The 69,239-nt window shown below is 41.7% G+C and overlaps 3 protein-coding genes across 6 annotated transcripts; 2 read left to right on the top strand and 1 right to left on the bottom strand.

Moving 5' to 3' along the window:
• Positions 1–34,427: 34,427 nt before the first annotated feature.
• MS3_00007559 (uncharacterized protein) lies at positions 34,428–57,995 on the top strand (the record flags this gene model as incomplete). 4 transcript variants are annotated; one of them, XM_012937633.2, is made up of 6 exons in its annotated part: positions 40,878–42,289; positions 42,767–43,420; positions 43,466–43,611; positions 48,388–48,539; positions 50,008–50,114; positions 53,424–53,571. In XM_012937633.2, exons 1-6 carry the CDS (start codon positions 42,081–42,083, stop codon positions 53,569–53,571), a joined length of 1,416 nt encoding a protein of 471 aa, XP_012793087.1. In that variant the 5' UTR covers positions 40,878–42,080. The 4 variants fall into 4 exon arrangements, with proteins under 4 accessions (XP_051066402.1, XP_035586191.1, XP_051066403.1 ...); XM_051215858.1 differs by lacking the exons at positions 42,767–43,420; positions 43,466–43,611 and adding an exon at positions 34,428–40,838 and having other exon boundaries at positions 40,878–42,546; positions 53,424–57,995; XM_035734397.2 differs by lacking the exons at positions 40,878–42,289; positions 42,767–43,420; positions 43,466–43,611; ... (1 more) ...; positions 50,008–50,114; positions 53,424–53,571 and adding exons at positions 34,527–34,727; positions 34,759–34,888; positions 34,922–35,122; positions 35,154–35,330; positions 37,250–37,582.
• Positions 57,996–58,309: 314 nt separating this feature from the next.
• MS3_00000427 (uncharacterized protein) lies at positions 58,310–64,101 on the top strand. The gene has a single exon (XM_051208194.1). It carries the CDS (start codon positions 62,240–62,242, stop codon positions 62,777–62,779), a length of 540 nt encoding a protein of 179 aa, XP_051066401.1. The 5' UTR covers positions 58,310–62,239; the 3' UTR covers positions 62,780–64,101.
• A 1,888-nt stretch (positions 64,102–65,989) lies between these two features.
• On the bottom strand, positions 65,990–67,990 carry B4GALT4_1 (Beta-1,4-galactosyltransferase 4; the record flags this gene model as incomplete). The annotated part of the gene is made up of 1 exon (XM_012937625.2): positions 65,990–67,990. One exon carries the CDS (start codon positions 67,988–67,990, stop codon positions 66,932–66,934), a length of 1,059 nt encoding a protein of 352 aa, XP_012793079.1. The 3' UTR covers positions 65,990–66,931.
• Positions 67,991–69,239: the final 1,249 nt, after the last annotated feature.

Below are 69,239 nucleotides of genomic sequence, written 5' to 3'. Positions count from 1 at the left end.
GCAGCAGCAGCAGCAGCAGCAGCAGCAGCAGCAGCAGCAGCAGCAGCAGCAGCAGCAGCAGCAGCAGCAGCAGCAGCAGCAGCAGCAGCAGCAGCAGCAGCAGCAGCAGCAGCAGCAGCAGCAGCAGCAGCAGCAGCAGCAGCAGCAGCAGCAGCAGCAGCAGCAGCAGCAGCAGCAGCAGCAGCAGCAGCAGCAGCAGCAGCAGCAGCAGCAGCAGCAGCAGCAGCAGCAGCAGCAGCAGCAGCAGCAGCAGCAGCAGCAGCAGCAGCAGCAGCAGCAGCAGCAGCAGCAGCAGCAGCAGCAGCAGCAGCAGCAGCAGCAGCAGCAGCAGCAGCAGCAGCAGCAGCAGCAGCAGCAGCAGCAGCAGCAGCAGCAGCAGCAGCAGCAGCAGCAGCAGCAGCAGCAGCAGCAGCAGCAGCAGCAGCAGCAGCAGCAGCAGCAGCAGCAGCAGCAGCAGCAGCAGCAGCAGCAGCAGCAGCAGCAGCAGCAGCAGCAGCAGCAGCAGCAGCAGCAGCAGCAGCAGCAGCAGCAGCAGCAGCAGCAGCAGCAGCAGCAGCAGCAGCAGCAGCAGCAGCAGCAGCAGCAGCAGCAGCAGCAGCAGCAGCAGCAGCAGCAGCAGCAGCAGCAGCAGCAGCAGCAGCAGCAGCAGCAGCAGCAGCAGCAGCAGCAGCAGCAGCAGCAGCAGCAGCAGCAGCAGCAGCAGCAGCAGCAGCAGCAGCAGCAGCAGCAGCAGCAGCAGCAGCAGCAGCAGCAGCAGCAGCAGCAGCAGCAGCAGCAGCAGCAGCAGCAGCAGCAGCAGCAGCAGCAGCAGCAGCAGCAGCAGCAGCAGCAGCAGCAGCAGCAGCAGCAGCAGCAGCAGCAGCAGCAGCAGCAGCAGCAGCAGCAGCAGCAGCAGCAGCAGCAGCAGCAGCAGCAGCAGCAGCAGCAGCAGCAGCAGCAGCAGCAGCAGCAGCAGCAGCAGCAGCAGCAGCAGCAGCAGCAGCAGCAGCAGCAGCAGCAGCAGCAGCAGCAGCAGCAGCAGCAGCAGCAGCAGCAGCAGCAGCAGCAGCAGCAGCAGCAGCAGCAGCAGCAGCAGCAGCAGCAGCAGCAGCAGCAGCAGCAGCAGCAGCAGCAGCAGCAGCAGCAGCAGCAGCAGCAGCAGCAGCAGCAGCAGCAGCAGCAGCAGCAGCAGCAGCAGCAGCAGCAGCAGCAGCAGCAGCAGCAGCAGCAGCAGCAGCAGCAGCAGCAGCAGCAGCAGCAGCAGCAGCAGCAGCAGCAGCAGCAGCAGCAGCAGCAGCAGCAGCAGCAGCAGCAGCAGCAGCAGCAGCAGCAGCAGCAGCAGCAGCAGCAGCAGCAGCAGCAGCAGCAGCAGCAGCAGCAGCAGCAGCAGCAGCAGCAGCAGCAGCAGCAGCAGCAGCAGCAGCAGCAGCAGCAGCAGCAGCAGCAGCAGCAGCAGCAGCAGCAGCAGCAGCAGCAGCAGCAGCAGCAGCAGCAGCAGCAGCAGCAGCAGCAGCAGCAGCAGCAGCAGCAGCAGCAGCAGCAGCAGCAGCAGCAGCAGCAGCAGCAGCAGCAGCAGCAGCAGCAGCAGCAGCAGCAGCAGCAGCAGCAGCAGCAGCAGCAGCAGCAGCAGCAGCAGCAGCAGCAGCAGCAGCAGCAGCAGCAGCAGCAGCAGCAGCAGCAGCAGCAGCAGCAGCAGCAGCAGCAGCAGCAGCAGCAGCAGCAGCAGCAGCAGCAGCAGCAGCAGCAGCAGCAGCAGCAGCAGCAGCAGCAGCAGCAGCAGCAGCAGCAGCAGCAGCAGCAGCAGCAGCAGCAGCAGCAGCAGCAGCAGCAGCAGCAGCAGCAGCAGCAGCAGCAGCAGCAGCAGCAGCAGCAGCAGCAGCAGCAGCAGCAGCAGCAGCAGCAGCAGCAGCAGCAGCAGCAGCAGCAGCAGCAGCAGCAGCAGCAGCAGCAGCAGCAGCAGCAGCAGCAGCAGCAGCAGCAGCAGCAGCAGCAGCAGCAGCAGCAGCAGCAGCAGCAGCAGCAGCAGCAGCAGCAGCAGCAGCAGCAGCAGCAGCAGCAGCAGCAGCAGCAGCAGCAGCAGCAGCAGCAGCAGCAGCAGCAGCAGCAGCAGCAGCAGCAGCAGCAGCAGCAGCAGCAGCAGCAGCAGCAGCAGCAGCAGCAGCAGCAGCAGCAGCAGCAGCAGCAGCAGCAGCAGCAGCAGCAGCAGCAGCAGCAGCAGCAGCAGCAGCAGCAGCAGCAGCAGCAGCAGCAGCAGCAGCAGCAGCAGCAGCAGCAGCAGCAGCAGCAGCAGCAGCAGCAGCAGCAGCAGCAGCAGCAGCAGCAGCAGCAGCAGCAGCAGCAGCAGCAGCAGCAGCAGCAGCAGCAGCAGCAGCAGCAGCAGCAGCAGCAGCAGCAGCAGCAGCAGCAGCAGCAGCAGCAGCAGCAGCAGCAGCAGCAGCAGCAGCAGCAGCAGCAGCAGCAGCAGCAGCAGCAGCAGCAGCAGCAGCAGCAGCAGCAGCAGCAGCAGCAGCAGCAGCAGCAGCAGCAGCAGCAGCAGCAGCAGCAGCAGCAGCAGCAGCAGCAGCAGCAGCAGCAGCAGCAGCAGCAGCAGCAGCAGCAGCAGCAGCAGCAGCAGCAGCAGCAGCAGCAGCAGCAGCAGCAGCAGCAGCAGCAGCAGCAGCAGCAGCAGCAGCAGCAGCAGCAGCAGCAGCAGCAGCAGCAGCAGCAGCAGCAGCAGCAGCAAGCAGCAGCAGCAGCAGCAGCAGCAGCAGCAGCAGCAGCAGCAGCAGCAGCAGCAGCAGCAGCAGCAGCAGCAGCAGCAGCAGCAGCAGCAGCAGCAGCAGCAGCAGCAGCAGCAGCAGCAGCAGCAGCAGCAGCAGCAGCAGCAGCAGCAGCAGCAGCAGCAGCAGCAGCAGCAGCAGCAGCAGCAGCAGCAGCAGCAGCAGCAGCAGCAGCAGCAGCAGCAGCAGCAGCAGCAGCAGCAGCAGCAGCAGCAGCAGCAGCAGCAGCAGCAGCAGCAGCAGCAGCAGCAGCAGCAGCAGCAGCAGCAGCAGCAGCAGCAGCAGCAGCAGCAGCAGCAGCAGCAGCAGCAGCAGCAGCAGCAGCAGCAGCAGCAGCAGCAGCAGCAGCAGCAGCAGCAGCAGCAGCAGCAGCAGCAGCAGCAGCAGCAGCAGCAGCAGCAGCAGCAGCAGCAGCAGCAGCAGCAGCAGCAGCAGCAGCAGCAGCAGCAGCAGCAGCAGCAGCAGCAGCAGCAGCAGCAGCAGCAGCAGCAGCAGCAGCAGCAGCAGCAGCAGCAGCAGCAGCAGCAGCAGCAGCAGCAGCAGCAGCAGCAGCAGCAGCAGCAGCAGCAGCAGCAGCAGCAGCAGCAGCAGCAGCAGCAGCAGCAGCAGCAGCAGCAGCAGCAGCAGCAGCAGCAGCAGCAGCAGCAGCAGCAGCAGCAGCAGCAGCAGCAGCAGCAGCAGCAGCAGCAGCAGCAGCAGCAGCAGCAGCAGCAGCAGCAGCAGCAGCAGCAGCAGCAGCAGCAGCAGCAGCAGCAGCAGCAGCAGCAGCAGCAGCAGCAGCAGCAGCAGCAGCAGCAGCAGCAGCAGCAGCAGCAGCAGCAGCAGCAGCAGCAGCAGCAGCAGCAGCAGCAGCAGCAGCAGCAGCAGCAGCAGCAGCAGCAGCAGCAGCAGCAGCAGCAGCAGCAGCAGCAGCAGCAGCAGCAGCAGCAGCAGCAGCAGCAGCAGCAGCAGCAGCAGCAGCAGCAGCAGCAGCAGCAGCAGCAGCAGCAGCAGCAGCAGCAGCAGCAGCAGCAGCAGCAGCAGCAGCAGCAGCAGCAGCAGCAGCAGCAGCAGCAGCAGCAGCAGCAGCAGCAGCAGCAGCAGCAGCAGCAGCAGCAGCAGCAGCAGCAGCAGCAGCAGCAGCAGCAGCAGCAGCAGCAGCAGCAGCAGCAGCAGCAGCAGCAGCAGCAGCAGCAGCAGCAGCAGCAGCAGCAGCAGCAGCAGCAGCAGCAGCAGCAGCAGCAGCAGCAGCAGCAGCAGCAGCAGCAGCAGCAGCAGCAGCAGCAGCAGCAGCAGCAGCAGCAGCAGCAGCAGCAGCAGCAGCAGCAGCAGCAGCAGCAGCAGCAGCAGCAGCAGCAGCAGCAGCAGCAGCAGCAGCAGCAGCAGCAGCAGCAGCAGCAGCAGCAGCAGCAGCAGCAGCAGCAGCAGCAGCAGCAGCAGCAGCAGCAGCAGCAGCAGCAGCAGCAGCAGCAGCAGCAGCAGCAGCAGCAGCAGCAGCAGCAGCAGCAGCAGCAGCAGCAGCAGCAGCAGCAGCAGCAGCAGCAGCAGCAGCAGCAGCAGCAGCAGCAGCAGCAGCAGCAGCAGCAGCAGCAGCAGCAGCAGCAGCAGCAGCAGCAGCAGCAGCAGCAGCAGCAGCAGCAGCAGCAGCAGCAGCAGCAGCAGCAGCAGCAGCAGCAGCAGCAGCAGCAGCAGCAGCAGCAGCAGCAGCAGCAGCAGCAGCAGCAGCAGCAGCAGCAGCAGCAGCAGCAGCAGCAGCAGCAGCAGCAGCAGCAGCAGCAGCAGCAGCAGCAGCAGCAGCAGCAGCAGCAGCAGCAGCAGCAGCAGCAGCAGCAGCAGCAGCAGCAGCAGCAGCAGCAGCAGCAGCAGCAGCAGCAGCAGCAGCAGCAGCAGCAGCAGCAGCAGCAGCAGCAGCAGCAGCAGCAGCAGCAGCAGCAGCAGCAGCAGCAGCAGCAGCAGCAGCAGCAGCAGCAGCAGCAGCAGCAGCAGCAGCAGCAGCAGCAGCAGCAGCAGCAGCAGCAGCAGCAGCAGCAGCAGCAGCAGCAGCAGCAGCAGCAGCAGCAGCAGCAGCAGCAGCAGCAGCAGCAGCAGCAGCAGCAGCAGCAGCAGCAGCAGCAGCAGCAGCAGCAGCAGCAGCAGCAGCAGCAGCAGCAGCAGCAGCAGCAGCAGCAGCAGCAGCAGCAGCAGCAGCAGCAGCAGCAGCAGCAGCAGCAGCAGCAGCAGCAGCAGCAGCAGCAGCAGCAGCAGCAGCAGCAGCAGCAGCAGCAGCAGCAGCAGCAGCAGCAGCAGCAGCAGCAGCAGCAGCAGCAGCAGCAGCAGCAGCAGCAGCAGCAGCAGCAGCAGCAGCAGCAGCAGCAGCAGCAGCAGCAGCAGCAGCAGCAGCAGCAGCAGCAGCAGCAGCAGCAGCAGCAGCAGCAGCAGCAGCAGCAGCAGCAGCAGCAGCAGCAGCAGCAGCAGCAGCAGCAGCAGCAGCAGCAGCAGCAGCAGCAGCAGCAGCAGCAGCAGCAGCAGCAGCAGCAGCAGCAGCAGCAGCAGCAGCAGCAGCAGCAGCAGCAGCAGCAGCAGCAGCAGCAGCAGCAGCAGCAGCAGCAGCAGCAGCAGCAGCAGCAGCAGCAGCAGCAGCAGCAGCAGCAGCAGCAGCAGCAGCAGCAGCAGCAGCAGCAGCAGCAGCAGCAGCAGCAGCAGCAGCAGCAGCAGCAGCAGCAGCAGCAGCAGCAGCAGCAGCAGCAGCAGCAGCAGCAGCAGCAGCAGCAGCAGCAGCAGCAGCAGCAGCAGCAAGCAGCAGCAGCAGCAGCAGCAGCAGCAGCAGCAGCAGCAGCAGCAGCAGCAGCAGCAGCAGCAGCAGCAGCAGCAGCAGCAGCAGCAGCAGCAGCAGCAGCAGCAGCAGCAGCAGCAGCAGCAGCAGCAGCAGCAGCAGCAGCAGCAGCAGCAGCAGCAGCAGCAGCAGCAGCAGCAGCAGCAGCAGCAGCAGCAGCAGCAGCAGCAGCAGCAGCAGCAGCAGCAGCAGCAGCAGCAGCAGCAGCAGCAGCAGCAGCAGCAGCAGCAGCAGCAGCAGCAGCAGCAGCAGCAGCAGCAGCAGCAGCAGCAGCAGCAGCAGCAGCAGCAGCAGCAGCAGCAGCAGCAGCAGCAGCAGCAGCAGCAGCAGCAGCAGCAGCAGCAGCAGCAGCAGCAGCAGCAGCAGCAGCAGCAGCAGCAGCAGCAGCAGCAGCAGCAGCAGCAGCAGCAGCAGCAGCAGCAGCAGCAGCAGCAGCAGCAGCAGCAGCAGCAGCAGCAGCAGCAGCAGCAGCAGCAGCAGCAGCAGCAGCAGCAGCAGCAGCAGCAGCAGCAGCAGCAGCAGCAGCAGCAGCAGCAGCAGCAGCAGCAGCAGCAGCAGCAGCAGCAGCAGCAGCAGCAGCAGCAGCAGCAGCAGCAGCAGCAGCAGCAGCAGCAGCAGCAGCAGCAGCAGCAGCAGCAGCAGCAGCAGCAGCAGCAGCAGCAGCAGCAGCAGCAGCAGCAGCAGCAGCAGCAGCAGCAGCAGCAGCAGCAGCAGCAGCAGCAGCAGCAGCAGCAGCAGCAGCAGCAGCAGCAGCAGCAGCAGCAGCAGCAGCAGCAGCAGCAGCAGCAGCAGCAGCAGCAGCAGCAGCAGCAGCAGCAGCAGCAGCAGCAGCAGCAGCAGCAGCAGCAGCAGCAGCAGCAGCAGCAGCAGCAGCAGCAGCAGCAGCAGCAGCAGCAGCAGCAGCAGCAGCAGCAGCAGCAGCAGCAGCAGCAGCAGCAGCAGCAGCAGCAGCAGCAGCAGCAGCAGCAGCAGCAGCAGCAGCAGCAGCAGCAGCAGCAGCAGCAGCAGCAGCAGCAGCAGCAGCAGCAGCAGCAGCAGCAGCAGCAGCAGCAGCAGCAGCAGCAGCAGCAGCAGCAGCAGCAGCAGCAGCAGCAGCAGCAGCAGCAGCAGCAGCAGCAGCAGCAGCAGCAGCAGCAGCAGCAGCAGCAGCAGCAGCAGCAGCAGCAGCAGCAGCAGCAGCAGCAGCAGCAGCAGCAGCAGCAGCAGCAGCAGCAGCAGCAGCAGCAGCAGCAGCAGCAGCAGCAGCAGCAGCAGCAGCAGCAGCAGCAGCAGCAGCAGCAGCAGCAGCAGCAGCAGCAGCAGCAGCAGCAGCAGCAGCAGCAGCAGCAGCAGCAGCAGCAGCAGCAGCAGCAGCAGCAGCAGCAGCAGCAGCAGCAGCAGCAGCAGCAGCAGCAGCAGCAGCAGCAGCAGCAGCAGCAGCAGCAGCAGCAGCAGCAGCAGCAGCAGCAGCAGCAGCAGCAGCAGCAGCAGCAGCAGCAGCAGCAGCAGCAGCAGCAGCAGCAGCAGCAGCAGCAGCAGCAGCAGCAGCAGCAGCAGCAGCAGCAGCAGCAGCAGCAGCAGCAGCAGCAGCAGCAGCAGCAGCAGCAGCAGCAGCAGCAGCAGCAGCAGCAGCAGCAGCAGCAGCAGCAGCAGCAGCAGCAGCAGCAGCAGCAGCAGCAGCAGCAGCAGCAGCAGCAGCAGCAGCAGCAGCAGCAGCAGCAGCAGCAGCAGCAGCAGCAGCAGCAGCAGCAGCAGCAGCAGCAGCAGCAGCAGCAGCAGCAGCAGCAGCAGCAGCAGCAGCAGCAGCAGCAGCAGCAGCAGCAGCAGCAGCAGCAGCAGCAGCAGCAGCAGCAGCAGCAGCAGCAGCAGCAGCAGCAGCAGCAGCAGCAGCAGCAGCAGCAGCAGCAGCAGCAGCAGCAGCAGCAGCAGCAGCAGCAGCAGCAGCAGCAGCAGCAGCAGCAGCAGCAGCAGCAGCAGCAGCAGCAGCAGCAGCAGCAGCAGCAGCAGCAGCAGCAGCAGCAGCAGCAGCAGCAGCAGCAGCAGCAGCAGCAGCAGCAGCAGCAGCAGCAGCAGCAGCAGCAGCAGCAGAGCAGCAGCAAGCAGCAGCAGCAGCAGCAGCAGCAGCAGCAGCAGCAGCAGCAGCAGCAGCAGCAGCAGCAGCAGCAGCAGCAGCAGCAGCAGCAGCAGCAGCAGCAGCAGCAGCAGCAGCAGCAGCAGCAGCAGCAGCAGCAGCAGCAGCAGCAGCAGCAGCAGCAGCAGCAGCAGCAGCAGCAGCAGCAGCAGCAGCAGCAGCAGCAGCAGCAGCAGCAGCAGCAGCAGCAGCAGCAGCAGCAGCAGCAGCAGCAGCAGCAGCAGCAGCAGCAGCAGCAGCAGCAGCAGCAGCAGCAGCAGCAGCAGCAGCAGCAGCAGCAGCAGCAGCAGCAGCAGCAGCAGCAGCAGCAGCAGCAGCAGCAGCAGCAGCAGCAGCAGCAGCAGCAGCAGCAGCAGCAGCAGCAGCAGCAGCAGCAGCAGCAGCAGCAGCAGCAGCAGCAGCAGCAGCAGCAGCAGCAGCAGCAGCAGCAGCAGCAGCAGCAGCAGCAGCAGCAGCAGCAGCAGCAGCAGCAGCAGCAGCAGCAGCAGCAGCAGCAGCAGCAGCAGCAGCAGCAGCAGCAGCAGCAGCAGCAGCAGCAGCAGCAGCAGCAGCAGCAGCAGCAGCAGCAGCAGCAGCAGCAGCAGCAGCAGCAGCAGCAGCAGCAGCAGCAGCAGCAGCAGCAGCAGCAGCAGCAGCAGCAGCAGCAGCAGCAGCAGCAGCAGCAGCAGCAGCAGCAGCAGCAGCAGCAGCAGCAGCAGCAGCAGCAGCAGCAGCAGCAGCAGCAGCAGCAGCAGCAGCAGCAGCAGCAGCAGCAGCAGCAGCAGCAGCAGCAGCAGCAGCAGCAGCAGCAGCAGCAGCAGCAGCAGCAGCAGCAGCAGCAGCAGCAGCAGCAGCAGCAGCAGCAGCAGCAGCAGCAGCAGCAGCAGCAGCAGCAGCAGCAGCAGCAGCAGCAGCAGCAGCAGCAGCAGCAGCAGCAGCAGCAGCAGCAGCAGCAGCAGCAGCAGCAGCAGCAGCAGCAGCAGCAGCAGCAGCAGCAGCAGCAGCAGCAGCAGCAGCAGCAGCAGCAGCAGCAGCAGCAGCAGCAGCAGCAGCAGCAGCAGCAGCAGCAGCAGCAGCAGCAGCAGCAGCAGCAGCAGCAGCAGCAGCAGCAGCAGCAGCAGCAGCAGCAGCAGCAGCAGCAGCAGCAGCAGCAGCAGCAGCAGCAGCAGCAGCAGCAGCAGCAGCAGCAGCAGCAGCAGCAGCAGCAGCAGCAGCAGCAGCAGCAGCAGCAGCAGCAGCAGCAGCAGCAGCAGCAGCAGCAGCAGCAGCAGCAGCAGCAGCAGCAGCAGCAGCAGCAGCAGCAGCAGCAGCAGCAGCAGCAGCAGCAGCAGCAGCAGCAGCAGCAGCAGCAGCAGCAGCAGCAGCAGCAGCAGCAGCAGCAGCAGCAGCAGCAGCAGCAGCAGCAGCAGCAGCAGCAGCAGCAGCAGCAGCAGCAGCAGCAGCAGCAGCAGCAGCAGCAGCAGCAGCAGCAGCAGCAGCAGCAGCAGCAGCAGCAGCAGCAGCAGCAGCAGCAGCAGCAGCAGCAGCAGCAGCAGCAGCAGCAGCAGCAGCAGCAGCAGCAGCAGCAGCAGCAGCAGCAGCAGCAGCAGCAGCAGCAGCAGCAGCAGCAGCAGCAGCAGCAGCAGCAGCAGCAGCAGCAGCAGCAGCAGCAGCAGCAGCAGCAGCAGCAGCAGCAGCAGCAGCAGCAGCAGCAGCAGCAGCAGCAGCAGCAGCAGCAGCAGCAGCAGCAGCAGCAGCAGCAGCAGCAGCAGCAGCAGCAGCAGCAGCAGCAGCAGCAGCAGCAGCAGCAGCAGCAGCAGCAGCAGCAGCAGCAGCAGCAGCAGCAGCAGCAGCAGCAGCAGCAGCAGCAGCAGCAGCAGCAGCAGCAGCAGCAGCAGCAGCAGCAGCAGCAGCAGCAGCAGAGCAGCAGCAGCAGCAGCAGCAGCAGCAGCAGCAGCAGCAGCAGCAGCAGCAGCAGCAGCAGCAGCAGCAGCAGCAGCAGCAGCAGCAGCAGCAGCAGCAGCAGCAGCAGCAGCAGCAGCAGCAGCAGCAGCAGCAGCAGCAGCAGCAGCAGCAGCAGCAGCAGCAGCAGCAGCAGCAGCAGCAGCAGCAGCAGCAGCAGCAGCAGCAGCAGCAGCAGCAGCAGCAGCAGCAGCAGCAGCAGCAGCAGCAGCAGCAGCAGCAGCAGCAGCAGCAGCAGCAGCAGCAGCAGCAGCAGCAGCAGCAGCAGCAGCAGCAGCAGCAGCAGCAGCAGCAGCAGCAGCAGCAGCAGCAGCAGCAGCAGCAGCAGCAGCAGCAGCAGCAGCAGCAGCAGCAGCAGCAGCAGCAGCAGCAGCAGCAGCAGCAGCAGCAGCAGCAGCAGCAGCAGCAGCAGCAGCAGCAGCAGCAGCAGCAGCAGCAGCAGCAGCAGCAGCAGCAGCAGCAGCAGCAGCAGCAGCAGCAGCAGCAGCAGCAGCAGCAGCAGCAGCAGCAGCAGCAGCAGCAGCAGCAGCAGCAGCAGCAGCAGCAGCAGCAGCAGCAGCAGCAGCAGCAGCAGCAGCAGCAGCAGCAGCAGCAGCAGCAGCAGCAGCAGCAGCAGCAGCAGCAGCAGCAGCAGCAGCAGCAGCAGCAGCAGCAGCAGCAGCAGCAGCAGCAGCAGCAGCAGCAGCAGCAGCAGCAGCAGCAGCAGCAGCAGCAGCAGCAGCAGCAGCAGCAGCAGCAGCAGCAGCAGCAGCAGCAGCAGCAGCAGCAGCAGCAGCAGCAGCAGCAGCAGCAGCAGCAGCAGCAGCAGCAGCAGCAGCAGCAGCAGCAGCAGCAGCAGCAGCAGCAGCAGCAGCAGCAGCAGCAGCAGCAGCAGCAGCAGCAGCAGCAGCAGCAGCAGCAGCAGCAGCAGCAGCAGCAGCAGCAGCAGCAGCAGCAGCAGCAGCAGCAGCAGCAGCAGCAGCAGCAGCAGCAGCAGCAGCAGCAGCAGCAGCAGCAGCAGCAGCAGCAGCAGCAGCAGCAGCAGCAGCAGCAGCAGCAGCAGCAGCAGCAGCAGCAGCAGCAGCAGCAGCAGCAGCAGCAGCAGCAGCAGCAGCAGCAGCAGCAGCAGCAGCAGCAGCAGCAGCAGCAGCAGCAGCAGCAGCAGCAGCAGCAGCAGCAGCAGCAGCAGCAGCAGCAGCAGCAGCAGCAGCAGCAGCAGCAGCAGCAGCAGCAGCAGCAGCAGCAGCAGCAGCAGCAGCAGCAGCAGCAGCAGCAGCAGCAGCAGCAGCAGCAGCAGCAGCAGCAGCAGCAGCAGCAGCAGCAGCAGCAGCAGCAGCAGCAGCAGCAGCAGCAGCAGCAGCAGCAGCAGCAGCAGCAGCAGCAGCAGCAGCAGCAGCAGCAGCAGCAGCAGCAGCAGCAGCAGCAGCAGCAGCAGCAGCAGCAGCAGCAGCAGCAGCAGCAGCAGCAGCAGCAGCAGCAGCAGCAGCAGCAGCAGCAGCAGCAGCAGCAGCAGCAGCAGCAGCAGCAGCAGCAGCAGCAGCAGCAGCAGCAGCAGCAGCAGCAGCAGCAGCAGCAGCAGCAGCAGCAGCAGCAGCAGCAGCAGCAGCAGCAGCAGCAGCAGCAGCAGCAGCAGCAGCAGCAGCAGCAGCAGCAGCAGCAGCAGCAGCAGCAGCAGCAGCAGCAGCAGCAGCAGCAGCAGCAGCAGCAGCAGCAGCAGCAGCAGCAGCAGCAGCAGCAGCAGCAGCAGCAGCAGCAGCAGCAGCAGCAGCAGCAGCAGCAGCAGCAGCAGCAGCAGCAGCAGCAGCAGCAGCAGCAGCAGCAGCAGCAGCAGCAGCAGCAGCAGCAGCAGCAGCAGCAGCAGCAGCAGCAGCAGCAGCAGCAGCAGCAGCAGCAGCAGCAGCAGCAGCAGCAGCAGCAGCAGCAGCAGCAGCAGCAGCAGCAGCAGCAGCAGCAGCAGCAGCAGCAGCAGCAGCAGCAGCAGCAGCAGCAGCAGCAGCAGCAGCAGCAGCAGCAGCAGCAGCAGCAGCAGCAGCAGCAGCAGCAGCAGCAGCAGCAGCAGCAGCAGCAGCAGCAGCAGCAGCAGCAGCAGCAGCAGCAGCAGCAGCAGCAGCAGCAGCAGCAGCAGCAGCAGCAGCAGCAGCAGCAGCAGCAGCAGCAGCAGCAGCAGCAGCAGCAGCAGCAGCAGCAGCAGCAGCAGCAGCAGCAGCAGCAGCAGCAGCAGCAGCAGCAGCAGCAGCAGCAGCAGCAGCAGCAGCAGCAGCAGCAGCAGCAGCAGCAGCAGCAGCAGCAGCAGCAGCAGCAGCAGCAGCAGCAGCAGCAGCAGCAGCAGCAGCAGCAGCAGCAGCAGCAGCAGCAGCAGCAGCAGCAGCAGCAGCAGCAGCAGCAGCAGCAGCAGCAGCAGCAGCAGCAGCAGCAGCAGCAGCAGCAGCAGCAGCAGCAGCAGCAGCAGCAGCAGCAGCAGCAGCAGCAGCAGCAGCAGCAGCAGCAGCAGCAGCAGCAGCAGCAGCAGCAGCAGCAGCAGCAGCAGCAGCAGCAGCAGCAGCAGCAGCAGCAGCAGCAGCAGCAGCAGCAGCAGCAGCAGCAGCAGCAGCAGCAGCAGCAGCAGCAGCAGCAGCAGCAGCAGCAGCAGCAGCAGCAGCAGCAGCAGCAGCAGCAGCAGCAGCAGCAGCAGCAGCAGCAGCAGCAGCAGCAGCAGCAGCAGCAGCAGCAGCAGCAGCAGCAGCAGCAGCAGCAGCAGCAGCAGCAGCAGCAGCAGCAGCAGCAGCAGCAGCAGCAGCAGCAGCAGCAGCAGCAGCAGCAGCAGCAGCAGCAGCAGCAGCAGCAGCAGCAGCAGCAGCAGCAGCAGCAGCAGCAGCAGCAGCAGCAGCAGCAGCAGCAGCAGCAGCAGCAGCAGCAGCAGCAGCAGCAGCAGCAGCAGCAGCAGCAGCAGCAGCAGCAGCAGCAGCAGCAGCAGCAGCAGCAGCAGCAGCAGCAGCAGCAGCAGCAGCAGCAGCAGCAGCAGCAGCAGCAGCAGCAGCAGCAGCAGCAGCAGCAGCAGCAGCAGCAGCAGCAGCAGCAGCAGCAGCAGCAGCAGCAGCAGCAGCAGCAGCAGCAGCAGCAGCAGCAGCAGCAGCAGCAGCAGCAGCAGCAGCAGCAGCAGCAGCAGCAGCAGCAGCAGCAGCAGCAGCAGCAGCAGCAGCAGCAGCAGCAGCAGCAGCAGCAGCAGCAGCAGCAGCAGCAGCAGCAGCAGCAGCAGCAGCAGCAGCAGCAGCAGCAGCAGCAGCAGCAGCAGCAGCAGCAGCAGCAGCAGCAGCAGCAGCAGCAGCAGCAGCAGCAGCAGCAGCAGCAGCAGCAGCAGCAGCAGCAGCAGCAGCAGCAGCAGCAGCAGCAGCAGCAGCAGCAGCAGCAGCAGCAGCAGCAGCAGCAGCAGCAGCAGCAGCAGCAGCAGCAGCAGCAGCAGCAGCAGCAGCAGCAGCAGCAGCAGCAGCAGCAGCAGCAGCAGCAGCAGCAGCAGCAGCAGCAGCAGCAGCAGCAGCAGCAGCAGCAGCAGCAGCAGCAGCAGCAGCAGCAGCAGCAGCAGCAGCAGCAGCAGCAGCAGCAGCAGCAGCAGCAGCAGCAGCAGCAGCAGCAGCAGCAGCAGCAGCAGCAGCAGCAGCAGCAGCAGCAGCAGCAGCAGCAGCAGCAGCAGCAGCAGCAGCAGCAGCAGCAGCAGCAGCAGCAGCAGCAGCAGCAGCAGCAGCAGCAGCAGCAGCAGCAGCAGCAGCAGCAGCAGCAGCAGCAGCAGCAGCAGCAGCAGCAGCAGCAGCAGCAGCAGCAGCAGCAGCAGCAGCAGCAGCAGCAGCAGCAGCAGCAGCAGCAGCAGCAGCAGCAGCAGCAGCAGCAGCAGCAGCAGCAGCAGCAGCAGCAGCAGCAGCAGCAGCAGCAGCAGCAGCAGCAGCAGCAGCAGCAGCAGCAGCAGCAGCAGCAGCAGCAGCAGCAGCAGCAGCAGCAGCAGCAGCAGCAGCAGCAGCAGCAGCAGCAGCAGCAGCAGCAGCAGCAGCAGCAGCAGCAGCAGCAGCAGCAGCAGCAGCAGCAGCAGCAGCAGCAGCAGCAGCAGCAGCAGCAGCAGCAGCAGCAGCAGCAGCAGCAGCAGCAGCAGCAGCAGCAGCAGCAGCAGCAGCAGCAGCAGCAGCAGCAGCAGCAGCAGCAGCAGCAGCAGCAGCAGCAGCAGCAGCAGCAGCAGCAGCAGCAGCAGCAGCAGCAGCAGCAGCAGCAGCAGCAGCAGCAGCAGCAGCAGCAGCAGCAGCAGCAGCAGCAGCAGCAGCAGCAGCAGCAGCAGCAGCAGCAGCAGCAGCAGCAGCAGCAGCAGCAGCAGCAGCAGCAGCAGCAGCAGCAGCAGCAGCAGCAGCAGCAGCAGCAGCAGCAGCAGCAGCAGCAGCAGCAGCAGCAGCAGCAGCAGCAGCAGCAGCAGCAGCAGCAGCAGCAGCAGCAGCAGCAGCAGCAGCAGCAGCAGCAGTAGAGTAGCAGCGAGCAGTAGCAGGTAGACTAAGCCGAACCGAAAGCCAATTAGGTTGATTTTACAATGTCACGGCTTAACGAACAGATAATAGCGATTATCTGTTGCAATTACGCTCAAATAACCGTATATTTCTAGTAGGCACCCACATTAAACATAAGGTAAGACATCATCTGTCTTAGTGAACCCCACAATCGATCCAACGATGAACTCAAACAGACCATAATGTCATCAGCTATCGTTGGAGAGGCTCGATAGATTACTGATAATTCAGGAGCACGTGTTTTGACCCAGATTATGCTGTAGCTCAGACAAGTATTTGTTTAAGTCTCAATGTATGTAAGCAAGCCACAGCAAGAAAATCTTTTATAGTTCAAGTTATGATGAAAAAGTTAAGTATACATTTCAGGAACAACTAGAGTTGTTCAATAATAAAAAGCGAAACCAGCTCGAGATAGCTTGAAATGATGTTCAAAAAGTTGTTGAAACAGTAATGATACTTACTAGTAACTTAAAACGAAAGGTTAAGAAGAACCAATGGATTTCAGCGACGCCTACTGAACTGAAAGGTGCTCAGAAACTCATCGAGTCTAGCTACAAACACGATGAAGACTGGAGGAAGCTTCAGCGTAGGCTGATAAAAATCCTACACAATGATCGTGAGCAGTGGTGGGTAGTGAAATAAGAAGAGAAGGGAAAGGCAGCAGCAATAAGTAACAGCACACAGCTGTTCAGACTTATCGAGAAAACTGGTATTAAAAATCCAGCTGTTAGTGAGACTTTCTCGGAAAAAGATAGGACCATTATTCACTCTCAATCCAGGAGATTGGACCGGTAGGAAAAACATTTTAGAAACAGTTCATCTAGCCTCCAGCCACATTTCAGTTACCCACTATCTCCAAGCAACCTGAATGACAAACTGAAGTAAGCCCTCCAACTCTTAGCGAGGTTGAATGGGTTATAGGCAATCTATAGCGAGGGAGAAACAGAATCTGATGGATTAACCCCTGAGACTTTTAGGGATGATGGTCCAGTTTCAGCAACTAAATTAACTGAGATCTTAGCTAAAATCTAGAAACCGGACGAAATCCTATCTGACTGGTCTCCATCGCTGATCATCCCAGTTTATAAGAAACGACAAAAATCCTCTTGTGACAATCACATAGGAATCAGTTTAACTAAGACGGCGTCTAAAACATTATTTTCGACAATAATTTTATACTTAATCAGAACTTGTGAAGAGCAAACCCGAGAAAACCAGGCTGGTTTCAAACCTGAACGTGGATGCATAGACTAAATATTTAATTTTCAGCAGATTTTGGAACATAGAAATACCTTTCGACGTCTGAAATTACTTGTATTCCTTGGCCTTAAGGCGGCATTCGGCTCTCTTGATAGTGGCGTTCTGTGGCAGTATCTGTCACTGAAAGGCGTAGCAAACAAGTACACTAACTTTGTAAAAGCCCTCTACTGGAATACGACCAGTCGAATCGAAGCTTATGGAAAACTGTAATCATAATTGCTTACTTCAAGTGGTATTCGTCGGGATTGTCCGCTTTCTCCATTTTTACTTAACTTTGTCATAGACGTGCTTTCATATATAACACTTTCATCGTCTGATTTTTCAGAAATTGGTTTTTCATCAGTAGATTAACTTGTTGACTTAGAATACCCAGATGATATATTTCTGTTAAGCTAAGACGCTGACAAAACGCAGTCTTCTGACCACCTTAAGCAACAATGCAAGCATGTTTGGGATGAGATTCTCTCTTCCAAATGCAAAATGCTGCTTCAAAAATGGCTTGCGTCAGCACCTTAACTAAAGATAGGGTGTGAAGTAGTTGAGCATGTCCACCACTTCACTTGTATTGGGAGTCTCATTAATCCTGATGTCCTGGTGTTTGTCGGAATCTCAGCATAGATTCAGAAGGCTCAATTGGCCTTAGAAAACACGCGTCACTCGTGGTGTAGTTGAAATATCCATCTGCCAACCGGTGGACCAGAATTGAGGATATTCGTAATTAACTAGTATTCGGTCATAGGTGCCTTCCAAGCATTTCTTGTGCCTTTTTGGACCACCGGGTAAGCTATACGTGATTTAGGAATGGTGCACTAAGTAAGGATGACAAATCTATTGACAAGTTAGTAAAAATTCATCAACTGAAGTGGTTAGGACATGTGTGACATATACCCAACCACCGCCTACCTCGATGGGCGATGTGTTCTGCCGGAGTAGGCTGGAAAAATGTTAGGGTGAAAGCACCAAGACATGACATCAGTCCATGAAGTCATTGACAGCTTGACTGAGCCGTGCTAATAGGTGTAGACTGCCTGGTTGAGGTCCTGGTGATTATCGTAACCAATGGTTAGAGACTTGCAATAAAATAGCTCAAAACCGTTTTTAACGGCACAGGTGCGTCCATTTTTGCCTTCCACCAAATCCTGATCCCTTGAATCACTCATAACCTTTCTCTGTCTTTATTTCATTAATTTATATTTTGTTGGATCGCATCTCCGATGCCTAATCTTTCCAATCACCACTCACATTGTTACTACCTCAACTACTCTAGGATTTGACCTGACAACTTGAACCAACATACGTACGTAACAGGTTCTGAGTTGTGACTAGACGACTGATTGACTGAATGAATGGTATAATTATGAACAATTTGATGCAGTCAATTCAAATCATGTTTGGCTACGAGATGTTTCCGAAAACGAACGCTCTAGTAAAGAGCTTTTAGCAGTGATTTACTTGTTTTGCAAGCCTCTCAGTATACAACTCTGAAGGAAGCTCGGTCAATAAGCTCACGATCATACCCATAACCTGTCTAATTTCTCCAGTGATCATTGTTTTCAAGCTCTAATTAAGCATCAGATGATTATAAAGACTATGTTTTAAAAAACAATATTCGGTTGAGTCTTCGGTGGGGACCACAAGAACACAGTACAAAAAATCGATATTTTATACAATATATTGGAAAGGTTACTTTTACGGAAAAATGAATATGGTATAAGTAATTTAACGCTTAATAACTTCCGACAGGAGCAGTGACCTAGTGATTAAGGCAATCGACTCTGTCATTAAGTCATAGAATCGAATAGTGCCCCCACCTACTGCAAATTGAATGTCCGTGTAGTATTGTTATCCATCACATATAGAATGCCGGTCATACCTAAGTATCTGGTAAATGAGTTGGTTAAATTGAAAGAAGTTTTAATTTCAACGTTTAATTATTAAAAAAACATAGATGTTATTTTACTGAGTTTAAAGGTTGACAATAACTGAAGCGTAGGTATGAAAATTGTGTGACAAACAAAATTTGTGGGTGGAAAGTTAAACAGAAAAATCTAGAAGGTTCCTAGATATGCTACACACAGTCCAGTTTGTAAAAATAACTACTGAAACGCACTTTTTATTAGAGTACTTAATACACTATTTTTACCTGAACAACATATCCACAAAGTCGTCGTCGAACACTGCTTGGTAAAAGTTTGCCATTCAACAAAACATATCCAGTAAGTTGTGAAGGATTTTTACGTCCAGCCAACACATCTAGGAGCCTTGATAATAGATAGAAAATTTTGACATTGAAGCAAGTTTCATGAAGCCGAATGCTGATTAAAATAGGAAGAGAAGAATCACTCCTAGTAGTGTCTAACTCAATAACTTACAAAGACCTTAACATTTAAAGTTCAGAAATCTGGGCCTTTAAACGTCTCCTTTTGTCATCAGTTAACGAATCAACCGAAAATATGTAAACCTTTGAAGCTGCTTAACTTTTCTTTGAAACTTCAAAATCCATGTGCGTTTAGTAAGGTCCTCGGTCCATTGGGTTGGAACCAATTTTCAGGTGAGTACGAAACTAATCCGTTGACAGCTACCTTAGGCTTAAGTAAGAAACCATTTCTAGTGTGGTCAGTTACGATGTAAATAAATAAAATGAGGAATAGTAGATACACACGACGAGAGGATCTTTATAAAAAATCTTGGTAAATAAAGTCAAACTCAATAACTTAATAGCTAAGGCAGATTAACAAAGAACTTTCAGGTGATGACATTTTGTAGCGTGGTTTAACACTAAATCGAATGCAACATCAATTTATTTTTTATTTATTTGAATACATAAATATTGTTACAAAGAGGCACTGAATACATATGTGCAACATAAGTCATTTGATTTGTGTGTGGGCTGTGGACCCTCCGTGTCCACCAACCCGGTTAAAGCGCCGGACATTCACTTTACGTCCTCTCAATTTTGTAAACAACACCCCCGCCACGAGAAGGCAGTGAGTAGGACTTCCTGACGGAGGCTATATACGCGTGGCCATGTGAGAGCATTTCGGGAGGGAGAGCGGCCCCTCCCCACCTTCGGCCGTACCAGGGCATTTGGGGGCAAAATCAATAGGAAAACTGAATACAAATCAACCTAACAAAGCTGAGTGAGATTTTCGTGGTCCAGCAATGTCATAAAAATTATTATATAAGTTTCTGGGCATATGTTACTGATCAAATAGCTCGGATTTCAGTTGCTGAAAACCTCACACAGATTTAGGCTAAATATATATAGTATTCCTCTAAATTTACTTATGAAAAAATACTGTTAAGTATAACCATGTTTATTTGACTGTGAATCACATGACTTTAGCCCATTACCCTAACATCAGAGTGAAATTTAGAAAAGAGCATCGATCTAGTTAGACCAAGACAATAAAATGTGAAGTATCTGACTGTCAAAGTGGGCCTTTAGAATACTACCAACAATTTACTAAGCTTTACGATAGAAATTAAAGACCACAGTCAATACGACTCAAAATATTCCCGTAGCACACCAATATTCGTGCTTATTCACGACGGAAAAAGAAGTCATTTTATTATGGATCTTTTTATTCACCTCTTTTGAATAGTTTTCCTTCATTTTATTGTAATGACTAAGATTCTCTATTTTTGCTTACCTCTATTTAATTTCTTTTCAGTTTGTTATGTATGAAGTAAATGACTTGCATCATCTGTAGGATAATAACATTAACTGTTGATAATTGGTAGTAGTAGTAGTAGTACTAGTAGTATTAGTAGGAATATTGTAAATGCGGGCTAAAAGATGAGAAACTGGTGTTCGCTTATCTGTTATACATCAGTTTAATCATTGTGGACTCAGACGACAAACACATCGCTTTTAAACCTCAACTGTACAACAAACCAATGCTTATTAAAGAGATCCTCCACTATGAAACCCTGTGGCAACCTAAAATGAGCCACTGACGTTTAAACTTGTACAGTGATTTTTTCGGTTGATGCATAATAAAGTTCATAGTTGAAACAACAAATCCAAAATATTCAACGAGTAAGTGCATCTTTAAAACCCCGTACATGTTCATGGGTTCTTAATACAGCCTATATTTATTCCAAAGTTAATGCATAACTACTTGAGAACCCAAATAAGTATATGTGACATGGTTTGAAATAGTGATTTTTCTTCTAAATATTATGAATACATATGAAATATTATAGTTGAATCCATGAGTCAATTGAAGCTAGACCACCATGGAAAACCTGGAAGCACTGGACAGACGTTTCGTCCCATTATGAAGCCCCTCAACAGTGCGCATCCACGATCCCGCCTCGCGAGATGCGAACTCTGAACCTATCGGTCCCGCGCGCGGACGCTTGACCTCTAAACCAATGAGCCGACATCCAACGGTGCTGATGTCTAGCTTCAACCAATTCATATATGAAATAAGTAAATTCACATGTGCGATATCATTAGATTTTAAAGTTTTCATGGAACTCACGTAGACTTTCCACATCCTGTCGGTCCGATTATTGCGTTCATTCCTGGTGGCATAAACCCACTAGATAGAAATTAAAAGGATGATTTTTATAAAAAGCTGGAAAGGAAAACCGAAATTTTGAACTACACCGAATTTATTTATTTGAACACATAAACATTGGTACAAGTGGGCACCAAATACATATGCGCAACACGATAACAATGAGGCCAGTAGCAGTTACCATTGATTTGTGTGAGAGCTGTGATACTGCCTGATTGCCCAAACCGAAGCAGCTGATTTCCTTGGCGAACCACACCCGGAGCCTTTGACCTGAAGGTCTAATCCACAGTGCAGTGGAGCAAAGTCAGGAGATGCAGTTTCATGGTAGCCGGTGACCAACAATAGGTTCATATGCCATTTGTTTCCTCAGGATTCTGGAGCCCATATGCACCATTGGTTTGGAATCAGGGTTTTCCAACTCTCCTAGTTGGATCCTCCATATCCATCAACCCGGTTAAAGCGCCGGACATTCGCTTTTCGTCCTCTCAAATTCGTAAACAACACCCCCACCACGAGCAGGCAGTGGCTGTATACGCGTGGCCATGTGAGAGCACTTTGAGAGGGAGAGCGGCCCCTCCGCCGTACCAGGGTATTTGGGAGTAAGGACTACATCAGTCATACATATTAATCGTAAACTACTTACTATTGTCTGTCAAATAAAAACAAGAAACACAAGAAAAATACAGAAGCTATAGTATAGTCAGGGTCAAGGATAATATTTGAGTACTATCTTCAGATTTCAGTCACCGCATTACGCAAATTTAAATGAAGAATTGACGTATACAATCCAAGCACGGCTATTTCACATCCTGACGTACCTCAACTGATTTCCGCTGCTTTGCTCAGCGTATTATAAAGTCAATAAATGAATATTTATATTAAAAAATAACCATACATACATGCAATGCGTTTGAGAATTCAGTTAGTACCTTGTAACAACCAGACCTACTGAGAGAATTTCTATCAAAGGATGGTCGAGAGCAAAGTACAGGAAGCTCAATTCTTTAATCTTTGAAAACCATCCCAAAACAATTGTCATAATTAAGCTATATGATCGTCAAATGATTCTATGATAGCATATAATCTCTAAGTTCTTCCTAAATATTAACTTTGTACAGTTGAGACTTTAAAAAGTATCTACAAAAATCGCTGATAGGAATAGTTAAAACGTAATAAGATTAAGCAAACCAGTTGTTAGTGTGACTGTGGACAAATATCCAGTTAATCGCTAATAAAGTTATTACCCGTAACTTGCTTCGTGAAAGTTCATATAAGATGTTAGGCAGAATAAGTTCCGAAGTTAACTCTGATATTGGATACCCAACCTCTTGAAAATAACAGAACTCTTACCTAAGGTCTGAAAGGACTTTTATGGAACTTGGGGAACTACATGAGAAGATCTGGGTCTTTATATTACATGATATATGATGAAACGATAGTGTTGTGGGAATGGTCTTTGTTCGGTTCGGAGACAACAAAACTGATTCGAAATTTTTAACTTGTGATTTCATATTTCCAGTGCATATATTATGAAAAATGTTTTTCTGTGTCTTCGGCATTCCATATCCAGGATGTAATAATCCATCTAAAATGCGAATGTATCCGTTAGAGCTTTCAATGCATTTGTACATTTTATATCAAGTACAATAAACCAGTTAGTTAAAATCAACATAGAGATAGGTGCAAGGGTGTTCCAGTTCGATTAGCTGAACCGCATTGCAACAAAGTAAACGGTAGGATTTATAATAGTAGTACTGATGTTAATAGAAAAGATTAAATCTTGATGAACACAGTGCTAAAAGAAGTGATAAATTAGAGTAACAAAATGCGTGGATTATTCGTGAATCCGAAGACATAGAAAACAATTAGTGAGTGCTATCAAGCCATTCCTGCAGATTACGAGTCACATCACTGCAATTGGAGAGGCAACACTGTCGAACAACCGAAGTTTGGAATATTGGACGTGGCTATTTCCAACCTGCATCTCGGCCACATCCATGTCAACGGAATTGTAAAGAAACTCTTCTTTACGCTTCAATGCAGCTCCACGAAATGTTAGTAAGGTTATTGTACTGACCCCTTCGGCTTCTCAGTGTTTAGTGACAAGGTGTTTTCGTCCGCTAAAATATTTATACGGTAAACATCAAATTTTTTGGATGAAACTAACAAGTCCTTTGCAGACTGGAGACTATCTATAGTAAATGATAGTTTCTATGTTTGTTACTCACCGCATTCGTGAATGACGTTACATTTCAGGACTGACCAATTGTCACCTGGTTGGTCACAGTTTTGCAGGTAGATATCAACAAACTCCGTTGGATGGAGACAATGTTCGTCACCAATAATTCAGTGTTTGGCTGCAATCACAAGCTGCTTCTTGCTTGGTGCGTCTATAATGACTTATTGTTTATTAGCGGGCTAAATATTACATAAGAGGTAATGAAATGGTTTATGGTCATGACTTTAGCACAAATGAAACAAAATACATTCACATAAAAGTATGTAACAAGGGAACAATAACTAAATAATGGATACAATTAGTGGCAATACATTTACAATCAATATCCTTAACCGACACCCATGTGTGTTCATGGCTAACTACCGAACACATAAATATTCCTATATTACTAGAAGCGATGGGATCTTCGAAGTAATTGCGTGGGTCTGTGAAAGACTTAAATTTCAGTAGTCCATTCTCCCCTATATCAGTGACTAAACTAGGCTTTCCGTGTACTACTACAACATTATCCGGCTTAAATGAAGTTATTTTACTATTCTTATTCATAATTACTTGTTTATGTTTATTACAGCAGACAACTTAATAGCTATGTATTTATTGAACTTAACACTAAGCAGACCCACGTCAGTCATTTTTTTTATTTCGTTGGATTCTGCCGGCTTAGTATTCCCTCCATAGATTCCTATAATGAACACGTCACTAAACTTTGGAAAAACGATCCGTCCTAAAAGAGGCCATAAGTGTTGACTAGAGCTCCTTGAAATAGGAAGTCCATCCAAAAACCTGTCTGAGCATCAGAGATGTTGATCGGATTCTGAATGATTTCCGAGATCTTGTTCCGGACTTATCGAGCAGTATTAGAGGTGCCCTGAGAACATGCACAAGTGTTCAGCCAAAGTTCATCAGCAGTCGGGTTTACTACCATATCGGATTGAAAAACAATCTGCTAAGATATGTTGAACTTCGGTTGCGTATTTGTGATTTTGATACTTAAGAATTATATGTTAATACAGATGGACTTTCTATTTCCAGGAGCTCTAGTCCGTATGGGAAGCTTCAGAGTGTATATTGTTTCTTCTATATTTAGGCCCCGTAATTCTGCAAAGAACTTTGCCGCAACCTTTGAATCTTAATTTCAAGCGTTTAGCGTTCAATAAATACATAGCTATTAAGTTGTCTGCTGTAATAAACATAAACAAGTAATTATGAATAAGAATAGTAAAATAACTTCATTTAAGCCGGATAATGTTGTAGTAGTACACGGAAAGCCTAGTTTAGTCACTGATATAGGGAGAATGGACTACTGAAATTTAAGTCTTTCACAGACCCACGCAATTACTTCGAAGATCCCATCGCTTCTAGTAATATAGGAATATTTATGTGTTCGGTAGTTAGCCATGAACACACATGGGTGTCGGTTAAGGATATTGATTGTAAATGTATTGCCACTAATTGTATCCATTATTTAGTTATTGTTCCCTTGTTACATACTTTTATGTGAATGTATTTTGTTTCATTTGTGCTAAAGTCATGACCATAAACCATTTCATTACCTCTTATGTAATATTTAGCCCGCTAATAAACAATAAGTCATTATAGACGCACCAAGCAAGAAGCAGCTTGTGATTGCAGCCAAACACTGAATTATTGGTGACGAACATTGTCTCCATCCAACGGAGTTTGTTGATATCTACCTGCAAAACTGTGACCAACCAGGTGACAATTGGTCAGTCCTGAAATGTAACGTCATTCACGAATGCGGTGAGTAACAAACATAGAAACTATCATTTACTATAGATAGTCTCCAGTCTGCAAAGGACTTGTTAGTTTCATCCAAAAAATTTGATGTTTACCGTATAAATATTTTAGCGGACGAAAACACCTTGTCACTAAACACTGAGAAGCCGAAGGGGTCAGTACAATAACCTTACTAACATTTCGTGGAGCTGCATTGAAGCGTAAAGAAGAGTTTCTTTACAATTCCGTTGACATGGATGTGGCCGAGATGCAGGTTGGAAATAGCCACGTCCAATATTCCAAACTTCGGTTGTTCGACAGTGTTTCCTCACCGATTGGCAAGTACTTTGCTTTGTAAATGTTAATTAAGTAGTTCGATACAATAAAATACGTCACCATCAACGTTGGAATCTAGGCATGTAGGTACTGCATTAGCGGCAGAATAAGTCATCTGTACGACCAAGGGAAGTTTTTTACATTTTATAGATTGGATATAGTGCTGCAGAACATATCGTCAGGTATCTCTGCTACTGTCGAAGTCTGGTGACCACGAACATCCGCGGCAATTCGATTGTGGACTATCAAGTCAACAGGTGCCTTTGTCATCTGTAGAGGAACTACAGGTTTTGTACGCTTGTTTGCAGCAGAAAGAAATAAGGGACAGATGTGTAACCAACGACATTAATTTGGTCATTTGTTGTATTACAAATGGCCATGTTGACGAGGTTAATGGATGATGATCTTAAAAACCTCAATGCGATATGTTTTGTACATCATGACACGTGAAGTTGACAGCCCTTTCACGCTACTTGGCACTTTATCACAACGAGGACTTTAGAAGTGCAGGTTTCACGGTTGCTTACGAAGTAACCTATATCCACTATTTAAACGTCAAGTGCATTAACCAATCGATTTTTGTCACCATCTGTCAACGAAAAAGACCCTGCGAAAGTGTACGATATCGCGACACAAGTTTATTTTCACGATGTGAGAGACATATTATAAAAGGGTAATCGAAGGAAAAAAAGAACACGTGTGTAGTAATTTAAAGTGATAATTATCCTTTACTGCTGTATAAGTACAATCGAGTGTTAAGGAACATAACCATAAGAGAAGCTCCAAGTAGCTAGTTGTGCCGGAGCATGTCATTCAGATATCGTTTTGACATTTTATGTTCTTTAAACTTTAGAATTCACAAGAATACTATTTTGATTCTCAATAGCCGAACAGGCGTGACGAAAAGAAGTAATCCGTGGAGTATTCATCATGTTCAACTTAGATTTCGATAAAAATTTTCTTAAACATGTGCTTACTTTTTATTTGCACGAAGAACTCTCACTAATTGTTGGGAAAGTGTGTTTAATTTTCAGTGCACTTGCAACAAAGTACACGTGCCTTGTTAATAATACATCACCTCCTTTTGTAGATCTTTCCAAATTGCAATAAGAGTTGGTAATTAGAATTATAAAACATAACGATTGATGCTCTAGCATTTGCCAACTACCCAGAATGTTGTACAATATTACGCTTTTTCTTTTCAATAAATTTCCTTAAAAACATACCATTCTTACGTGGATTGCAGTTTCCGTGTGGTGTGTTGTCGGAATAAAGGCGAACACAGATGTTTTGGGCTATGCCAAAGATGTTTTGAAAGTGGAAGCAAAATTATTGAAATTGACGTGTATATAGGCGGAAAATAAGCAATTCAGTGATCTAAATGGGAAAATCCGCATTATCTCCCCTTTACTTTCGAACCCATTTTCCCTTTTATTAGCTGTTTGAGTTGTGGATTTCTTAGCTCAACCACAAATTCTACTTAGCGCAATAATGGGAGATTGTGACTTAGAGCCCAGAGATAATTAGTTTGACAATAACGAAAGTGTCTATTCGACGTCGTTTGGATTATAATTTACTGAACTGAGTTTTTACATGAAATCAATTAGTGGGTTATCTACATACACTGTGAAAACCATTTTAAGTTTCAACAAGCAATGGATGACAGAAGCATTGTCAAAATACATTTCCCTAATAATATAAGCGTTGTAATCGCGCACACCCGCCTACCTCTTTGCATCAAGAGACCTTGAATTAAATTAAATTCCTGTAGACAAACAACCTTGAGCACTATCTGGTTCGTAGGATGTTCTTGATCAGTGAGAAACGCGTTGCATTTTAATAAAAATGCTGGCTATTACCAAAAGGCTTAAGTGAAAAAACCTCTGAAGAAATCTCCAACAATTTCAGCGAATAACTAGTAGGTAACAGTCTTTCTTCCTAGGACTCAGTATAAAGTGCAATCAATTTGAATTTCGTAAACTATGCTTCTCTAACATAGAAATCCTGGTCATTATTTTCGTTATTGATATTTCATGTCCCTCACTCGTATGGTAACGCTGTAGTAGCAGTAGCGTAAAGTGTCATATGAGCCAACATATCCTCAAATCTAAAAAATAAATAATCGTATCGTTACGACTAGATTGGAACTTAATCCAAACAACTAATAACGGTAAAATGAAGAAATATATGTCAAGTATCCCGTTTGAATATACTGCTTAGTGCACTTATACCTTCATAATTCTCTCAAAATTAAGGTCTTGTTCGATAAAAATACGTGGAACATCCTCATATATATGTCTAAATATGTAGAAACAATAAATTCATAGAAATGTACATATGAAAACTTTGTTGTTTGTTTAACAAAAGTGTTCCAGCATGCTTGTTGGCAACCATAAATAACTTGCGACATGCAAGCAAGTAGCGTTCTCTCTGCGTTTGCACTCACTATCACTGGATACCACGCTTTACCTATAAGTTGAACTGAGTAAAAGTCAGTGGGAGTTTTCGTTGACGTAGGGCAACAAAGAAACTATCACTGGTGCTTCGTTTTCACAGATCGATTTATCGTCAGAATAGAATACTGAAGATGCCACAGGTATTTGAGGTTTGACAACGCTTTGACCAGTAACACTTTCTACTATGAATCGTACCCACGAAGTGAAATCAAAAGACAGAAGGGAGGACGTTGGAAGATATATTTGACAGGCTATCAATATATTGAGGATCGACTGATCTAGACTGACTAGCGATTGCAGAGTTTGCTGAGCACGGCGTTGCCACTCGTGATCTGACGCGGATGCATGACAGAGCTCCTTCAGATAGTTGAGTCCACTAAAACTAATGTGGTCGGCATCCAATGTCGAAGGCTTACAGAGATACTTGATGTAGGGATTTGTTTACCTCTACAGCTCCTTCGTTTTGCAGTAGGTTCATTGGAACTGGCCTATTCAAGGGTTCCTTAAAGTGTTTTGCGCATTTTCGCCTCTGTCCTTAAATCTCAGTGGTTGACTTTCCTTCTTTGTCCTTGACTAATCTCTCTTGTTTACTTTACTGCCCAGCCGGTTCCTTCGTTGTGTTTTATAGCTGTTCCCTATTTCTTTATCCTGCAATTGTTTCTGCTATCGTTGCTGAGTGTTCCAAATATTTCTGCTTGTCTGAACTAATTCTCCTCTTCACACTCATGTTTTCTGTGCGTTCGGTCTCTATCTTAGCTGCCCCTGCCTCTTCTAGGCCGTCGATATTTGCTGTCTTCTTGCCCTTCCTTTCTTCAATCTTGTTCTGGCTTTCAATATGGATTTATTCCTTATGATGATGCTTCTTATGGCCCAGCACTTCCTGGCACGTTGACGTCAGCGCTTGTTTGATCCTTTTCCAGTTATACTTTATAGTAGTTTCCTCTTTTTGAATATATATTGTAAGGCTTGGAACTGTTGTCGATAGTTATCTGGAATAGGTTGATTTTGTAGTTATCTCGCAAGAAGGTTGTATTGAAACTTTTCACTAGTATTTCCCCAGTTTTCTAGTATTTCTCAAAGTTCGGACTAATCTTGATCACAACCAGGTGATGATTTGAAACCATGTCGGATCGTTACCTGGTTATCACGTCTTCCATTGTCCTTCCGAATTTTGCAGGTACGCAAATATGATCCATCTAGTTCTCTGTGATGTGATCCGTTGAGATCCTTGTAGCTTTATGCGTGTTTTTGTGACTGAATATGGTGTCGCCTATAATTATTTTATTGAAGAGATATGAACTTGCACATCTGTCACTATTTTCGTTCGTTTGTCCCAGTCAGTTTACGTCACCTCATGATATCTTCATACCCAATGTTGTCTACATTTGAGGAATCGTATTATTTGATCATTAGCTGAAGAATGACGTTGTTGTGCTGTCAGGGGTACACCTCTTCTTTAAAAGTAATTACTTTCACCTTTTTTATCGATTCATCTGTTTGATATGTATCAGAGTCAGTTGTCCGGACTTTACCGAACAAATCAGCGACTGTATAGTCTAGTGAAATAATTTGTTCAGGTATTCTGCATAATCCATATCTTCACTTATTTAGTATAGTGTCGTATATTTCCTTACAGTAGCGTTCTGACTAATTTGTGATAGACAACGAGTCAGTGTATATCCATTGAGCCCATACATGAATTCAAAATGCAATAGTATATCTTTGGGAGTTTACTCAGGCATATGCTTTCCTGACCAAACACATGTTATTTGACAGTGTTTGGCTCAGTGAAAAACTATTTCCTTTGAACTACCACGTTTGTCTTCTTTCAAGTAGCTTACCAAACACAACAACTTCTATCCAGGAAGGTTATAATTTCAGAGGGCCAGTTAATAATAAAATTACTTTCAACCTGTTGCTGAATTCCCTATGGAATTGAATGAGGATTTTCTTATGTGCTTTTTCATTCTCTCAATGCATAACTATAATTCGTGCAATCCAAATATTTTTTCGGTCAAAAGTCTCCACCCCCACTCTATTTGAACGCTGATTATGTGACTGCTTTATTTATGCTATCATTCATAAAAGTTAAGCGGTCACATAACCGAACGGATCGGTTTACCCTATCGTGATATCTAGGACATTCCGTCTCCATAGCAAGAATATAATCTCACCACATAAAATTTCTATATAACTATAAGGAGAATAGAACTGCTACATGTGCCAGATTGAAGGCACCAGTTGTTTTATCCTCGAAGAAGTTTGGTGCCCATTTCAAGGTTCATCCAAGTGTCCCGAAATAGGAATGGGCTAAGATTGACGGATAATGTAGCGAAGATTCGTAGACGTTTCAACGAACTTTTAACCTCACCTGTGGCACATTTTGATGTCTTATTAAAATAAACCTACCACAACACTGCTCCTTACTATGTATGTGGAAGGATCCCGTTGGGTTAGCAAGCTGATGCAGGTGAACGAGGGATTGGATATTATAACGTGACGCACTCTGCAACCCACTGTTTGACTGTTAGTTTTTTCAAAAGTTATTAAATCAGTGCCACACATTCCAGTGCATACGATATGCTCTCTCTGTCACACCTATGTATACCATGTGCAGCTTAGTATTCCCATCATAGATATCTATCACGAACACATCACTAAACCTGGGGAAACAATGTGTCCTATCATATGCCATAATTGTCGAATAGAGCTCCTTGAAGTTGAAAGTCCGTCTACACTAATTTGCTAGTTAAACGTGTAAAAATCACAAGTACACAACCAAAGTTCAACATATCTTAACAGTTTGGTTTTCAATCCGAGATGGTAGCCAAAAACCACTGCTGATGAACTTAGGTTAAATACTTATGTTCGTTAGTAGGACACTGATCGTGTATGGTAAATCCGCTTCAAGATCTCAAAATGCATTCAGAATTTCATCAGTATCTCTGATGGTCTGATAACCATCCGTTATCAAATTCATTAGTGCGTTGTTTATCTGTTCTGTCCGGTTTATGAACTTCTGTGAACACAAATAAACGTTATTACATTCTACGAGAAACGGAGTAACGACTTCAATTCGTTCAGGGACCATCATCATCTAGAGGCCACACATTGTTGTTGCCATCGGATGATTTACAGCTTGTAGATCCTCATTACAACTTATTTCAGTGTCCACCGTTATTAATGCAACATGAATCACCGCAAAATCAAGTACCACTGATCGTGCAAGTGGACTAGACGAAAGGAAGACAAGTTTTTCCACAAAAGTCGCTTCTGACTTCTCATTTCACTGGATTGGCACATTCTGATTATAGGTATTACTGGTTAAAGTGTTATAATATATTTCTGAAAGGGCAGGTACACGCCAATTTGACAGACATGACCTATAAATTACAACATCTATTGGTTCACAGTATCCATGCTAAATAAATACAGTCTATATGATTGTATATCAATTCATTTCTTCAGATATACTGAGGACTCTCCAAAACAATTCTCAAGGTGGCATCGCGTCAACATTACACACCAGATCTAAACTCGACATCATTGTGTTAGGATTTTGGTCGTGCTAATTATTTATGCAATGCAACTTTTTAAGTTTATAGTTGTTATAAAGTAGATTTGTAGAACGCTTGGTGTAAACTATGACCATCAGAAAACGTGTAAGTTGAGTTTGTTCCAGATGTCAGAAGTTCCAAAACTGTACTCTCAGAGCAAGATTCTGAAAAAAGAGAGAAAAACCGAGGAGCAGTAAGGCACTTGGATACGAACGATAAACAATACTTAACATTTTGTAGTGGAACAGACAGAGGTATGATAAATTAGTAGATTCAATTCATACTAGCTCCTGTTGCCAGAATGAAATGTGATTAGAGCCTTTAGATGAGAGAATGCAGTAATAAAGAACAATGAATCATGAGATTTAACAAGGCTGAGTAGGTTCAAATGGCAGGAATGTCGCAGTTAGAATAAGGAAGGCTGTTTATTAGAACGGAAAGTACATGAAGGGCTGAAGGTGTTAATAAAACTAATGACTGTATCTTCTATTGTCTGAGTTTTTCTCGTTTTCTTCTATCGGATGCCTGCCACACAGTCCTAGTGTAAAAGTCCGAGTTAGCATGTTATACCCTGTCTTATTAATGAAGTTAATCCAGCACAAAATTGAAAACATGAGTGTGAATGGTGAGTTAAGGAGAACAACATCAATATCACGAATTGATTTATCTTTTCTCAATCACAATCGGTCAGAAGTTTCTCTAAAGCAAAGTAGCGCGCTAAACAATAAAAGAAACAGTTAATACCAAAGGGTTTGATACCTTAGAATCAATACAAATATTCCCAACAAGATGGGATCAAATATCTATCTGCAGGGATTCCAGCAATCCTTCCAAGCAGACAGTCGGAAGGTTAACAGTCACACACTGAAACACGCCGTGACCTTGAGCTTAGTCAAACACGACCTTACTGTCAATAGTCCGGCAACATGCAATGGAAAATTAGGTAACAGAAGATAAGTCTTTAATCAAAACCACATAATAAAGGGTCAAACGAGGAAGACTGAAGCACAAAGGATGTGGTTAAACGAGATCCGAACAAAGGTTAAAATACACAACAGGGGGAAGAAACAGATAAATGGCGGTACTGTCCAACAAAAAAGCTGCGGAGGGATTTTGATCGTTCTCTTTCCATTTTAATGAGGAAAAAGGAACAAAATTGCGTGCAAGTTTCGGATGGAAGAACGAAGAAAATACCACTTGCATTCCGATTTGTGGTAGTGAAAATGAAATATGACTGGTCATTGCTGGTGAACAAACAGGCTTTTAGCCTGCAGTTCATTAAACACGTAATTTCTTCTTCTCTCATTTGTTTCTACTCCGTACTTACTGAGCGTGGCTGCTTGTAAATGTATTGAATAAAATATTATCTAGTGTTATCTGATTCTCTGTTTTGATTCGTGAATCCTGCATCTAATCAACAAGATTTGTCTCATCATCGCATTAACGTTTTATCGTAGTATAACTGAGAGAGAGAAAAAATATATCAAGCCATTCGTTATTTCATATTGAAGACGAAGCATTATACTATGTATTCAGATATTTCCATCAGTCCAGAATACTTTTGACTTTTAAAGTTGGAAATGCAACCAGTTTGCTGTAAAATATGGAAAGGGAGGTTTAAAGGATAGAGCTGGGAAAATACCACACACAGTAGTAATGTAATTGTTCTGAGAACTTCTCAAGCCTTTCAGAGTCTGTGGTTTAACTCTGGTTATCGGTTACCAATGAAGTTTCATTTGGTTATTAACTATCAGGGATTGGGTTGTTGTCATAGGGATTTCGCGTCCTTGCGGTAACGCCTGGCAGTGATTTTCGTCTGTAATTACGGGTGGAGGTTAATTACCACTACCCATTTTGGTGATCATACCTAAAGAGGATGCCAATGGTTTGTTATGTGACACATAATCCTTAAGTCTACCATATGATTGGATTCATTTTTGGTCAATCTTATCTATTCAGGATGCGATGTGTAAAATCTCTGGTTACGCATTGCACGGGATGCTTAGCCTATCTGTTGTAAGTGTTGACTGACAGTATGTTTGGCCGTGATCGAGCGTGACGTACACCCAAAAAAGGAAGTTCCACAGACAGATAATTTGGTACCAGAATGGGGGTTTGAGGAGATTGTGGTATTTTGATAGTCGAATTTATGAGTCGATTTAAGCTAGACCACCATTGAAAGCCTGCAGGCACTAGATACGCATTGCTGAACTGTTCCATACTAGGGCGAAACAGGCGTTCAGTGCTTCCAGCTTTTTAATAATGGTCTAGCTTAAATCGACTAGTGAATTCAACTGTAAGATAATTTAGTATTTCGGTCTAATAACTTCCATTTTCCCGAGTTCATGAAAAAGATTGAGGTTTTCAAAGGTTTATCCCAGTGATTGGCACAGAAACATCTGCAACCGTAAAAATCCGGTGAATGGTTTTGCATAAACCCACATTAAGATAGTGATCTATCTTACTGTATGTGGAGTTCGGTTCTTCACTTGTCGCCTGTAAGTTGAGGAGCAGTTCTTACAGGTGGTCGTTAACGTTCACGGGAAGAATGCATACTTCTGTGCCAGCGCAGGTGAAACAACTAATCTCTGTCACCGAACTACTCATATATAACAGAGGGCTTTGCCCACTGGCTACGGTCACCAATGACAAGTGGCGACGGGGAAGATTCCTGAAAGATTTATCGTGACGGAAAGTTCTGGGCTAAGGTAACTGCGATGTTTCCTGGAGTTTCCAGAAGACTAACTATGCTTGATGTGGCATTAACGTCAATTAAATTTATCCGTTCCTCGCGGTTTAAGGGTCGAGTTTTTTCGTGACAGTCTTCTCAATGAAGATGTGGTGCATCTGTGATTATGATGAATATTAAAAAAGGAGTGTGAATCTGACAGAAATATGTGACTTCATTTTGTGTAGTTGGAAGCTTTCCTTTGACAGACCAAACCAAGGTGCTTGAGTTCCCGGTGATCTCATGAATCCGGTAGGCAGATGCAGCTAGGTCGTCCGCGGCGTTATTTCGGAATGGAACTAGAGCGGCTTGCACCTGACGAGGAAGTCAAGATAGAAAGGCCTTGATCAAAGTTTTGTTGTCTAGCTACCTTCCGTATACGTAGCAATATTTCTGCTTCTGAACAGCACTGCAATTCGATTTTGCTGAAGAGTCGATATAGTGTTTTGCAATCGGTTAGCTTTCTCTGTTTAAGGACGACCTTTTACAAAGTGTCTTAAGGTTCTGAAACATCGCCAGCAAACGCACATGTTGTAATCGCATCGTACTGCCTTCATAACACTGGGGAAATTTGCACGTGGATCTGTTCGGCTGGGCTCAGAAAGTCAGTTTCTGAGAAGCAGGACCAGACCTCAATATTCTTGGGCCATAACACCATGAAGTGCAAGATGGGAGGCGTGATTCTTAGATCTTAATAATTTAGATATGTTTTATGACATGATAAGAGAGAATATATGAACATGCAAAAAATGCTCGAAATACTAAATCAATGTCTCATAGAGTAAATATATGTGTATAAATTGTTATGAGGAAAAGACTCATAGTTTATCGGCTAGAGTAGCAGGACACATCCGGTCCACCACTAAAGACGTCACTGATATTTAGGATTTGGCAGCTCTTTTTTCCGTAACACCTTTGTAGTCGAAAGATCTTAAACATAAAAATGACACAAGTATTCAGAGTTTGACAACACCCTGACAAGTAACAGTTTTTATGACCAAAACGTGCCTACCCGGTGAAACCAGACCTTATAAGCAAAGGTAACCGAAGATGTATTTGACAGAATATCGATATATCGAGAAATGCTTAATCCAAACTGGCCAACGATTATGTGCGATGTGAAGCACGGCGTACACACCCGCTATCTGGTGCGGATGCGTGACCGAGCACCTTCAGCCTTGGTGTGTCCAGTTGAACTAGTGAGGTTAGTATTATTATTAAAGACTCATAGGACTGTTTATTTCGTGGATTCATTCGTCACTAAAGAGGGATTAGTGTAACCATTGCTTTTCTATCTCTTGAGTTAATGACCAGATAGTTTCGACCTTCAGCTTCCTGGTGGAACGTAACTAGAATCATAGTTCTTCACAGCGATCAAAGCTCTACAAATAGACAAATTCAGAAAAAAACGTAATGAACTGTTTCTCACAATAGGTATCATTACCAAGGTTTGACTTGATAATTTTGAATAAATTGAGCATTGGTTAGATTGGTAAATAAATAATATATTTATAATATCTTATGAGGTATCGGTGATAAATCTCGTTGAGCGCAAATGTTATCTAACCTGTCCAAAGAAACCTGAAGGACTGAGTCAAGTAAACGGATTTAATGCATTTATTACCAAAGATTGAACCTCGACGGTTTCTAGCGCGGACGGCTTGTAGTCTCTGTTACTGTGATATCGTGTAGACTTTATTCGATGGCTCTCTTTACTCCTACGAACCAAAAACGGTTGACTAACATATCTGTAGTTCGCCTTAAAAAAGGTGGTAATCGTTACGAGTTGGCATGTTACCCAAACAAAGTGCAAGCTTGGCGAGACAAGCTGTACGTTATGAACTATCAAATTACGCTACAGTGAAACAAATTTAGATGAAGTTTTACAGGCTCATTGTGTCTTCACGAATGTCTCAAAAGGTCAGTTCGCTAACAAAAAGGAAATGTATGTACATTTCCGTACAGAAGATGAAAGACAAATAATAAAGACAGTAGGCTATCGTTGTAATATCCCAAGTTTTTAGATACTAGAACATGGAGAATTACAACTCACAGAAAAGGAACGCCTTGTAGGACAACAGGCTTTGTTTAGAGATGTGGCTAAAATAGTGTCTGAAAGATGCGTAAACCCTGAAAACAACCGGGCATACACTGTCACGATGATAGAGAAGATGATGAAAGATTGTCACATATCCCTGAAGGCTAATAAAAGTGCTAAACAGCATGTAAGTTTAGTAGCAATTCGAGTCGCTCCAGGCTTTAGAGGTAATTAAACAGTTACGGTCGGCTCCTGGATTTAAAATTGCTCCTTCAATGATGGAAGTGAATATTACCATGCAGAAAGACTCATGTGAACCTGTTATCGAAAGACTTTTGCAACTATGCAATGACATCATACAACAAAGTGAATCACCCGATGGACTTTACGACTTGGTTAGTTTGGATTTATCATCGATAAACTTTATCACCTTATCTGATGTCATCCGTCTTTTTATGACATGGAACTTCTACTTTTATATACCTATAAACTTTCCCATACTGTTTGTGAGTAGTCGAATTCCTAAGCTTCCTGACGACTGATATTGTCCAAACGGCCTCCTAGGAGGCACTCAAGAAGAGACTTGACATGTTCTTAAAGGCTCAGGACAGTATTCCACTATAGGATATCAGCATTTCTCTTTGGGTCGTCGGGTTCTGGTGTGGATGAATCGGTGATGCACTGCTACTAAATAGGAAACCTGTTAAGAGGAGAACTCTATTCCATCTCCCACCATTTGAACCATTATTATTTAGAAGTAACACTACTAGTTTGGTATAGAGGCGTTATGTTCCCTAAACTGGAGAGTGAACAAAACCCAAGCAGCTTATTTGGCATCATCATGATGGTTAATCGGTCGCTTCATATTGACATATAAGTTTACTGTTTCATTCACAAATTTGGTATTTCTTTTCGTCTGCTTCAAAACCAGCATTAGCTATATATATACGTTGACAAAAGTGATGGCTGGTTCAGTACACTTGAAGTTAATTCATACAGTGTGGACCTGGTACATCGTTAAGTATATCACAAAATTGCAATTTTTGACCGAATTCAGTCAGATATGTTTTGAAATACACAGTCATCCTCCCAAGCCAACGTAACAATCGATACCATTTCCAAGGTCCTTTAGTATCAGAAATGGAAAAGTGTATATCCCGCTAGGGTTTGACGGTATTTTGGCACACTTTATCTACAAACATGTCTCTCCATCCTTGTGGAGTTTTTTCTTTACCTTTTGCTTTGACATCATACTTCACCTCATCCCCAACTGGTGCCCTAAAATAAATGCTATTTCAACGTCCAAGTCATGCTTCACATAATACAGTATATTTTGTTGACTATGACTGGAATCCTACACTATAGAACTATCTCGTGTCATCGAGGCTGCCGTACAAAATTTAAGAGTGATTATTCGCTTGACTTCGCTCAACCTAGAGGAACGTGTAGGGTTTTTAATCGAAGAATCAATACATGCAGGAGGTTTGCATGAATTCACCAAATTCCGATACGTTTGACTCGTGCAATACGTCTACTTGCTTGTCGAAAATACAGTATACTGTGCAGTAGTCTCGTGTATTATCTTATAGCTGCATGATAGCTTACTTCATTGAGTCTGTACAAGCCGGGGGTAATATGATGTGCTAAGTGCATTGTTAAAATGTGCCTCCTGAGTGAGTAATGCTAAAGTTATCGATGTACTAGATAAACTTAATTTATTGGTTAGTCATACTGTAGAGTTTTTTGGGACATTTCACATATGTCTTGTTATTACGTGTCCCAACATGTAAAAATGTTAATGTTGTGGTAAAATAGAACAAGAAACCTAAGATGGTCAGGTCGAGTTTGCTTTAATACTACAAATCATTGTGTGTGGAACTGCATCATGTTATAAGGTTGAATCGCTTGGTTGGAGTTTGCGAGACAATCCTAATCTGTGCCTCAGGACTGCTGACAACATTTCGGAATGCATCCACTTTTTAGCCCTCTATAAGTTTTGATATTAGTTGATATTTTTATTTACCAAATTAACACAATTTTGAGTTCATCTACATTTTTAGTTTTCACTAACACTGATGTTAGTTTTCTGTCGATCCTTCGGTGTACTGATGAAAAGTTTGGCAACTTTGACTAACGCATATTTGTTCCAGGTCCTGGGTTGTTTATGATTTAGACTACATTACATCTATTTTCGCGAACATTCGTTAAATCTTAAAGGCTAAATCAACTCGAATTCCCATACTGTTAGCATGTTAGTATATTTAGTGTGTTTTATTTTGTCGTATTCAAGAAAGCTTCATGTTTTACTTTTAAGACAGCTGTTGTTGAACCTGAGAAATATGGCTCTATCGAAACACTTCTCCACAACGAAATAAAGGGTAAATATTCCATAGAAATTTCCGATGGTACGAAGTGTAGTCACAAAGGACTCACAAATTTAAACTCTGCTTTAACAGTAAAAACAGAAGTTGGGGAAAGAAAAGTTGTGAAAAATGTTCCAGATAAAAATGTTTCATCGCAGTTGAATGACAATAGGATTACTCAGTCATCTGAAGCCTCAGTTTCTGTCGAAAAGAAAGGCAAAAATACGTCCAAGAGAAAGAATAAAAAAGGTTCCAAACGTAATGATGATTGGTCTGATGACTAATCTAGCTGATTGTTGTGCTGTTAACTTAGTCTTCAACCAGTCGGATTTATAATGATTTGTTTTCTTCTCTACCCTTAATGTGTATCATAAATTAATAAAGTCAATTTTTTATGCTCTGACTTCCCAATTTAAATATCTGACTTCAGCGCCTTTCAGGTTACTATCAGTCTATAAAACCTCATTATTACTGAGATACAGTGGACTTCGTATATCTCATTTGATATCGATTATCTAAATGTTAGAGCTTATTTTCTGTCACTTCACGCAACCGGACTCATTGATATCTACACGCTTAAAGGCTAACCGAAAAACATATGAATTGAGAGCTAGCGTGTTTTGGTAGCTTTGCATTCGTTTGTCATTGTAATGCGATAAACCATGTTTGTAGGAGCTTTTAACCACTTAAATAACCAGACTTTGAAATTAAAAAAGGATATTCAAACCAGTTATTCATAGACCTGCAAGCAAAGTTAAGCTGTCTTCTTGCCATCCTTAATAATACAGTTAACGTCAGTAATGTCAAGCTTGGTTCACTGTTCGTGAGAACAGTTCTCTAGTACATAAGGAAAGTCTGTTTTAGAATGATCACGAATTGAACGGGTATGCGTTCTTACCTACAAAAGCTGCTTTCTAGGTCGGCCCTAGAGGTCAAATCCTTTTCCATTTCTAGTGATAATATTAGATGCTTATGTAAATAGTTCTCTGGACATCCTAGTGGATCTTTAGATCGGTAAATCTTGTTGATGTTTCATGGAATTTCGATTTCACAAATTTGTTTATTTTTACCTAGAGAAATAAGTCATGTTTATCCTAGGAATCGCTCAGTTATAAATGACGAAACTGAAGATATATCTTCAGACATGCTATGTTTATCATTTCTAGTAGCTAGTTATTCATACGCTCAGACAAACTCTTCGAAAGCTTCTAATATGTCACATGACAGCCCGTCGGACTGTCTGTCATAGTACATCAAAAAGTCATTATTTCATATCTAATTAGCTCAAATGCATAGTTTATCAATTATATAGAAAGAACATACATTTTAGCTGTTGGAGGACAGGGAGCAATCATTCATTTTGATGAAACTATGCTGAATTGACAGCCTTGAGCGTTCAGTCAAAATTAAGCTAACCGATGCGTGAATCCAAAACGCGGCGAGACTCTAATTTAGAGACGAGCCAATCAGAAGCGTTTGAGCAATTTCAAGGTCACGGAGCCGAGTTCAGTACGCGATGCTAACATACAATCTGTTGACAGCGGATTTTAGAGAGGAGGTGATTAATGAGAGGTTACAACATGTGGGATGGCGAGACTCTAATTTAGGGACGAGCTAGTGAGAAGCGTTTGAGCAATTTCAATTATTAGCCTATCAGAAGACAGTATAAAGTAAAAATATATTACAAGAAAGTAATGAATTACAGTGGATATTCTTCTTTTACATGATCAAAAAACTTGTTACGATTTGATAAAGGCTCAGAAGTTCTGAATTCATAATGCATACGGTATGGAAACTCGTGAATAGGGTTAGGGTCAGGCTGCTAATTAGCATGAGATCGGTTCACATCGGACTTTAGAGGTGTTTGTTGAGAGGCTACAACCCTATGGACGAGTTTCTATACCATATGCATTATGAATTCTGAAACTTTATCAAACCTTAACAAGTTTTTAAATCATGTAAAAGAACAATATCCACTGTAATTCATGACTTCTGATTGGCTAATAATTGTCAAGGTCATTTAAGATTCGTTCAAAGGTCGTCCCTAAATTAGAGTTTCGCCGTTAGGAATTAGGGTTGACGTTTTTGGGGTCAACACTTCCCGAGCTTCCAATTTTGGGTAAACTCCCGAAGTCAAATGACTTTCACCAATGTTTGGGGAATTCTAGGGATATCCCCGAAATATACTATAGCGGCTTCCCCAGAATGTGCGGAATTTTCCCCAAAATTGGGAGCTTGGGTTGAGTTCTAAGGGATGTTGGACTAGGGATTGTGAACTTGCTTGATTACAAGACAGTGGTCTAAGGTCTAAGCTATCAAAATTTAGCACTATGAAGTTCAATATCGGTGTGCGGTTTTACTAACTGTCTGCACTGTGAAGCCCACGAGGACAGTCGGTACTGTGGTTGGTCACTTTTAACTGACGCCAAGGTCATCCTTGATATAGCTCAGGGTCACGACCGTGATTTGGTTTCTTGTTCACTTCCTGTATCCAAATTAGCTGAGTCCACTCAAGGTCGTCTTAGCACTAGATCATGTTGAAGTGCTGTGACCTGCTGATCATGATCAGAACTGCAGTTTTGTGAATAAGGATTTATTGATAACATTATTGTTCTAACCTTTTGTGACGATTACAATAAGTAAGGAATTTCCCCGACATACTAAAAAATATGAGGTTTTATCAGTCTTTACCCGAGCTCTCACTTTTGGGGGGAAATTTGGCACATTTTGGGGAAATGGCACAATAACCCCGGAATTTCCCCGAACTTTGGGGAAGGCTATTTCACTTTTGGGATTTCCCCAAGGTTGGGAACTTGGGTAGTAATAAGGATAGTAGGTTGGTGAACCAGTGTTAATCTAAGAAAACAAATGGATTTCCCCCAAGTTTTTGAAATTTCTGCGGATATATTTAGAACCCAAAATCGAGAGATCGAAGTTAACCTCGCTATTACATGTTGTTCTACAGGACTTTTATTGTGATCTGTCCAACTCCTATAATAACTTCAATGATCGGTGGGCAGACGTAGCAGACTGTTCGTTACTTCCCATTTGCACCTGAGTTTTAGAAAGAAGATTATTGCTCGGTCACTGCATTATAAAAATATCTCACTGTATCTGAGTGGCTTTCCACAGTTAATCTCAACCAACTGGGATCTCGCATGGTAGCAAGACCCAGTTATTAGGTCGTGAAATGTTCAATCTAGGTGATTTGATTAGTTACATTCTCATTTTCCAGTTTATTTGTATCCCTTAGATCTCCCTATCATTTCAGATAGTTGTTTGCATGTATTTATTTACTTTAGAAGTTCCTGTTCGTTTATCTGGCTGACAACTTGAAGATTTTATGCTTGTCCAATGTTTATGAAGCATGAATATATATTATTATGACTTTTCTAGATTCACCCTTCCTATCAATTTAAGTGGACTCCTTACTAATGTTAAATTATTTAGATGGTTGTGGACAGAGTAGAAATTTTTTTTACCAAACACGTTTTTGTATCTAGTAGCAATGGGTCAGCGGTGCTCCAGATAGAGATTTAGGTACTGTAAACAAACAGTAGAGAAGTAATATTGAATTAGTGTTATATGCTGTCATGGGACCTTAAGAATATATCAAGTTTCATCTTGAATCTCTCCTGGAAAGTCGTTCGAACTACCTCAGTCGGTGGCGAATTCCAGGACTTGACTAATCATAAGGTATGTCTACAATCCATCTTTCTATATTGTACCTATAATTTCTGGGTATTAATCCTCAGGTTTGTGTCGGGACTGGACCTAAGTAGGTATCTTTAAGGGTGTCTAAGTGTTCAAGATACTACAAGTCATTAAAAGATCACCTCTTAGTTACCAATACGTAAGTTGGTAACGATCTTTTTCGACCTGAAACAAGTAGAGCTCATTGCCTAGGTTGTATTGTTAGTCTTTCTTAAGTTCCAGCTTATAATCCCGGTTATAATTGTCTCTCCAAAGCTTATCATAGTAAGCGAAAAGGAGTATTTCGGATGATACTTGCAGAGGAAGGTCATTCTTACAAGTTTGAAAGGAAAAAGGTCCTAGTACCGAATCCTGAGGGGCTTCATCAAGACGTTCTGAGGCCAGAGAAAAGTTAAACTTTATCCTGAGCTTGAAAATTCGACTTTGTGAATATGAGTTATATCAGTCTATCTGTGGTGGTGTTCTCTCACGAAATCGTATTGTTGAAGTATAAAAAGTTCTCCAAAGTTGGAAAATGAAGGCCTTTAAAATGCTATATTATCTATGCTTCTGTCCTATACCTTTTTATTTGATTTGTTGCTGCTAAATTACTCAAAGCATGTAGTTTCATTGCCAACACGGGATTTGTAGAGTAAGACAGTCCGTCAGGTGATTTTGGGGTTCAGAGAAGCTATTGTCATTGTTTACGTTCAAAAATTCCAGTTAACAAAAAAGTATGGGAAAGTTTCGTTGCGCTACTCTGGTGCTTTTTTTAACAGTCTCACTTAACCTATTTTCTATGTTGTTTAATAAACGGACCACTATAGGAATTCTCAAACTACCTAAAACGACTTTTGTTCTGGCTGATATGTTTTTCCTGTCTTTATCTTGATCTCGTCAGTGTTGTTAAACGGGTTATTGTTGTATCATTTTTTACATATTCTGTGACCGTTTTTGAAATTCAACGTAGTGCTCACACTATCGATCACGGGTATTTCAGAATACTAGAAATAAAATAAAGACACCCAGAATATATCTCACTAATCTTTTTAGTTACTCAGTATACTTTAAGGCTTTTAATGGCCCTCCATGGCTCAGCTTGCTCAAGATCTCATCTATGGGCCTGCAAAAGAAATAATCTGCAGACCACTACAAGGATCTAGTTATGAAATTTACACTGAAGTTAGTTTATCAGAATCACTGAGTAATCAGCCTAAAGAATTTGAATCAAGTATGACGAATCGTAAATCATTTTGGCTAGAAACAATACAAAAACTTGTCCATATTTTTAACTTGTGGTGACAAACCGTATAGAATCAAATGAAATAGGTGCGAATATATAGCTCTTATAGTAGTGCATTCAGGTGTATTATTATGTGAACATATTTCGGATTGAGATTAAATTTCAGCTATATTGTCATGACTCTTCAATACTCAGTAACCATCTTCCATATTTCAGCTAGATCATCAGTAGTTTGGTCTATCACAAACCATCGGATAGTTCATGGATCGATGGCGTGTTTTATTTTGATGTTGGAGTTTGCGTTTAACTGTAGTAAGCATGAAACCTCGAAGTGGGTATTGTTTTAAACTTTTTAAGATTTATTTCAATCTTTTTGAGTTAATGCTCATTACCCTGTTGCTTACGTTTACTCAAAATAATGCACGACCATTTCTTTATAGCACTATTTATTTATTATTTTTCTTCACATAAGTGCTTTTTGTACGCAAGTGTGTCATCTGTTATAGTTCTTTTGAAACTTTTACTGTTTTAGGTATAATTACAACATGAGTTTATTAAAAAATGTTCATCATGTTCGATTCGCTACCAAAAGTTTATGGCAGACTTGTAAAACACTAATAAAAGGTTTCGGTTTCACGCTCCACTGTTTGTTCAAATGCGGTTCAGAAATAAATCTAGTGCTAAAAAGTAATCAATCGGTAATAATGCTTAGCGAAATCAAAACATTGTCCAGTGTTCATCACCCATTTAAGTACCATTCAGAAATCAGTAACTGGTGTACAAAACGTGATGGACCATGTGACATTGCTTTAGAAGTAGTTGACGTGTATGAAGTTTGTGAAAGAGTTTCCCGGTTTTCTGGGTTTGAGAACATTCTTTTGGAACCTACTACTTATGCTGATTATGATGGAAAAATTGTTTTAGGAGTAATCAAGTCATGTGTTGGGGATTTGCTTCATACGATTGTTGACTCGTCACAGTATAAAGGCTTGTTTTTGCCTGGATACACATCGGGACAGAGTGCAAATGATGACTTAAAGGAAGCACTAAATAACAATGAATCGAATCCCAATTCTTTTGTGAAATATACTGACCATATAGCAATCGCTGGGGATATTGGAGATTCAGATACTTTTATGAATTGGTACAAAACAGTATTTGGAATGAAACGCATATTCATTAATATGTGAGTTACTTAATAGTTTATGATCATTTATGGATGCTAAAACAGACAGGAAGATGAATCCCAAGGGTTTATAGTAAAGTTCAAAAATACTGGAATGATGTTGAAGGCAGTTTGTCATAGAGATCCAACTTCGAATTCTGATTATTGTAATGCATGCAAATTTGTCTTTGTTGAGCCCACGAAAGATTCAGGTATGTTGCGTAAATGCATTAAGCTTCATTGTTGGTTGGTTTTTCAATTATAGATATTTTTTGCATATTAATATATATTCACAAGAGATAAGTTTTATCATGACTTTATGTCGGGCTAGTCATCACGTGATTTATCCACCAATCAGAATACGGCTTATGCAATCTTAGCACTGTGCCAAACTAATGACGATCGACCGGTATGAGCACCCTAGCGTCCTTATTGGTCCTATGTCCGCCTAGCCTGTCCACTTGAGTCCAGAACACCAATACCAGCTTCCAATATGTGAATCGAATCGAATCATTTATTTCAGAAATACTGGGTTTATATATCAACCAAACAGACCGCGGCGCATAATAAAATAGAAAATAACATTTGTACACAATAAAGCCCAAAGTGGCTGTGAACGTGGGAGACAGTAGTCAATAAACTGAGCATAGCTTACGAACAGTAAATCATACAATGATAAATTATAGGTCAAAATGAAGCTTATTATAAGAGGAATATAAATATACATAATCCAATTATTGAATAGTTATACCATAAAAATACATAGATAATATTTGTCAATTAATCTGTCTCAGAAGTTACTCGTGATTTGATCTTCGCTCGGATATAACAAGTTTGGTAGTGATAAAATGACTATTAAAGAATCAACAAAAATTGTCCGTTTGTTTGGTATTAGTTTTAGCGACAAAAAAGGGTGTTTAGTGGTTGTTACTGTCATGCTACCCACATTGTATTTAATTTTAACCTATTTATCTTAAATGTTCGACAATAGTCCCAGAAAACGTGTCCCGACCATTGTTGCTACCTTGACGTGGTGGTCGGGCTTGCCTATCGTGATGAAGCAACCGAGCTATACTGGCTGGAACAAACGTTCCTCAAGGTCCTACCATGTCAGACAGGTCGGTTGAAGAGCGGTAAGACTAAAAGCAACAAACCCAAGGTCCGAAGGCGAAGTCGTACTGCTGACTGTACAGAGGTGTGACGGCAGTAAGGTGTTTCCTTCAGACAACCAGCATGACAGCGATGCTGCCTTCCCACAAGGAGGGGTGGGGTTAGAAAATGTCGACCCTAAAAATGCACACTTCACCTTACCTCACGGATTTCCGTCTCCGGCGGTAAGGCCCTTTGAAGAACGGAGCACGGATTCGAAAAGCTCGTTTGGCTTTTGCCAACCTACGTCACCTGTGGCGAAGGCGAGATATCCGTCTATCAATAAAAGGACGAGTATACTGCGCGGCAGTCCGTTCTGTTTTAATTTACGGCAGCGAAACATGGCCATTAAGAGTAGAAGACACTCGTAAGCTATTAGTATTTGACCACAGATGCCTTAGAAATATTGCTGGCGTCTGCTGGGATCACCGGGTAAGTAATAGTGAGGTTAGACGCAGAGTATTAGGGAATGATGGTAAATCAGTTGATGAGGTTATGAATCTTCATCGACTGAGATGGTTGGGCCACGTGTTACGTATGCCTGAACACCGATTACCACGACGTGCAATGCTATCCGGTATTGGAAATGGTTGGAAGAAAGTTAGGGGCGGCCAAACCAAAACGTGGCATCAGTGCTTGAAGTCACTAACTTCTAGTCTGAGCCATGTTGGTAGATGCAGACTACTTGGTTGGGGTCCGCGTGACTATCGTAACCAATGGTTGGAGATTCTTGGTAAAATGGCTCAGAATCGATCACAATGGCGTCGGTGTATACACTCCCTGTCTTCCCTTAAAATAAGAGATTAAAATCGCTTCATACCTTTCTTTCTACGAACCAATTCTTTCTTCTTGTACTATATCTCTATATGCAATCTTTCTCTTATATATTACCACCTTTGACCTAACCACTGCTATGAATCCGGTGTTCATCTTGTGCTGATGCGGTATGGCAACCTGGACCGATGCACATATGTGCCTGGTCCTACGTTGTAGCTGACTGACCAGAAAACGTGTAAATGAGATCAAGCAACATATTCTTAAAAGATTTTGTGTTGATATATTCGTCTTACCACTAAACTAAATTTACCGGAGCACACAAAACATTGGTGGAGGTAGGTAGAATATGTAGCTCTCTAAATATTTAAGTGGTACTATTCGTAATCGATTGCAACAAAGTTAATGTTTTCATACTTTATCGGGCGCTTTAAGTATAGAATTTTCATTCTGTACATCCATTTGTCCTTTTTTAAACATATTTTTTGCCTGTTTTTACATAACAGCTTTAGGATATTGATAGAAAAATTAGTTTTTTCCTGTTCCTTAGATGTGTTTGTATTTTAAAATCAGTTTTTTGTAACCCATGACCAATCAACTGTATATTTCAGTATGATAGTTTACTTAATTTTGTTAAAGTCCATAGATTGTACAAATGGATTGGTTAGATTTCTGAAATTTAAGACAAGGTTTGAGATTATTTTAAGACGAAACGGATCTACTGTAACTAACTAGATCAAGTGGCTAAAACAGAACAATACTTCAACAATGATAATCTATGTGTGAATAGGTGGAAGAGAAAAAAGGACTTTCATGAGAGTTTTTATGTCTCAAGGGAAGACATGAGTAAACACCGCAGTATTTATGGCATTGTACAGTGGAAATTAATAAACAAAAATAGACTTGGACGAAGTAAAGTTGCAACATTACAAAGATTAAGGTGTAAAAGCTTACAATAACTATGATTTTGGTAGCAACAACATCAGGTCTCGATATAATACTGTTTTTGGTCAACCGTAATAAATCATTTTATGGTTACTGTGATGTAATATTTAAGAAACATGTATTTTACAAGAGAATGCGTAAATCTTAATGGACTCTCATTCATGCATAGGTTCACTTACTTTTTAAGGCTTTTAGCGCTTTAATTTTTATGTCCTGTGTGGAACAACAATTCCCTTCAAATCGAAATTTTTGTCCCTGTAAGTTGTTTGAAAAATACTTTCCCAGTTGCACAAAACACCCAGTTTTTATGTTATAAAACCCTTTTAGTTACTTGTACAATGCTAATTCTACTAGTCTTCAGTATTGGTTAGAATTAACATGTTCATTATAATCTTCAGGGATCAAAATGCAGTTCGTACTTTTTTTTTTCATTCGATTAACGTGAAATATGTTTATTTACATATATCAAAATCTACTAACTGACTGGGATAGGATTGGATTAAGAAGTCCTATGAACGGATTAAGTGAAACCTAGCATCAGTTCATAAAGTCATCTGCTGTTGCTGTTGAGTTAAATTTGTAGGTATTTTATTTATTTATTTAAACACATTAACATTGGTACAAGGAGACACCAAATATACGGCTAGGATACTACTCGGGCACCCAAACTGAAACAGATGGCTTTCTAAGGAGGCCACTACCCCAGCCTTTGACCTAGAGGTCCGATCCTCAAGGTGGTGGAACATTACGAGAAGCAGTCCCATAGTAACCGGTGTCCAAAAGTAGGTTCATACGCCTTTTGTTCCCTCAGAATCCTGGAGACCATGTTCACCATCGGTTTGGGATCAGGGTTTTCCAGCCTCCTTAGGTGGATCCTTCATATCCACCAACCCGGTTAGCGCGCCGGACGTTAGCCTTTGGTCGTCTCAACTTCTCAAACAACACCGCATCCGCGAGAAGTAAGTGAGTAGGACTTACTCTGCACTGGCTGTATACATGTGGCCATGTGAGAGCATCTCGAGAAGGAGAGCGAACTCTCCCCACCCTCGGCCGTACCATCACATTTGGGGACAGGTCAGTCGGTTCATAGTTCTAGCTTAGGAAGAGCTCATTAATTTTAAGCTCTGGCTTAAAATTTTGGATGTTATAACCCAGAATTCGTTGTAGTGGTTCCGTTGCATCCGTTTATTTCCTTACTGTGAATTATGATTTTAGTGCCATTTAATTATTCCATTTCATTTGTTCCTTTTAGACTACATTTCTCTTATTTAGTTTCTACTTTAACTGACATTATTAGCTCTACTTATTTACTATTCATCATTTGAATTTGCTTTCACACTATGTTAATGTGAAGTTTGTCGACTTGGGTGTATACACATACGTAGCAGGTCTTATATTGTTTGTTAACAACTCATTAGAAACTACATTAGCATCAATGTTTTCAATTTCAGTGGTATTTTCAAACCGAATTTTAAAGATTGATAAAGATTTAAAAGGTGCACACTTCCGTATTATTTGTTCAACAAAATTTCCTAATAAATAATCTTATTAAAAAGGAAGAATGTATTTGTAAAATCTCAGCGAATGAATTTGAAGTAAATCCGACGTTTCGCCTGGTAATCTTACTTACTTACGCCTGTTACTCCCAATGGAGCATAGGCCGCCGACCAGCATTCTCCAACCCACTCTGTCCTGGGCCTTCTTTTCTAGTTCCGTCCAATTCTTGTTCATTTTTCTCATGTCTATTTCCATTTCTCGGCGTAATGTGTTCTTTGGTCTTCCTCTTTTGCTTTGGCCTTGAGGATTCCATGTGAGGGCTTGTCTTGTGACGCAGTTGGGGCCTGATAATCTAGTTCAATAATTTTTATGTTTGATTATATTTCCTTGAAAAAGCTTGGACTAGATTTCCAAGCGAAATGTTGGATTTAATTCAAATCCATTCGCTGAGTATTTACAAATACATTCTTCCTCTTTAATGTCTCACATCAACTCGGCTCCCAAATACTGTGAAACTATTCAATCAAATTTAGACGAAAGTTCTCATAAATAGCCTTGCATAAGTGAAGATTCATCCTTTTTACACCTAACTTACTAACTGAAGTTGTTTTTTATTGCTGTAGAACCTAGTCAAGTGACTCGATTTCTACAAGCTAATTCAGGTCCAGGCTTACAACACATGGGACTCGCCATTGATAACATTATAGATGTAGCAGCTACCTGTCATCAAAATGGTATAAAATTTATCACTGCTCCAGACGTCTATTATGAAGCTGTAAGTTGTCTTGGAAAAAAATTCTCAATTCTCATGTTATTAGTCATTTTTAATACGTAGTCCATCAGTAAAGTACCTATTGTTAACAGCCAAATAATCAGATATGGACAACAGTTTATAAGATGCGAATTGACCCGATTTCTTACCTGTACATTAATCACTTCGATCAAAATAATTGTAAACATTGAATGTATTGGCTACTAATCACTAAGTTATCGAGCTGTTGATCGGCTCGGTATTAAGATTGAAATTTATTATTATTTATGTAGTAGATGATGCACTTTGCAAAAACATAAGTACATGGATTTATTTTACTTTGAAATGTAACTCCATGATGCGGAAAAGGTGTTTTCAAATATCTGTAATATAATTGTCACCTCTGTTGAGTCTGCTGTCCTACCGCTTATACTTGGAAAACGGAACTACTATTATTCCCACGACTCAAAGTGTTAACATATAAACTGATACAATAAAAGGTTTATTTATCGATTATCCAAAACACGACGTCAAAACAAGTCCTAGAATCAAGTTGTCCAAAAACGTCCTCATTAAACAAAATTACATTCATTAAATGACTTGACACACGCTTAATGATATCATGTATAGAAAAAAGTCCACAGAGTCCAATGTCTCAATATAGGGGACTTGGTACTAATATGGGATGGAACAGTGGTTTACTAGGTAAAATACTGGTCGACTAAAGACTCAAATCCCCCACTACATACTTCGATTTGGGTGGTCTCATAATATTACTAACCTGTCACACAAACAGTGTCTCAAAGCTGAACACCTAAACTCTGATTGACAAACGCTTTTTGTTACCTTTTTTCAGTAGTAATATGAGCTGAAGTAATAAGACAAGAAAACAATTTTCTGAGTATTTATAACCATAAAAGCAAACTTTTTAAAAACATATAGGAGGCTTTAATTTTCATATAGCATACGCTTCAGTAAGATTTAGCAAAACCTTTATCGTGGTATTTATTCATGTTCAAACTGGTCAAATGGATCTGTGAGTAATGAGGCTCACGGGATAAACTCAACCAGCAGTTGTAGACGTTGAGTGATGTAGCTCAGAATTGATCATTCTTTATCTTGCTTTGGATTCTGAATTCTATTAATCGTACATACATATATTTTTGTTTTGATATATACTCTTGATACGTTGTTTCGACTCCTTTAATATTCATTTGTAACTTTAATCTCGTCGTTGCTGTATGCCATGGCAACTTGGACTAATATACATCTATTCTAGGGTCTACGTTGATTATGTCCAGCTGATTAATCTGTGAGTAGTTATCTCTAGACCGTTTTGTCGTTGGATAATAAACACATGTCAGTTAGTATCCAAGTTCAGAGTTGTAATTGAATTCAGTTTAAATCAAGCATTGCTTTCTTCCATATGACAGACTATTATATATTTTTCAAACAAGGCAAAAAATCATTTTGAATAAAATCTATGTTTTAGTTATCTCAGCGTATCAACTTGAAAGAATTTTCTTTGGATTTAGAAAAACTTAAAACAACTGGCATACTTGTAGATAAAGAATTAAACAATGAAGGCTATCAAATAGGGTAAGTAAACATAATAAAGATTTTTTTGTTAAGCCTATACAATTGACCATCATGTTGAGGTTGATGTGAACAGAGAAACAAGAAGCCTTAACAAACAACAGAAGCTATTTTTGAGGACGTTATTTCATTTAATTCAAAGCTTGTAAAATACTAAAATTTATTTTTGTCCCTAGTTTATTCTACAGACCATAACCTTTCTTTTGACATATGATTTATTACCATAACCTTTTTTGTTGCAAAGCTGTTGAAATTTGAACATAATCTTTTGTACTCGATTTTCTACCTTAATCCTCAGTTTTGGACGTAGTTATATTTTCCTAATTGTTTCTGCGTTGTGGTCATGTTAGTCATCTATTTCTTCATGTATCTTTTTACACTAATCTGAATCAGGACCAAATCGGAAAAGGGAATAAATCGAATGCTGTTCTAGTTAACTCCTCTTTTCTCTCGGGCGCGCTTGTCAGCTAATCACGTGATATAATAGTTTTCTTTTCTCTACGCCCAAGCAGTTAGTTTCACTTCGAACTCACGCATACTAACCTCGGGGTTAAACCAATCAGTCATCTTGTCAAGGTCTTAATGTAGGTTGAGACAAGCTGTCTTCTACATATTAATGGGTAGACAGATCAAGGAAGTAACAGAAGTATTGCTCATGATAATTTTAACTTAACTGTTAAAACTTATAAATTTCAAATATTACCCTCCATGTTTAAACCTTACTTTATCTAAGTCAATGTCAACAACTGGAAAGTATCACTACATTCTTCATTCACAAAATCGGATGGACTAGCTTGAATATTTGTTTATTGTTTTATCACAACCTATTCTTTTTTAAAAAAAAAAAATTTTTATGATTTCACTTATTATCTGTATCAAATTAACTTTGTTTATTTAAACAAATCCTTATATCACTTCATCGTTATCATTAGATTATGATATAGATATTACTCGAGCTAGCTCTTAATATTGTCCATATCACTTTAATGAACAAAGAAATAAATTTACTCGTATTTATTTTAACAAAGTTAGACAGTTAAGAATCAAATGGATTTGAAATTTAATGTATACGTTACTGAATAACAAAATGAGAATTCAGTAAGGAAAATTTTTTTTCGACGAAATCACTTACTTAAGCTGTACATAGTTATATAGTTATATGGAAAATGTATGTTTATAGAAGAATAGTATCACAAAAATGGATTCGAGAATAAATAACAAATGAGGTTAACGTACTAATCAAGGGGTAAGGAAGAACAGAATTTATGGGTCAGATAATAGTCCAATTGGCAGATATGTAGAAAAGCGACAAACAACAAAGGTCATAATGATAAACTGAAAACTTGTATAAGGTAATAATAATAAATGATTAGAGTTTAAAGTGCAAAATAGTAATTTAAAAAATATCGATAATAATTAAATGAAAGTGCAGAAAAACAACAACAAAAAACAACACCGAAACATAGCCATTAAGGGAATCAGGGCCAAGGAAGGATGAAAGGTTGGACAAATCGCTTCTGCACGCAAAGTCCAGGCTTGAGTTTGTGGATTGCCAATGCCTCTGCGGTGCATAAAATATTGATTTGAACCCCCTTCGATCCAGTTCCTTTGACTCCGTAGACTACCTTAAATGAAGAGTCCTTTGGAGCGATGTGTCCACGGTTAATTAAGTGCTTCTGTATCGAACTAGTGATTGTTTTTCGTTCCCCTTTTAAAAGAGCCAGGCCAGATAATGTTCCGAGATGCATTTGGATAATGCTCGCTTTGTGCAGCTTATGTAACTTGCCCCACATGAGCAAGTAAATTTATATATGCACATTGATGTGGCCCAAAGCGGAAGTTTGTCCTTAACACCTCCCAGAACGGTAGGTCGGCTAGAGAAAACTATTCGGAGCTTAGCTGAGTAGAATGTTTCATTCAATGATTTCGAAATCCGTTTATTTAGGATTTCAGCAGCCGTATCTCCTTTAAATTCCATATTCATAAATAGAGTTTTCTCTACTGTCGATGTTTTGTCATGAAGTCTGGGTGCCAAGTTGATATCAACGAATCTCAGTGGATAACTATTTTTGATGAGGGTCTGTCAAAGATGAAATAGTTCCCCATCTGTTGTGTCATTAGAACAAATTCGCTTGATCCTCGAGGATAAAGAGTGAATTAAGTTCTTTTTTCTACTTAATGGAACCCAACTATTGAAGTTCGTGTATTGTCCATTCCAAGTAGGTTTTCTGTATATAGATCTCTGTAAAAAACCGTCAGGCATTCTTTTTAATCGGACATCAAGAAAATTAAATTCATGGTTTGCCTCTAATTCTAAGGTAAATTGAATTGATGGGTGACAATTATTGAAAATATTCAAGAATTCATTGAGGTCCATGTCTTCTTCACAGATAATGAAAGTATCATCTATATATCAATTATATAAATGAAATCTCTTAATTATTGGTCGAAGTACCGAATTTTCTAAATTAGCCATGAAACAATCCGCCAAGAGAGGACCCAATGGAGAGCCCATTGCAACGCCATCTATTTGTCTATAGAAAACATCATTAAATCTAAATTGCACGTTGAGCGTACATCGTAGTAGTAGTTCTTTAAGGTAATGTTTTGGGATACACATATCAATATTATTGTTTTCAATATAGTCACATAAAATACAAACGGTTTCTGTGAGAGGAACATTTGTAAAAAGAGAAGTGACATCTAATGAGAACATTTTCCTACCGGTTACGTTGATATTTCTAATATAGATATTGTTACAAGGAGGCACCAATTACATATGCGCCACACAAATCTCATTCTTTATGTGTGAGGGCTGTGATACTGCCCTGGTGCCCAAAACGAAGCACGTTGTTTTCTTAGGGGGCGACACTCGGAGCCTCCGACCTGAAGGTCTGATCCACAAAGCAGTGGAGCATTGTCCCATGGAAGCCGGTAACCAACAACTGGTTCATTCGCCATTTGTTCTCGCAGGATACTGGAGCCCATGTGCACCATCGGTTTAGAATCCGGTTAAAGCGCCGGACATTCGCTTTTCGTGCCCTCATTTTCGTAAACATCACCCCCGTCACGAGAAGGTAGTGAGTAGGACCCCATGGCAGGGGCTATATATGCGTGGTTATGTGAGGGCGTTTCGAGAGGGAGAGCGGACTCTCCCCACTCTCGGCCGTACCAGAGCATTTGGGGGCATTATCGAAACTACAATGAATGGATCATAATTTTCAATCTATCTGTTGTATCTTAATATGTTCATCTGCTTAAACAACCACACTTCGTTTTTCTTTCTCCTTTTTCTCATATATGAATATTTAGAAGTCTACTACAAATATTTACTGAACCATTGTTTCAGAAAGATGGGTTTTTCATGGAATTAATTGAACGTCGTAATCAATCAACTGGTTTCGGTGAAAATAATATCAATGCTTTATGGGAAGCATTGGAAATATCACAAACATTGTAAAATTATTTAGTCAATTGTATACCATCAGTTTAATATTTCATTTTTAATCAGTTATGTTATAGAGTATCATATTGTTTTCTTTATCCCACTGTTTATCGCCTCGCTTTCCATCGGCACTTGAGAAATAAGATGCTGTTTTATACTTAATTAACAGAGAACAACAGATATAGACTGAAAAAAATTAATACATGGTTCGAGTATGTAATTGTTGTCTTATTTTCAGTTTAATATTTAAAGGGAAATAAAAAAGGTAGTTTTCGTCACGAATGGACTGTATAAATTCTGCTCTGCATCTTTTTTATACACTTGCTCCTGTAAACACTTGTAAATGTGTAAGTCTAATTGGATGCAATATTTGTATAATTATCAGAAATCTAGCATTACATATTTATTAACCACTGAATACACTCTCTATCTTACCGAATAGATTGGCTTTGGTTACGTAAACTATGTTTAATGCTTGATAGTTCTATTTCTATACAATAATATTCAGTTCTGTGGAGTTAATAAAATAAGGTTAGGAATAATGTAGGAAAGCTTTTCTTTGTCATCATGCTAAACATACTATAAATAACAAAGAACTGTTTGGCGAGTCGAACCAGTTAGCTTCATTCAAAATATAGGTTCATTTAATAGGTTTTACTGTTGTATTCTTAACATTTTTACAGTTTCTGAATATTAGTAGATAGCATTCGAATTTTATCTCCGGTTATTTTGTTTTGTAAGGAACTTATCAACAGAATGTAATTACACCATAGTAATTTAGAACATTAACGTAAGTCAGTGGGAAATTTTAAATCACCAATCTACTTCGTCGAAGAAGCACTAATAACTATGATATGTAGTCAGAGGTCTGGTTTCTTAGAAATAATGCATACTCACAAGTGTATTTGAGTAGTATCACTCATTGACTGTGTTTTATTACGACTGAATTGAGAAAAAAAAACATTGCCAGTTTACATTTATTGGTTGTTTGAATCTTCCCATTAATGTTTAGGATTACAATTGACCACCCGTTTTTAGCATATGTGGCTTTTGTGCGGATTGCCTCGATATTATCCTTAATTTACGAGTATTATGACCAGAGGTGAGGGATGTCTATCAGTGGGGTCCAGGACTCACGTTTCGTCCCGTTTGCGACTCTTCAGTCGGATGTACCTGCATCTCAGCGTTAACGTCCATTTCCGAACTTAGAGCTTATGACTTTGTAGCAACATTGTTTCAGATAGTTTATCCTCTTTTGTTACTTGGTGTTTCTTTCATCTAAAAAACGTCCAAACTGTCTTTAATATGTCTAAGTTGTCATTAGTCTACCGATTCGAATGTAATCTTTTAAACAAAAGTAACAATGTAAATTTGAATTCTGATCCCCAGTGCTATCCATGATACCTTCTTTGCCCTATTCGAAAGTTGTCAAATGAGTGTACATTCATTCTGAGGTTTGCATTTATGCTGAGTCTTGAGCCCTGAAACTATCACTTCAAGTGCCAACGGGTTATGTGTGAGCTAATGAATCCGAATGATCACTAGTTTAACCGAAATTATAATGTATTTGTTGACATACCTAGCTCCTCATCATGTTCCTCAATACAAAGTTTTAGTTGCAAATTTTAGTGTCTTTAGCTTGCAGGTAGCAGTGGGATCTAGTGTCTGCGTTTCTTTTTGTTTGAGATTGATCAGATGAATGTAAATTGACCCTAGAGTTCTCATAATCGGGGACCCAATATTCTTTCTTTAGTAAAATGATCGTCCTGCAATCTACTACAAACGTTTTTTAAATTTGAAATTCGCGAATTGTATCTTCGGTATATAACATTAAATGATCCTTAAACCAACTAAAGTGTATCGATACCCTTCTAAGATCACTTTCAATTGTGTTTATAAATGTATGTGTGCTCTTAATGACAAGTACATAAGAAGGACTATAAGAAAAGCACTTAAAGGGCTTTCTGAACATATTCCTCGAAAACTGGGGAGAAATGTAGTGCTTACAGGTGCATTCACAAGACATTTCATGGACAGTGGACAAAGTGAATATCACATGGACGTTTAAAATACTTAACTAGCACGGAACAATGGTTTGTATAAGAATTTGACATCAAGGGATTTCAACGTGACCCTTGTATACAGAAAGAAAGTACAGTAAACCTATCGTTGACATGGTGAAATAATCATATCGTTGTAGTGTGCCAAGTGCATAATCCCTTTAATTTATATTTTAAACATTCGGCCTTATTATTGCCCATTTACTATGAAAGTTGCTTTCTTCATTTTATATCCCGGTTATTATTTGTGATATCGCTCCTTTCTTTAAACGACTTCATCTTCAGCACATAAGTACTAATTAATCTTAACTATTGCACTAATTATGTTGTTATCTCTTCTAGTTTTTGGTGGTTTTATTTTTCGCTATCGCTTCAAATCCAAATTTATTGAATAAAAATAAAGAGAATTCAGCGAAGAGAATTACCTTTTCGATTTAATCATTCACTTACACTGTAGATTTTTATCTATAATTGTTTGATAAAGAAGGAACCGATTTGGAAAATTTCTTCATATGTACAGTAGAGCCATTTATACTATCATATTGACATAAATATTTTATAATCAGTCATTTGTACTTCTATTGATAATGCTTCTTCTGTTTCGGTACAACCATAATGGGATAATTCTTAGTATTTTCGTTTTGATAACTAAAGTAATTACATTACTCCCTTCAAAATGAATTAAACTATAAACAGGCAGATCAGTTATGTTATATGTAATCATAGAAATTCTTGATATTCTATGGTAATTCAGCTTGTATCTAATTGAAATAAAGTGTTGTCTGGCATTAGTTAAATCTCCAATTCATTAACAAGGATTTTTGTCAAGGAATTTATTATGATAAACGATGGTCAGTTGGATATTGAGCAGTCAGGAAGATTATAAACTATAATCATTAAATGTGTTGTTAGGTATTGATAAATGATGAAAGTCCTCAAACTGTCAAATAAATATCGGAAAATAAAGCCAAACACTATACAATATGACAGGGACAACCACCACTATTGCGTGAGTCTGGTTGGTCGCTAGGACATTGGGGATCATTAATGGACATCGTTAGCAATCCTCTAAAGAAAGCTACCTGATTTTCTCTTCATACTAATATTAGTACAAGTAAATGAAGATACTAGCATAAAAAGTTCGTCGCATAATTACAACACGCTTATCAAATATCTTAGCTTAAAACCGAAACGAAACATTGGACCGAAACTGTACTAAAAAAGATCAAATTGGATTTCAGTAGCCCTCCAAGTCAATTCTTAGGCTAGATTACTAGCGCTACCCAATTTAAACAGGAATTTATGGAGCGTCACTGTAAAATATAAATATTTTCTCTTTACTTGGAGAGATTGGTTTATAATGGGTTTTTTAATTATGATAAAGAATTTTTCTAGTTCCACCGTAGTTTATCTGTAAACATTTTATGCATAGCTGATTTAACATTAAAGCTTTCTTCAAGAAACTTATTATGTTTCATTCATTTTTTTCAACAGGTATTCTTACGGTCAAGCGATATCAATTAGTACTTTTATTTGTAGAAACCAAAACGGTTCTTTCCTTCATTTAGAGATGAGTTCACTAGCCAATTATTCTGAAAATTTTAGAATAGAAAGTTAGGTTTTTTATATCATTTAACTTTCGTTTAGTCTCTATGTAGTTTTCAAATGGATGATAAATTTAATAGACGATAATTAATGTAATGTTCTGATGTCGTACCGGTAACAAAAACTTTTACTCACCTACAAAATATCCGTAATCAGTTAGGTAGAACATTAATAATACTAACAAAATATCTCACTACGTGATAAATACACTGATTAATTACAGCGACACGAAATCTTCGGAATTCAGCATTAATCAATAATGCTTTATATGATTATTCGGAACACTTTTTTTCACATGTACATAATTTTAATTATCATGTTCTGAAACCTGGTCAAGTTCAATTATCTTGTAAAAATTATGCTTACATTTAGTGTAAACTACTAATCATAGTAATTTCAATATTCAATCAATGTATTCTGAAGAAAAGAAAACTAGTTAGTATTTATTTCATGTGAAAATAATGAATATTTTCCATTTACCTTGTCTATTATATACGCATCATTTGCACCACAAAATATTTGATAATTTCATAACGGTCATGTCAAGTTTTTCCACTACTCAAGAGACACTTTTAATTGAGGATGTAGATACGTTAAGTTTTGTGTCAAACAAATATTTTCATAAGAAAATATATAAAGATGTTACATAATATATTTCTTTAAAGTATTTCTTAATATTTGAGTAACAATCTACTCAGTTTTTTAAATGTGAATAGAACTAAAATGGACCTCAGTTACATGGGAGATTTTGTTGAAAAGATAGAAATTGATGAGTTTGTACTGCATTGATAAGCCATTACAATATTAACCATATATTTAACACAGATTATATAGATTAGTAAAGTTTTAAATACCATAAAGAAAACAAGTTATTTCTTATCAATTTATTACACTGAATATGAAAGGTCATTTAAAGTTTTCCATTTAATTAATCAGGTCAAAGTGATATCATATTTGGTCTTTGTCATACAGCCAGTCATGTGCATCTAGGTCCCAGACACTTAATGGTTTATGAAGTTAGACTAACGATTCAGTCAGATAACGCTTATTTTTTGAATTTTAGAATTATTCTTGTTTAATATGATTTGGTCTTTCTTTCACTCATTTACAAAACTCTTTAGAAATATTAAAAAAGGGATATTAAGTCACATCCCCACATCCTGGAGCACTCATAATTAAGTAATCACAGAATAAAGGTTAAGGTTTTCCTACCTTAAAGATCAGGGGTGAATACTATATTAATCAAAGAAGTCGGTAAATATGACTCAGAATATCAGTAGATATCATTTTGGCGTTTGAAGCTCTATGCACTGAGCTTATGCTTCAGGATGAACGAGAAACTAAGATATGCGTACATTCTGATAATCAATTTTTAATATAGAAGTATACAATAGCGGTTAATCAAAGATATAATTATCCCATTAAGTTCAAATGCTTTTTCGTGTCACTTAAAACATGGTTAAGTAATAACAAGCTTATATCGAAAGGCTAAAACGAAAACGCAATATTTTTATCTTAATGTAAACTACAACAACAGAGAGAAGTACTTGCAAATCTACATGGTGAGCTCCGAAGTTTGTTTTTATCGTGATTACGAAAAGAAAAGTGACGCCATATTTGAGTTTGATATTGCTAAAACTAATACTGTTTTGGGAGAAAAAAAGGGGGGTAATGTAGAGCAAAACAACTTTGTCAACATACATAAATCTAATCATAGGGTAATATTAGTCACTTGCTTAGGAATCCTCAAGATGGAACACAATCAATTGTCCAGTTCACTCTAGTCCTCAATGAATAATCAGTCCAGAAAAGGAAGATAATACAAATCCGAATAATTACGTTACAAGGCTCTTCACCTCTTTTTACTTGTGACTTCATTTCGAATTGAATCCAAAGGAACTCAATCTTTATACCAATTTTTTTACGACTAATAACAATTAATGTAAAATATAACCTCAAGTGTAGTTTTTTCAAAATTGCTTAATTGGTGATTACTTCAATTAATGTCCATTTTTAATGCTAGTTTGTAAAGTAATCCGTGGAATCATTTCTGAGCGAATTATGTATCCAAACATTGGCAAATTAATTTTAGAATTCATGTATTCAGATTGTATTCAAGACGAATTAATGAAATACCTGTAATTTGTTTCAAGCAACTAGCTTGACTGCTGATTTCTCTATGGGTTACATGAATGTATCATAACTACAATTAAATGTGGTAAGACGGGGATAGTTTATACTTAATCTGTATGTATAGTACAAGCATACATAATAAAAAAAAACAAAAAAAATGTTATTGATTGGATAAGTAAGTGAATTAGTAAATAAATTTTTACAATGTCTCTGTTTTTTCAGTAAACAGTTCAGCATCAAATTTCTCGGTATATTTTAAAGTTTAAACCACAAGAGATAACATTCTTTTAAAATTAAAATTGAAGTAAGATGAAATTGATAACACACCTAGAAGAATCAGAAAATCAATATTTAAAAATCATTTACTTCTTTAATTAATTACACTGTATGTAATTCACGCTACGACTTGTAATTCCAGACGAATATATTCTCAAGTTTTGTTTATATCAAACTTTGTTTATTTGGTTGAAAAAACAAATTTTAATAAAACTAGGAGTAACTCAAATATTTTCAACAACTCTCTTATATACTACCAATCATATATGATTGTATAAATTGAGTCGTGTTTAACAGATTATTCTTAAAACAATATTTTTCAACATGTCAACCTACCGTGCAATACTACTGTTAGTGAATGTGTATTGGGATAAATTTTTGTTTTCCGATCAAGTAGACGAATTGAAATCGTTAGTTATCTTGACAGGATTAATTAAATGTATCTCATTAAAAGAAAGTTTTGGATAAAAGAACTGAGAACCGGTTTGAATATTTGATAATAGTGATTACTGAATTAGAAAGGTAGTCAAATGTTTAATACAAATTATCATAAGTTTTTTCTTAACACATGGTATGTTAATTTAAAAAATAATCAATAAATCATCATGATAAAATAATGATTACGGCATGTATAAATCACGCGAACCGTGAAGGATCGTTAAATTAAGCCACTGTTACGCCATCTCAAAGAAGTAATAATTTCTCAGATAGAGGCGATTGATATTTATGATTGGGTTATTTTGTAAATAGTAATTCTTAATACAAACGGTTTCGTTAATAAAACGTCAGATTTCAATAGGGTTATTTTGCTAATCCATTGAAAGCGTTAATTGTTTTTACCTGTACATTCTTTGTAGTTCAGCCGTTTATAATTATGATAATAAATATTTGTGTGTTTAAACAGTTATGTAAATGGGTTATTGGGCTTGAGAAGTGAGCGTTAGGTTTTTTTCACGTTATTTCAGTAGCAAATATTTTCTAAGTTTTCAGTCTAGCAAACTGTTTACTTGAATTAGTAAATGTCATATGTCAATGACATTGCAAACGTTATTTATTTATAAGGTATGGAATGATAATTGAAAATCATCGACTATCTTTGTAAAACATAATAGAGGAACAATAAAAAAACTGTATGTACATTTTCGTCATGCGTGAATACTCTTCTTAATAATATGAAACCTGAAATATCTATACATTATGAATATAACCATTTTTGACAAGCATTTGAAATACTGGTTGTATCAAGTGTCAATGAACAAGCCTACGTAGTCTGACGAAATAAATTTCTATCTCAATTATACATATTAATAATAAATAAGATCAATTGTATCAATTCACATTTAGGTAATAAGGATGTTTAATTTCAAAATATAAAAAGTAAATTGGTGACTTTGTTACAATGATTAAAGGTAATATACAAATTTAAAAATAAATAAGGTGATATGATGAGTATTTATAAATAATAATTAAGGTCAAGGAAACGATCAAACGTAGTTCATACGTACGCATAGTTCTGGCTCTTTAAATATAAAACAAGAATATAAAATTCTTATTTTTCTATTCATGAAACGGATGATATTCTCAAATAAGAACTTTCGTCTAAATTTGAACGAGTAGTTTCACAATATTTGGGCGCCGAGTTCATTTGAGACATTAAAAAGAAGAATATATTTGTAAAATCTCAGCGAATGAATTTGAAGTAAATCCAACGTTTCGCCTGGCAATCTGGTCCAAGCTTTTTCAAGGAAAATATAATCAAACAACCAAATTATCGAATATAAATAGGTACATGGTTTTTTTGGTTTACTGCATACTGAATAAGTCATCCAATCAACGTGAAGGATTTTTTATAAATAGGTATTTGTATTAATGTGTAAGAGACATGTTTATATGAAAAATAATAAAGGACAAACAAATAAAAGTTCATTTGAAAATAACCAAGGAGAGAGAAAGAATAAGAAAAATTGTCGTGTTATTCTAGGCCATAGAATGGCTTAAGGATTACAAGGTAAATTCAAGGTTAAGACAAACTTGTCATTGTACACATAAGGACAAGGTATGAAAAAATCATGAAGAGCAAATGTAGAGCCACTTTAAATAAGTTGAAAGCTGAAACGGCCAAATTGCTACAGAATTTAAAGCCCAAACTAGGATCATCTTTATGGTTCTCTTTATATCCAAAAAGCAATAACCCGTGTAGATTTTATGGCCTACCAAAAATACACAAAACAGATGTGCCACTACGACCTGTGATTGATTACATTAATTCACCAACTTATAATCTTTCTAGATACTTGGCCAAAATTCTTAAACCATATGAAAGCGTAATAAAATATGGAATAAAAAATTCTAATGATTTCAAAAACATGGTCAGTAATATTCGGATAGAAGAGGATGAAATAATGGCAAGTTTTGATGTTTGCTCATTGTTCACTAATGTTACTGTTAAAAAAGCTTTAGATAATGTGTATAACCTGTTACATTCTGACACTGATCTTAAACAGCGTTGCCTTCTAGACCCCTCAGACATTATTTGAGTGTTGGAGCTTTGCTTAAATTCAACGGTTTTCATTTTTCGAGGAGTTCTGTACAGACAAACAGGTGTGGCTATGGGATCACCTGTCTCTCCAATTGTGGCTAATTTATTCATGCATTCATTGGAAACAATTGCTATCTCAATCTGTTCCATTCCACCAAAAATTTGGGTAAGATATGTGGATGATACCTTTGTCATTATAAAACGAGATGGTTTAGACGAACTATTCCAACGGTTCAACAGCTTAGATGACAAAATGAAGTTTACTAAAGAGTTGGAATCGCCTGGACGCAGATTACCTTTTCTAGATTGCCTGGTTGAAAGGAAGGATAATGATTGTTTAAAAATTAATATATTCCGAAAGCCTACATATTCAGGGAAATTTTTAGATTTTAAGTCTGCGCATCCATGCTCGACCAAAGTGACAGTGGCCAAAAATTTGATCACCAGAGTCAAAAAACTTGTCGCTGAACCGAATGATATAAAAATGGAAATGAATTTAGTTGTATCCACTCTATTAATGAATAATTATACGAAAGGTTTTATTAAAAGAATAATTAAGAATGAAGAACGGAATGATATTTTTAAAAAAGAGTTAAGCAAGATTGGATGAACACAGTAGTGATCCCATATCGTAAAGGTATCTCAGAAGACATCAGAAGGATTTTAACTCGTCAAAATACAAGAGTATTCTTTCGAACAAACAATACTCTAAGATCAAAACTAGTAAGAATCAAAGATCCAATACACAAAGATGATCAACAGAATTGTGTTTATGAAATCAAATGTAATGACTGTAATGCAACGTATGTAGGTGAAACATCTAGGCAACTGAATGTGAGGGTGAAGGAACACAAACTGTGCTTAAAGCACATCCCTAAATCCTCAATTGATGTAAAAAAGCTTGAGAACAGATCAGCGATAGCATTACACTCGATTGAATCGGGTCATACAGTCGATTTCAATGGCACGAGAATCATTCAAAAAGGATTCAATTTTTAAAAAGAACGACTAACAGCCGAAGCCATACAGATATGGGCTAATTCAAACAATATTAATAGGAGAGATGGAATACAACTAACTGTCCCATGGCAACTAATAATTAATAAGTAAACCTGATCTCCTTTTTGCAATTTGATATATCTATGCCATAGTAACTAATTGATAGATATTACGTTCAATGATTCAAATCCGTTATCTTATCTGAATATGTTAAACAATTGACTGGAACATTAAAATAACACACACCTTCAATTACATATACATTCCTCTTTTATTTTGTTTACTTATCTTATTTATCTTCATCTAATGCAGGCTGTGGCATTTTTGATTCATTTGATATATAAAAATGATCTGTTTTCTTAATTTACACAGACCGAAGTCAATATTTAGTTGAATGAAAGTTCTTCTCACATCACTTGCGTATAAACACATTCTGTTGTCTTAACACGTTTTTGGTTCCATAATCACATACCTTGTCCTTATGTGTACAATGACAAGTTTGTCTTAACCTTGAATTTACCTTGTAATCCTTAAGCCATTCTATGGCCTAGAATAACACGACAATTTTTCTTATTCTTTCTCTCTCCTTGGTTATTTTCAAATGAACTTTTATTTGTTTGTCCTTTATTATTTTTCATATAAACATGTCTCTTACACATTAATACAAATACCTATTTATAAAAAATCCTTCACGTTGATTGGATGACTTATTCAGTATGCAGTAAACCAAAAAAACCATGTACCTATTTATATTCGATAATTTGGTTGTTTGATTATATTTTCCTTGAAAAAGCTTGGACCAGATTGCCAGGCGAAACGTTGGATTTACTTCAAATTCATTCGCTGAGATTTTACAAATATATTCTTCTTTTTTGGATGATATTCTCATTTCTTTTTACACCTATATAACCTTCAATCACATTAATCATTTTAATCATCTGGTTCCAACGTGTTTAATATTCTTATTATTTTATTCATAAATAAGATAATATTCTTAATTGTGTTTACTTCTCTATGACCTATAATCACATTAATCATTGTAATCATCTTATTATATTCAATATTAAATATAATCCTAATTTCATTGACCTTACAACAAAATGACAATTTTCACTATATTGAAATATTCCTATTGAAATTTACTAAAATGTATTATTATTAGATAGATGACAAATGTGTTACTAAGGCATGAACGGTAATCACATTATTTTAAACCGACAATTATTAGATTACGCAGATTGAAATGATGAGTCAGTTGAAGCTAGACCACCATGGAAAACCTGGAAGCACTGAACGGCCGTTTCGCCCTAGTATGGGACTTCTCAGCAGTGCGCATCCACGATCCCGCACCTCGCGGGATTCAAACCCAGGACCTACTGGCTTCGCGCGCGAGCACTTAACCATTAGACCACTGAGCCGGCATCCAGCGGTATTAATGTCTAACTTCAAATAATCCACGAAGTTGCGCCACCGTATACCAATGTTTTCAGTGAGCTGACATCTCACAACAGACCTGGTTGAACTCCACTGGTAACGGCTTCCCACTAGAACTCCAGGAGTATCTCTTGAAGTCAGTCACTAGTGAGTAGTTGATTATTATCAGAAGGGGTTTGTGGAGAGTTTAGAAATGTCACAGACTGAAATTAGTAGGTCCTGGATTCGAATCCCGCGAGGTGCGGGATCGTGGATGCGCACTGCTGAGGACTACCATATTAGGGCGAAACGGCCGTTCAGTGCTTCCAGGTTTTCCATGGTGGTCTAGCTTCAACTGACTCATCATTTCAATCTGTGAAGTTTCTAAAATCTCCACAAACGCCTTCTGATAATTATTAGATTAGTGTTCATCAGATGACAAATTCTTGTATAGGATTTCTTAACCTTTATATCTCATAAAGGTTATAAAGAAGTTTACGACTACATGAGCGATAATCGCTTTTCGATTATTAATCTCTAAATAATATCAAAATTCATTAGACATCAATAATTGCTTCATTACTTGATCTTTGCTATAGAAATAAGATTTAGAAACAAAATAATATAAATCAAATTGTGGGTGGCCCTGAAAAGGGCCTTTACTCGATCTCTTATTAATGCCGACTTAGCTGCTGTAAGTCGTTCCTATTAAATATATCTTGATCATTCAAACGCTTTCCATAAGAATGGTAAGCAAAGTGCTTAATATCGAATGCTGCGGTCCCAGATATCAGGAGCGGTCGCACAGTTTCAAACTCTGCATCCGTTAACCTGCTCACTCAAGAATTACCGTCGTACCTCAGGGAATTGCACTCGTGATTGTGACGCACATTCTCACGTACAACAGTCCAGTAACCTTCTATCAACTTACAAAACATGAAGGCCGGACATTGAGTGTTCATGGAAACCTTTCTTGAAAAAAATGTAATAACACTAATCAAATTACCTCCTTCGTCTTATCCGCTGTGACGAACCGTTAGATCTTCAACGGCCATTTCTCCAACATACAAATTTAATATACGAGTTCTGATCTCTGTCCAAATGAGGATCTCTCCCCACATAATGACAGTACGTAGGTTCTTCCTAAGTTCTGATAGAGGACTTAAACGCTTCAACTGATTGGAACGCTACGAGAAAATACGTTCTCCGTTTCTGTGACAACGTAAGAAACAACAGCGCTTGTACATGGAACGTTACTCTCCTCCACAATGATGATTAAAATGTACTTTGTCGACAAGTACTGGCATTTTTATAACAATTTCAAGGCATAACTAACCGATTAGAACGAATTTAAAACTAGCCATTTAATTGGACGAAACGGGATAAGAATTTTGGAAAATGGGATGAAAAAACTTTTTTAAAGGGGTGGAAAAAAAAATTTTCTGAATAAATAAATTGCCGGTCGCTTAATGAAATTCTATTTTGTACAATAAATATTCATGAAGAATAATTTTTATTCAGTTCTTGAAGTTATCGGTTGATTTTCTAAGAAAAAAACTTGTAAAAATGTGTCAAGATCGAAAGCAATCCACACAATATGTGCATATACTAACAAAGATTCATCAAATAAAATTCCATGAAGATTATCAACAAAAGAATAATTCAAATCCTTTATAATCATGACAGAAAGAGTCGATTGCTTCTAAGGGTTTCTTTTTGAAGTGAAACAATTATAATTCTGACTTATCGAAAATTAATAATTTTTTCATTTATTAACACAGTTCAATCATATTAGTCATATTCGGTACTCGGAATGTACTCTTTTTAAGTTTCTAATATTTAAAATGATAGTCTATCACGGTTACCTTTTAACAAAAAGAAATCTAGCCCATATAACTATAAATACGAATGTACAGCTGAAGTTAAAGATTTCGTCAAAAGAAAGTTTTCTTAGATGAATTTTTTTAAAATTTTTATTCAACGAAATATGTAGTGTTTGGAATTCGTACTCCTAAAATTGTCTGGATGATAGTATTATTTACTAACAATAGATTTTAGACAACAGAATTCTAAAGCAAAATAGTAATGTTGGTTGTAATAATGAAAATAAATAAGAAGACATTTCATGTGCAATTACAAAATAAAAGTATTATTTATCATGTTTTTCATTAGGAAGTACATGTATAAATGACTGGTCTATAAGAATATTGATTTAAATTCCTATTTAAATAACACTTCAGTTAGGAATAGCAAAAAAATAGGTTATATCATATTCATCAAGAAAAACAATTTAACATTTTAAAGATTATTTTAAAATATCAACTTGTTTATAAATATAAAAAAAACAGTTTCAACTTTGCCTTATTAGAACTCGAAGATGTGTAAAAAATGGTAGATCTGATCTTGAAATAACTTTATATGATACATCATTTAATCCATCAGAATTCATTATTTTATTTGACCTATTCAATAATTTCTTTAAATTATTCGATTGTGATGAATATTGTGAAGTATATGGTATGTAAAGATATCGTCCAATTCTATCATTTACATGTATATATTTTATACCAGTCGTTGTAAGACGTTTTTCAAAATCATCATCATTTTCAATATCTAAACCCCAATATTCATTAGAATATCCATTAACAGTAATAAAATGATGTGTAGAAATTTTTAAAACACCACCAATATATGTTTTATAAGGTAATTTAAATTTATTAATATTTATTCCAACACTTAAATGAATTGCCATATATTTAGTTAATTGATCACATTGATATGAATTATAATAATTAATTGGTGCTAAATTAACATCATGAAATATAACACAATTAAATTTAAATAATTTTAAAGCTTCAATAAATCCAACATTTTTTAATTTACCTTTATTCATTAATTCATTATCCATTTGTTCAATAACAAATATACGATAACATAAATGTTGTATTTGTAATATTGGAATTAATGTAGATAATGTAATATAAAGTTGTTTAAATTGATCTTTTATTGGTATAATTATAACTACACCATATTCTGGAATATTTTCACAAAATGTTTTATTTATATTCTTATTTTTATTTGAATAATATAACCATGATCCACCAGGTAAATGTAAATAACTTATATTATATAATGTCATTAAATTGGCATTAAAATTAGGCCATAATCTTTGTGATGTTTTAATGAATTTTGAATGTATAAAGTTAGTTTTAGGTAATTTTATAATTAATTGACAAATATTATAACATGTTTGTGGTATTAATAATTGATAAGGTTCATTAATTAAAGTTGATTTATCATTATTTTTTTGAGATAGAAATTGTTTATATGTAATCAATAACCATAATATATGTAATAATAAAAAGAATAAAATGATACGAATATATAAATGTTTAGAACATGTGAACATTTAATTTAATCTTTTAATTCATTTCATATGGTTATCATCTTCTTATCAATCAGTTGTTGTTTATTGTATTCACTTATTATAAATGGTTGTTTTTTTAAAAAAATAATAATTTCACAATTGTAAGTAAACAAAAACGAAGATGATGATAATAATAATAATAATCATGTATAGCCAATCAGTTGGCTTAAAACATTTTATTATATTATAACTCATTTACTGATTGGAGTAAAGACATGAAACTACAAGGGTTATGTATAGTCCTTTTTTTTATATATTTTTTGGTTTATAATTAAACTATGTAAACTCTATATAAACAATAATCTTATAAGGGTATGCTATGAAATGCAATTGATAGTATGTTAACATCACGTGATTAAATATAGGTAGTTCAATTTGTTATTCTAAGCCAAAACATTATTATTATTTTTTAAAAGAGTAGCCAAGTATATATGTCACTACAATCTGCTATACTTTCAATCGATAACCCCCCCCCAAAAAAAAGGGAAGTCAATAAAATGTAAAGCAATTTATTACAATTAGAAATATTAGTAATATTTAGGTTTAAAATTTAATCTGAAGAGACATTAAACTAAGCATTTATAGAAAAGATTGAAACAAATAAATCTACAATATTATAACCGATTTTAAAAGTGTTGTCTAATCTTATAGATCAAAGTTCATGATAATCTTAAAAACCAAAATCATTTGTTCTGTCTTGCTTCATATGGTTAAACTTATCAATAAGTGAATTAATGGATGATTGTTACATGTTAGTTTAATCACTCCTCATCAATCTCTGATTTAAATTCATACTAACCAGTACAGTTTGTTGGAATTATCGGTGATTAAACCCGTTTTTCGATCAATTAAACCAATAAAAGTTAACCGTTTTTTTATATGGTTTAAATTGTGGTTAGGTAGGCCATTCTAAACCTGAGCTTTGGTTACTCTATGATTCTACTATACTTATGGAATTCTCTGAAAACACGATGAAATATTAGTGTCCTGATAGTGCCTTCTTGTTTTTACAGCCATAAAGTAGCACAGATAGAAAGACGTCTTCGTTTATTCGCCTTATAATAGTCTTAGACGGAATAAGTTGGTATTGAGAAGAACATCTTTTATATAACCTATTGAGATTTTATAGTTGTCAGGCCATCTTGTATGGCGAGAATCCTGAGATGAATGAACCGATCAACACGTTCAACTTCATGAAACTAAATTTCAAGTTTAGAGGAAGAGAAACCCA

This window comes from Schistosoma haematobium, chromosome 4 (assembly GCF_000699445.3).
Source record: "Schistosoma haematobium chromosome 4, whole genome shotgun sequence".
Lineage (NCBI taxonomy): Eukaryota > Metazoa > Platyhelminthes > Trematoda > Strigeidida > Schistosomatidae > Schistosoma > Schistosoma haematobium.
This window is presented reverse-complemented; position numbering and strand designations above follow the sequence as displayed.

Coding starts and splice junctions, on each gene's coding strand:
- MS3_00000427 (XM_051208194.1), top strand. CDS start 62,240: ATGGGATCACCTGTCTCTCCAATTGTGGCTAATTTATTCATGCATTCA.